Source organism: Oryctolagus cuniculus, chromosome 9, assembly GCF_051225735.1.
Source record: "Oryctolagus cuniculus isolate XC-2025 breed Fujian yellow rabbit chromosome 9, ASM5122573v1, whole genome shotgun sequence".
Classification (NCBI taxonomy): domain Eukaryota; kingdom Metazoa; phylum Chordata; class Mammalia; order Lagomorpha; family Leporidae; genus Oryctolagus; species Oryctolagus cuniculus.
In genome coordinates this window covers 2,222,214-2,293,140 of record NC_142875.1, presented here as the reverse complement: position 1 = coordinate 2,293,140, position 70,927 = coordinate 2,222,214, and the positions used below count along the sequence as shown (strand labels likewise).

General features: G+C 55.0%; 1 long non-coding RNA gene across 1 annotated transcript; it reads right to left on the bottom strand.

The window, feature by feature from the left end:
* Positions 1-17,673: 17,673 nt before the first annotated feature.
* LOC149124494 (uncharacterized) lies at positions 17,674-22,321 on the bottom strand. The gene is made up of 4 exons (XR_016212669.1): positions 22,072-22,321; positions 21,171-21,290; positions 18,612-18,978; positions 17,674-18,213 (listed from the first exon to the last, which is right to left on the bottom strand). It is a non-coding gene; the product is annotated as an uncharacterized LOC149124494 (long non-coding RNA).
* Positions 22,322-70,927: the final 48,606 nt, after the last annotated feature.

The following is a 70,927-nucleotide window of genomic DNA, read 5'->3' as shown; positions in this document are numbered from 1 at the left end:
CCACTCTTTCATCCATCGCCCATCCATCCATCTATCCATCATGCATCCAACCATCCACCCATCTGTCCATCCATTCATCCCTTTCTTTCTTCATTTTTTTTGTCTTCTTGAAGAGTATATTTTCTGAGTGAATCTGGTTTCTATGTTACTTACAGAGAATCTGATTGGTTATAAATTTCCACATGCAAGAAAATAAAACCCCTTGGTATCTTCTATTTTCAACAGTCGCTAAGTGTAGAAGGTATTTGAGACCGGGTGCATAGAGCTCAGAGCTGTTTGTGAAAGCCAAGACTCACCCGGACGGTCAGTCCAGGTGAGTGACTGAACTCAACCAGACCTTCCAGATCCTGGTTTTTATTGGTTTCTTCTTGTCCAATAAAAATGGACAAATACTTTTCAAAACATTGAATAAAACACATAAAACATTGTGAGACAGCTTAAAATTTTAAAAAGGCAAAAAAGAGACAACAGCTTAGTGAGAATTATTAGGGGAACAATCATTAGGGATAGATACAAAACCTCTGATATTTTTGTAGAAACATTAGATAAGTTAATTTTTTCTTGCACTCTTACTGAGTAATTGAGAAAGCAAAGCATTTAAAAATCATATTACAATGAAGTAATGAGATAATCAGAAGCCATCAGATAGCTGAGACATGGTTGCAAATGCAGAATTTGTTTTTCAACTTGAAATTGAACACTTATGACCAATTTTAAATTTCAAAAATTTTTATACAAATAGATCTTGGAAGTGAATAGGCAAAATCATTCCATTTTCATAGAACTCATTGCAAATATCTGCTCATAAAAGTTGTGCCAGTACATTAGTGTACCTGAGCCGGGATGCCCAGAGTTCGGTGCAAAGTTGTTTTGCACAAAGAGATCTGCAGAAACAACCCAACTTCTTAGTTTGATTTCCTTTCTACTGACGGACACGAGCTGCATTTAATTCCAAACCTTGGCGATGGCTGCCATGGTTCTTCAATGCTGTTTTGTGGTGGAAACGATTGAGAGTGGAGAGGGAGAGAGGACAGTTTCCCCTGGGATGAGGAGTCGGGGCTGATCTCATTTCAAAACCACACTCGGGACAGAAGCACAGGCCAGCGCCCTCACTAGAGTCCAGAGAACCTGACATTTTAGGCATAAAGATACTGACAGGCTCTGGAATGCGCTTTCCCAAAATATCCCACTTTCACATAAAGATTATTTTTAGCTGAAGGCAACTGAGGATCAACAAAGCTCTCTTCTCTCCCTTTTCTGTCTAAAAGCAGAACTCAAATTTCCTTTTGTGCAGATGGACAACCCCCCCACCCCCCCCACCCCCTCCCCCGCCAAGGAAGGCAGCCCTTACCAATGGTGATCGAGACGAATTTGCACAGAGCTTACCAACGCAGCCCTTCCCCCTCCGTGAGTCCTTGTACTCCCGGCTCACTCTCTCCCTCTGTGCCCTGCTGGGAGCTCAAGCCTGCTCTCCTTTGCCTGCTCATCTCCCACGATTTATGGCCCGCTGTTAACATGGTATACGAACTCCCGAGTCTAACTGCCGCTGTTAACATGGTATACGAACTCCCGAGTCTAACTGCCGCTGTTAACATGGTATGTGAACTCCGAGTCTAACTGCCGCTGTTAACATGGTATATGATCTCCCGAGTCTAACTGCTGCTGTTAACATGGTATGTGAACTCCGAATCTAACTGCTGATTCGGGGAGTGTTTTTGTTTTATTTGTGAAGCCTTTTTGCAGGTAGAATTGAGAATATCCACACAACTTGTGTGCCTTTCTCCTGTTACTCTGTCTTTTTTGTCAGTTTTGTTTGCAAGCTCTCGCCATGGAACGTGAAGGGATGAGGGAAGTGCCCTCGTCCCCTACAAGGCACCCCGAGTTTCCATTTGTGCAGCACACGTGTTTGCCAGGGGACATGTGAGCTGCAATTCTGAATCAGGAAAGCTGACTTCACTCACTTTCACCAAGCGGCCAGGGAGTGGACGAGCAGAGGGGCTGCGGTCACAGGCTGGGCACCGGTACCTTTGGGAGAGGAAACACCTCTGGCTGATTTACAAGTGCTTCCCGTCTCAGCGCAGAGTCCATCTCCACGTGGACAGTCACGCTCTTTGCCCCTTGCCTAGTGTCGCGCCCTCTGCATGCTGTGGGGTACCCGTGGGTCCCTCACCTCCTCAGTCCAGGTGCACACTTCCTCCCACCTGTTACGAGAACACGTGGTGGTGTAGCCTTAATTCCGATGAGGTCTGACCTGTTGTTGGTTTTGTGATCACTCATTTTCATGACTTGAGCTCGTCCTTTAAGACACCTAAGAGTGTAAGACAGACTCCCAGGTCTTCAATGTTTAAAGATGAGCTACAATGTCAGTATCCATATCTATTCAATTTATTAAGGTAAGCACCTTAAATTATCAGTTAAAGATCCTGTCTTTTTTTTTTTTAAGATTTGTTTATTTATTTGAAAGGCAGAGTTACAGAGAGGCAGAGGCAGAGAGGGAGGGAGAGAGAAGGAGAGGCAGAGAGAGAGAGAGAGAGAGAGAGGTCTTCCATCCGCTGATTCACGCCCTAAATGGCCTCAATGGCTGGAGCTGTGCCGATCTGAAGCCAGGAGCCAGGAGCTTCCTCTGGGTCTCCCACATGGGTGCAGGGGCCCAAGGAATTGGGTCATCTTCCACTGTTTTCCCAGGCCATAGCAGAGAGCTGGATCAGACGTGGAGCAGCCAGGACTTGAACCAGCCCATGTGGGATGCCGGCACTGCAGGCAGCGGTTTTACCCACTGTGCCACAGTGCCAGCCCCAGATCCTGTCTTAATCTTGCCTTGTATCTAAAGTTAGAGCTTTACTAGTTGGTTTTTAAAACACTTTGACAGTTTCCCCTGTTCACAGATGTGACAACTATTCAAAGAATTTTGCCAAAGGTCACATGGGCTCTCGCTCACATTCGACTGTGAGGGATACTGATCCTTGGGTCTGAGTCTGGAGGGGGCTGTGGGGGGTCAAGGCTCCGCCCCTTTATCTGAAGTTCTTTGGCTCCCGTGGAGGTTTCGGCCCAGCTGCTGCGATTTGCCTCTCTGGTTTTGCTGGTGGAGTTTCTCAGGGCTGCGATTGGTGGCGCCCGATGGGAAGTGCGCTGGGCTCTGTGCCGCAGGCCTGCAGCCCAGGTGTCGGACGGGGCTCTCACCCGGACTCTCGTTCCTGATCCTGACACTCCGGTCCCGGGCAAGCAGCGTGGCCTCCCTTCGCCCCTCATTTTCCAGTGTGGTTTCCCTGAGGGTCCGTCCCCAGAGCCAGGCCAGAGCAGGCCACACAGAATCACCGCGCACCACAGGAGCTGGGACCGGCGCTGTGGCACAGCCTGCGGAGAGAACCTGCTCCCGATCTCCGACTGGGGAAGTAGTAGACGATCGTGAATTAGCTCCGTGCTGTCCTGAGACTGCCTGAGCTCGGCCATGATTCCTTTCTGGAGTGTTACAGACTCCTGCCTGCCCTCCTATGATGGCAGGACCCACAGCCACGGGAGTCACACGTGGGGTCACAGGACTGATGGGGGAGCCCACAGCCACGGGAGTCACACATGGGGTACAGGACTGATGGGGGAACGCACAGCCACGGGAGTCACACATGGGGTACAGGACTGATGGCAGGACCGACAGCCATGGGAGTCACACGTGGGAGCACAGGACTGATGGGGGAACCCACAGCCACGGGAGTCACACGTGGGGCACAGGACTGATGGGGGAACCCACAGCCACGGGAGTCACACGTGGGGCACAGGACTGATGGGGGAACCCACAGCCACGGGAGTCACACGTGGGGCACAGGACTGATGGGGGAACCCACAGCCACGGGAGTCACACGTGGGGCACAGGACTGATGGGGGAGCCCACAGCCATGGGAGTCACACGTGGGGCACAGGACTGATGGGGGAACCCACAGCCATGGGAGTCACACGCGGGGTCACAGGACTGATGGGGGAGCCCACAGCCACAGGAGTCACACGTGGCTTCAGTGGACTAATATCAGGAAACCACAGCCACGGGAATCACACATGGGGTCACAGGACTGATGGCGGGACCCACAGCCACGGGAGTTACACGTGGGGCACAGGACTGATGGGGGAGCCCACAGCCCCAGGAGTCACATGTGGGACACAGGACTGATGGCGGGACCCACAGCCACGGGAGTCACACGTGGGGCACAGGACTGATGGGGGAACCCACAGCCACAGGAGTCACACGTGGGGGCACAGGACTGATGGGGGAACCCACAGCCATGGGAGTCACACGTGGGGTCACAGGGCTGATGGCGGGAACCCACAGCCACGGGAGTCACACGCGGGGTCACAGGACTGATGGGGAACCCATAGCCACGGGAGTCACACGTGGGGCACAGGACTGATGGGGGAACCCACAGCCACGGGAGTCACACGTGGGGTCACAGGACTGATGGGGGAATGCATAGCCCCAGGAGTCACACATGGGGTATAGGACTGATGGGGGAACCCACAGCCACGGGAGTCACACATGGGGCACAGGACTGATGGGGGAACCCACAGCCACGGGAGTCACACGTGGGGTACAGGACTGATGGCAGGACCCACAGCCATGGGAGTCACACGTGGGGTACAGGACTGATGGCAGGACCCACAGCCATGGGAGTCACATGTGGGGTACAGGACTGATGGCAGGACCCACAGCCATGGGAGTCACACATGGGGTCACAGGACTGATGGCAGGACCCACAGCCATGGGCGTCACACATGGGGTACAGGACTGATGGCGGGACCCACAGCCCCAGGGGACACACGTGGGGCACAGGACTGATGGGGGAACCCACAGCCCCAGGGGACACACGCGGGGTCACAGGGCTGATGAGGGAACCCACAGCCCCAGGAGTCACATGTGGGACACAGGACTGATGGCAGGACCCACAGCCACGGGAGTCAGATGGGGGGGGGGGACACAGGACTGATGGGGGGAACCCACAGCCATGGGAGTCACACGTGGGGCACAGGACTGATGGCAAGAACCCACAGCCCCAGGGGACACACGCGGGGTCACAGGACTGATAGTGGGAACCCACAGCCCCAGGAGTCACACATGGGGTACAGGACTGATGGCGTGACCCATAGCCATGGGAGTTACACATGGGGCACAGGGCTGATGGGGGAGCCCACAGCCACGGGAGTCACACATGGTGTCACAGGACTGATGGCAGGACCCACAGCCACGGGAGTCAGATGGGGGGGACACAGGACTGATGGGGGAACCCACAGCCCCAGGAGTCAGGATGCGGGATCACAGGGCTGATGGGGGGGAACCCACAGCCCCAGGAGTCAGGACGCGTCCCATCAGCGCCGAGTGCAGGACCCCTTTTGCTTCTGCACTGAACTGCACACGGCCCGACCTCCTGGTTTGCCAAGGGAAGAATCCACGTGCTGCCACCCAGGACGCCAGCTTCCAGCACCCTCCCCCAGACCCGGCCCCGAGTCACTCACCTCCTCACAGCGCACTCCAGAAACCACAGACGCAGCTGGAAGAGAATCACTGTTATCCTCCAGGTTTTCAGTTACGCAGCATAAGAACGCAGATTTTGTGACTTGTATATTTTTACAAAAACACTTCCCCCAACATCTGGTCAGTAGCATATAAATATTTGCAAAGAATAATTAGGCAAAGAACAAAGGAAATTGCGTGATCTAAGTCGATTTCTTTCTAAAGCTTATCAGAATCTTAACCATCAAATAGTTCCCTTTTTCTAGTTATTTCTGTGAAGACACTGGCCCTGCCGATGGTGGGAGAAGTCCAAGTTTTTGGATGTTTCTGTTCCAGCCCTGCTCTTGCTCCATGCCCCTGCATCTCCCTGAATTTGCTGAAGGACACCTCGGCAGAGACGGCCAGAAACCAGCGGTGGCATCGCCACCTTAGCCAACACCATCGCCCTGGCAGTTCCTCAAAGAAATGTGTTTTTAAAAGTGACAGATATAGGGGCTGGCGCTGTGGCGCAGTGGGTTAATGCCCTGGCCTGAAGTGCCGGCATCTCACATGGGCGCCGGTTCGAGTACCGGCTGCTCCACTTCTGATCCAGCTCTCTGCTGTGGCCTGGGAAAGCAGTAGAAGATGGCCCAGGTCCTTGGGCCCCTGCACCCACGTGGGAGACCCGGAAGAAGCTCCTGGCTTCGAATCGGCGCAGCTCTGGCCGTTGCGACCATCTGGGGAGTGAATCATCGGATGGAAGACTTTTCTCTCTCTCTCTGCCTCTCCTCTCTCTCTGTAGCTCTGACATTCAAATGAATAAATAAATCTTTTTTAAAAAAGTGACAGATACAAACTTACGTGAACAGATACAAGCTGAAGTAGCCTCAACAAGTCGGGCTACTTACCTCTGCGTGATCAGAAACGTGCGACACCGTGACCGGCTCCACCACATGCCACGCCATGGAATGCTGGAGCATGTGTGGCACTTGGAGCATGCCAGGCCCCTAGAGAGTTGATTTATCTGAAAGGCGGATAGATGGGGAAGGCAGAGAGAGAGAGAGAGAGAGAGAGAGAGAGAGATATCTCCCATCTGCTGTTCACTCTCCAAGTGCCTGCAAGGTCTGGGCCGGGCTGGGCTGAGCTGGGAGCCAGAAACTCAATCCACACAGGAGACAGGGACCCAACTCCCCAAGCCTCCACGCTGCCTCCCAGGGCGCACACGAGCGGGAGCCACGGCCAGGGCCCTGAGGTGGAGACAGACTCAGGGATCAGGTGGCCTCGCCGGGGTGTTGACCGCCAGGCCACAGGCCCGCCCGGTAACACCAGCAGCGGCACCTGCGGCACTGTGGGGGTGGGCAAGGCCTCACCTCCAGGAACTGGGCCGCCCCCTGCCACCCAGGGACAGAGGATCAGGCTTGAGGAGTGCGCGGGAGGGGACGTGGCAGTGCTGTGCCTGGAGCAACAGGGTGAGCCCCTGCCCCGGCTGTGCCAAGGAGGGACTCTGCCGGGGCCCAGTGTGTCCAGCTGGTCTGCCCAGACCACGCGTTCTCTACAGACATCTTCAGTGGGAGCACCGACTCCCAGCCACGACCAAGCCGACGGCTCTGGGATCCCACAGGCGCTCGCGTGGGCAGGTGCACCTTCCCGGATGCTCTCGGGAGAGGGCATAAACGCGTCTCCTGCACCCTCCAACGTGGGGCCCCTGACAGACGATTCCGTGACTTCCGACAGAAACCGGAGCATCTTGCAAGCGCAGCCTGAGGTCTGGCCACCGTCACTGGAAGCTACGTCGCAGTTCTGGGCCTCACCTGTTCCTCTCTGACACCAAGAGCCAGCTTGGAGAGACAACCCACTCATTTGTCCTGATCATGCGAGTGCAGCCGATTTTCATCAGTACAAGCACCAGGAAAATTCAGTGTAAACCACAAAACCTCGGGCCATGCAGTCGTCTCTGGAAGTTCTGAGAACATCGCTTCATCCAGGGCAAAGCTGCGTGCACCCACTCTCCCAGCAAACATCTCGGAGCAAACACAAAGAGCGTGGTGCACGTCAGCAATAATTAATTCTGTGAACAATATATAGTCACAGAGGAAAAACCAAGGTCAGAATATACTTTTTTTTTTGACAGGCAGAGTGGACAGTGAGAGAGAGAGAGACAGAGAGAAAGGTCTTCCTTTTGCCGTTGGTTCACCCTCCAATGGCCGCCACGGCTGGCGCACCGCGCTGATCCAAAGGCAGGAGCCAGGTGCTTCTCCTGGTCTCCCATGGGGTGCAGGGCCCAAGCACTTGGGCCATCCTCCACTGCACTCCCTGGCCACAGCAGAGAGCTGGCCTGGAAGAGGAGCAGCCGGGACAGAATCCGGTGCCCCAACCGGGACTAGAACCCGGTGTGCCGGCGCCACAAGGCGGAGGATTAGCCTAGTGAGCCGCAGCGCCTGCCAATATGCTTTTATTTTATTGATGCATTTTTCTATTCAAGGATCTTTAATTTTCACCATTATGTCAAACACAGAAAGAATTGAGAAAAAAAATAAAACATAATTGTGAGGGAGATCCAAGGTGGCGGAATAGGGAGGCGCTTACTGCACTAGTCCAGGGGAAGATAATTTTTAAAAAGCGGAGAGAGGAAAAAACAGCCGAGGAAATGCCATGCAAACTAGAGGGACGTCGTGGACCTACGTGGAGGGTGTGGATGTGCACAGCTCAGAACCCCAGCCACAGCACGAGCTCGGCAGGGTGGGCGGAGACAGAGCGCGGCAGCCCAAGCCGCCGGCGATAAAGCTGCAGGAAAGGCTTGGAGGGAACCCGGCTCGGAGCCCCGTAGGGGACAGTGAACCTGCCAACCTAGAGGAGAAAAGGGGGCACATTTCTCTCTCACCAGCCACCCTGCACCGGTGTCCTGTAATGAGCTGGGAGAGGACGTGCACCATTTTGGACATATGTAACGGCTGGGTCAGCTCATGTCCACGTGCCCACCTGAGTCTGGCAGGAGCACTGACGGGGGGCAGGGTGCTCGTGACTGTGGGAAGCTTGTGTGCTGGGCCTGTGAAGACACCGTGGCTGCATGGGAGGGTGCAGGGTGTGGCTGGGACTTCGGGCAGTCACTGTGGGTGGCTCCACACTCTTGGGTCTCCCTGATGTCCTGGTGAGGGTCATTGCTGTGGGATCCATGCTTACACAGAGGGCTAAATAGATCCTTTGTGTGGTTCTTGTGGTAGCGTGGATGAATATTGTACCCAGTGGGGCTAGCACCCAGGCACTGGTCTCCTTTGAAAAGAGGAGGTGAGTGTGAGACTATGGCAACAGCACAGAAAAAACCTCCCCTCTGATTGAAATAAAAGAGAGAGAGGCATTTACCATGCCCAACCTGGGTGTCACCTTAGACACTCCTTCACCCTGGAGCTCCTGGCCACACTCACCACACGCCTCTGGGCATTCACTGAAAGCAGACACTGCACTCAGCCATGGAGGAATAGTCCAGATAAAAGCCATCACAGGGAAAAAGAAAACAAAACAGAAACCAACAAGTATCTCCACAAATGCTGAACAGTAAACACAGCAACTCAAGAGACAAGGATAAGGAAGACAACACGATGTCCCAAAAAACACACAACACTTCAATACTAGAATGTGAAGATGAGGGGCCAGCGCTGTGGCATAGCAGGTAAAGCCGCTGCCTGCAGTGCCGGCATCCCACATGGGTGCTCCACTTCTGATCCCCTGATAATGTGCCTGGGAAAGCAGTGGAAGATGGTCCGAGTCCTTTAGCCCCTGCACCCACGTGGGAGACCCAAAGAAGCTCCTGGATCCTGGCTTCAGATCAGCCCAGCTCCAGCCACTGTGGCCATTTGGGGAGTGAGCCAGCGGATGAAGACTCACTCTCTCTCTCTCTCTCTCTCTCTCTTTCTCTCTCTCTCTCATTCTCTACCTCTGCATCTCTGTAACTCTTTACCTTTCAAATACAAATAAATAAATCTTTCTAAAAAAAGAATGTGAATATGAAGAGATTGAAGAAATACCTAAAATGGAATTCAAAAAATTGATCATAGGATTCATTAGAAATTATCAGAAGCTGTGGGCAGCCACAGGTAGTCGCTCCCTTTGTTTACACTTAAACATATGAATAGAGACTTTCCAGGCACAGACAAATGGGCTAGGGAGATTCCCGGAAGAGGCAGGAAGAACCTAAACCTCTCACAAGAGATGATACAGATAATCAGTCACACCTGAAACCTGCATTTATCACCTAAGTGTTTTATTGTACCCTTGTAATCAATAATTAAGAACCTTATTGGGAACTCTTTGTAACCTTAAGAGCCTTTTTGATATGTAAATCTTTTGTGCTCCTTCTTGTAAACAACTGGTCATGTTTAAATACTACTGGATTTATTCAATAAACGAGCCTTGATCAGGACTTGTCTTGGCTCCATTCTTTGCGTCCTTGTCCCCACATTCCCACTCTCTGTTTCAGGGAACCCAGTTCATTGTGCTGCAGGCCGGCACAAGAAGCAAATCCACAAACTAATGAAATATGTACATGACATGAAAGAAAATTTCTCCCATGAAATTGAGATCTTAAATAGAAATCAAAATGAAATTTTGGAAATGAAGAATTCAACAGAACAAATAAAAATGTGGTGGAAAGCCTTAACAACGGACTCAGTAAAGCAGAAGAAAGAATATTCGAGCTAGAAGACAAATCTCTGGAAATTTTATAGTCAGACCAAAAAAAGAAAAAGAAATTAGGAAACTAAATAACAGTGTTGGAGATCTATGGGATACTATCAAAAAACCCAACATACGGCCATAGGAGTTCCTGAAGGCATGGAAAGAGAGAGTGGATTAGAAGGCCTTTTTAGTGAAATAATTGCAGAGACCTTCCCTAATTTGGAGAAAGAACGGGACATCCAAGTACAAGAAGCACACAGACCTCCTAATAGACATGACCAGAAAAGATCCTCACCATGGCACATTGTAGCCAAACTCTCCAAGTAAAACATAAAGAAAAGATTCTAAAATGTGCATGAGAGAAACCCCAATTACTTTCAGAGGCTCTCCAATGAGACTCACAGCTCATTTCTCATCCGAAACCCTACAGGCTAGGAGAGAATGGTGAGATATAGCCCAAGTCTTAAGAGAAAAAACTGTCAACCCAGAATACTGTACCCTGCAAAGCTCTTGTTTATGAATGTAGGTGAAGTAAAGACCTTCCATGACACACAGAAATTGAAAGAATTTGTCACCACCTGTCTAGCCCTGCAAAAGATGCGTAAGGATGTGTTGCACACAGGAACACAGAAACAGGGTCATCACTATGAAATAAGGTAAAGGAAGAAAATCCAAAGTAAACAATAGGAATATTTGTGGAAAAATGTCAGGGTCAAGTCATAATTTATCAATAGTCACCTTGAATGTAAATGATCTCAACTCTCCAGTTAAAAGACACAGACTGGCAGAATGGATTAAAAACAAAACCCATCTATTTGCTGCCTACAAGAAACCAGACTTACAAACATAGATATACAGAATGAAAGTGAAAGGATGGAAAGATATTCCAAGCTAACAGAAACCAAAAAAGAGCTGGTGTAGCCATCCTAATATCAGACAAAATAGACTTTAACACAAAAACTGTTAAAAGAGACAAAGAATAGCACTATGAAATGATTAAGTGATCAATTCAACAAGAAGATACATGTACTATAAATATATATGCACCTAATTACAGGACACCTGGCTATTTAAAAGAAATTACTACAAAGAGCTGCATGGCAAAAACTGGGAAACCTAGAAGAAATGGTTAGATTCCTGGACACCTACAACCTACCTGAACTGAGCCATGGAGACATAGGAAGCCTAAACAGACAAATAACCAAGATGGCAATTGAATCAGTATTAAAGACCCTCCCAAAAAAGAAAAGCCAGGGCTGGATGGCTTTACTACTGAATTCTACCAGACATTTAAAGAACTAACTCCAATTCTTCTCAAACTATTCAAAACAATTGAAAGGGAGGAAATCCTCCCAAATTCTTTCTATGAAGCCAGGATCACTTTAATTCCTAAACCTGAAAAGATAAAACAGACAAAGAGAACTATAGACCAATTTCCCTGATGAACATAAACGCAAAAATTCTCAACAAAATACTAGCTGACTGAATCCAACAACACACCAGAGAGATTATTCACCCAGACCAAGCGGGATTTATCCCCAGTATGCAGGGGTGGTTCAGCATTTGCAAACTGATAAATGTGATACACCACATTAACAAATTGAAGAAAACCATATGATTACCTCAATAGATACAGAGAAAACATTTGATAAAATACAACATCCTTTCCTGATGAAAACTCTAAGAAATTGGGTATAGAAGGAACATTCCTCGACACAATCAAGGCCATTTATGTCAAACCCACAGCCAGCACCCTATTGAATAGGGAAAGCTGAAAACATTCTCACTGAGGTCCAGAACCAGACAAGGATGCCCACTGTCACCACTGGTATTCAGTAGAGCCCTGGAAGTTTTAGGCAGAGCCATTAGGCAAAGAAAGAAATCAAAGGGATACAAGTTGGGAAAGAGGAAGTCAATCTATCCCTATCTGCAGATGACATGATTCTATATATATGAGATGCAAGAGACTCCACAAAGAGACTATTGGACTCATAGAAGAGTTTGGTAAAGTAGCAGAATATAAATCAACACACAAAAATCAACAGCCTTTGTATACACAGACACTGCCACAGCTCAGAAAGAACTTCTAAGATCGATCCCAGGGGTTGGTGCTGTGGTACAGCAGATTAAAGCCCTGGTCTGAAGTGCTGATATCCCATACGGTCGCTGGTTCTAGTCCCGGCTACTCTTCTTCTGATCCAGCTCTCTGCTGTGGCCTGGGAAAGCAGTAGAAGATGGCCCAAGTCCTTGGGCCCCTGCACCCACGTGGGAGACCTGGAAGAAGCTCCTGGTTCCTGGCTTCGGATTGGCGCAGCTCCAGCTGTTGTGGCCATCTGGGGAGTGAACCATTGGTTGGAAGACCTATCTCTCTCTGCCTCTCCTCTCTCTGTGTAACTCTGTCTTTCAAATAAATAAATAAATCTTTAAAAAAAAAAAGATCAATCCTATTCACAATAAATAGAAAAAAAATCAAATACCTGGAATCGATTTAACCAAGGATGTTAAAGTTCTCTATGATGAGAATTATAAAACATTAAAGAAAGAACTAGAAGAAGATACAAAAAAATGAAAAAATCTTCCATGTTCATGGACTGGAAGACTCAATATCATCAAAACGTGCACACTACTGAAAGCAATTTACAAATTCAATGCTATACCAATCAGAATACCAAGGACGTTCTTCTCAGATATGGAAAAAAATGATGCTGAGATTCGTATGGAAATACAAGAGACCCTGAATAGCTGAAGCAATCTTGTACAACAGAAATAAAACCAGAGGGGCTGGCGCCATGGCTCACTGGGTTAATCCTCCACCTGCGGCACCGGCATCCCCTGTGGGCACCGGGTTCTAGTCCCGGTTGCTCCTCTTCCAGGCCAGCTCTCTGCTGTGGCCCAGGAGGGCAGTGGAGGATGGCCCAAGTGCTTGGGCCCTGCACCCCATGGGAGACCAGGAGGAAGCACCTGGCTCCTGGCTTCGGATCGGTGCAGCACCGGCTGTAGCGGCCATTTGGGGGGTGAACCAATGGAAGGAAGACCTTTCTCTCTGACTCTCTCTGTCTAACTCTATCTGTCAAATAAATAAAATGTAAAAAAAAAAAAAAACCAGAGGCATCAGAATATCAGATTTCAAGACATAGTGCAGGGCAGTTGTAATCAATACAGCCTGTTACTGGTACAAAAACATGAATAGACCAATGGAACAGAAGAGAAACACCAGAAATCAATCCATGTCTCTACAACCAACTTATCTTCACAAAGGAGCTAAAACCAACCCTGGAGCAGGGAGCGTCTCTTCAACAAACGGTGCTGGGAAACTGCATCTCCACCTGCAGAAGGAGGCAGCAGGACCCCTACCTTACCCCTCACACAAAAATCCACGCAACATGGATCACAGACCCAAATCTACGCCCCGACACCATCGAATTATTAGAGAACACTGGGGAAACTCTACAAGACGTTGGCACAGGCAATAGGTGGGTTTCAAAAGAGGAAATCCAAACAGCCAGCAGTGAAACGCTCAGGATCACTAGCCGTCTGAGAAATGTAAGTCAAAACCATAGTGAGGTCTCGCCTCACCCCGGTTAGAATGGCTGTCGTACAGAAATCAGCACACATCTGTGGGGAGCAACTCGGACTAGACTAAGTTACTGGAATTAAGACTTATTCTATGCATCTGCTCTCCCACAATATGGCGCTGGGAGAGGAGGAAACAGCTTCTACACAGCTGCCTCCAGTTCAACCAATAAACTGTAGGAGCTGCTCCTGATTGGAGGAGAGCAGCGTACTCGGCGTGTGGGTAGCAGAGTTGGGATTGGTGGAAGAGGACTATAAAGGAGGAGAGAGACAACATGCACCAGGAACATCTAAGGGGAACATCTGAAGGAACACCTGTGCAGCCCCCGAGAAGAGCCGGCCGGCGGTGTGCCGCTCCCCCGCGGAAGTGGGGAAAGTGGCAGGGGGAACCGCCCTTCCACGGAGGTGGAAGGGACAGTAGCCAACCCGGGAAGAACCAGCAGCAAGCCCGGGGAGGGCCGAGCAGACAAAAGAACAGCGCAGGGTCCTGTGTCGTTCCTCCACGAAGAGGGGGAGCGACATAATGGTGCCGTGACTCGGATATGAAGCCTAGGCAGGGCTTAGTGTCGTTCCTCCACGAAGAGGGGGAGTGACATAATGGTGCCGTGACTCGGATAGAAAACCTAGGAGGGAAGAAACGGGAAGAAGTGGGAAAATACTGGAGAGAGAGACTAGCAAAGAGCCTAGGGAAAAGCCGGACGGAAAAGGTGCCGGAAGAAGCTATCGAAAGCCTAGGCATAGACTCGGATACGGACTGTGGGAAAGAAGTTAGGATTGGACGTTAGGATTGAAAGTGAAAGTGAAAGTTGGGAGAAATCTCTAAGGTTGAAACCGAAAGTGAAACCTAGAAGAAACTTAGACTTGGATACGGACTGTGGGGAGAAGCCAGGAGAAATGAGAGGGGAATATTGTTGTTGGAAGAAAAGTTAGGAAACATACCGGGTAGAGAAATATGTTAGGGAGGATGAAGCTGCGAGTGCAGGCTGAAGCGGAGACGTAAGCTATCTTGGGATTCTTCAAGTCAGCCCGGGGAGCAAAAGGTGAAAATCTGGAACCAGAGGCAGAGACATGGGCCGCCAGGTTGGAATCCGTCAGATTAGCCCGGGGAGCAAAGGACGGGAAGCCAAGCCGAAGGGCGCAGACGTGAGCTGGGTTGAATTCGCCAGGTTAGCCCGGGGAACTTGGACTGAATACCGGTGGCGGAAATGTGAGCTGTGCTGTGTGACTCGTGGAAGCCGCCACGCGCAGAGAGAGCGCGCGGGGCACAAGTAGATAGGGAACCCGGGGGCTAGCGCGAGGCCGTGGTGCAGACGCAAAGGGCGCGGAGACCGCGGAGCGCGCGGAGCCGAGAAGCAGCCTCAGGGCGGGCGCCGGGGAGCCGCGGGGATAAGAGAAACAGAAGTTTAGAAGTAAAATGAGAGAAATAGGAATGCTGGTAGATAGAAGTAAAATAGGAGAAATAGGAATGCCTGGAGATAGAGAAATAGAGAAAAATAAGGCCTCCCCACAACACGCATGGCAATGAGAGAGCTTGGATTCGGTCTGCCTTATTAGTAAGACGATAAGCACCTGTGGGCAGCCGCAGGTCACCGAAGACAGGCACGTTATTAACACCAATAAGTCTCCCCACAAGACGGCATTGAGAGGGCTTCGATTAGGTTTGCCTGATTGGTAGGGCTTGTAAGCACCTGCAGGCAGTTCTAGCAGAGCAGAGCATGCGCTGCAGGGCACCGAACTCAGGCACGCATCAGCGCCTAAAAACCTCCTCACAACATGGTGAAGAGAGGACCCGGATTCGGTTTGCCTGATTGATAGGACTTGTAAGCACCTGTGGGCAACTCTAGCAAGCAGAGCAGTGTGTGTGCCGCGGGGCACCGAAGACAGGCGCGTATCAACGCCAAAAATAAAAAGAAAGGGGGATCTGTGGGGAGCAACTGGGAGCAACTCGGACTAGACTGTTACTGGAATTAAGACTTATTCTATGCATCTGCTTTCCCACAATATGGTGCTGAGAAGGGAAACAGCTTCTACACAGCTGCCTCCAGTTCAACCAATAAACTGTAGGACCTGCTCCTGATTGGAGGAGAGCAGCGTGCTCGGCATGTGGGTAGCAGAGTTGGGATTGGTGGAAGAGGACTATAAAGGAGGAGAGAGACAACATGCACCAGGAACATCTAAGGGGAACATCTATCTGAAGGAACACCTGTGCAGCCCCCGAGAGAGCCGGCCGGCGGTGTGCCGCTCCCCCACAGAAGTGGGGAATGTGGCCAGGGGGAACCGCCCTTCCACGGAGGTGGAAGGGACGGTAGCCAACCCAGGAAGAACCAGCAGCAAACCCGGGGAGGGCCGAGCAGACGAAAGAACAGCCAGGGTCCTGTGTCGTTCCTCCACAAAGACGGGGAGCGACACACATCAAATGCTGGCAAGCATGTGAGGAAAAGGGTCCCCTGATCCACTGTTGGTGGGAGTGTAAACGGGTCCATCCCCTGTGGAAGACAGCATGGAGAAACCTCAGAACTCTGAGCACAGACTGCGACATGACCCAGCCTTCCCACTGCGGGGAGGCAGCGTGAGCACTGCTACGCTGAAGGCAGCAGCCCTCATTCTGACTCCTCCCTTGCTGCGGTAGCTAAGGCTGGGCCAGGCTCAAGCCAGGCCCAAAGGCGAATTAACACCCTTGCTGCACCTGCGTAAAAACTCGGGCAGATCAGGGCCAGCCAAGCCTGGCCCACAGCACTGGCACCCCATACAGGTGCTGGTTCGTGGCCTGGCCGCTCCTCTTCCGATCCGGATCTCTGCTATGGCCTGGGAGAGCCGTGGGAGATGGCCCAAGTGCTTGAGCCCCTGCATGCACGTGGGAGACCCACAAGCAACTACTGGCTCCTGGCTTTGAATCGAATCAGCTCCGCTCCAGTCGTTGTGGCCATTGGGGAGGGAACCTCGGGATGGAAGACCTTTCTCTCTGTCTCTCTGTCTGTAACTCTACCTAGCAAATAAATAAAATCTTAAAAAAGGCAGATGTAAAGAGACCAGCCTTCCTGTGTTCAAGAGGGGTCTTTGAGATGGTTGTGGTCACAAAGGAGCAGGCAGCAGGAAGACAGAACTGGTGGTCCCGTTAACCTTGACCTCTAATTGGCCAAGGGCTGCTTTACAACTTCGTAATTTATAGGACGTCCGTGGCAGTGAAAGGAAGGTCGCCCACAGCAACATGGATTCTGACGGTTGCGTGCGGTTGGTTGCCGCCCTGCGGTTGTGAGCCAGCTCTGACTTTGCAAGTGCCTTCCTGTGTTCCTTTGTGACGGTAATGCACTTTGCATTCCTCGTGACGTCAGCTTGGACATCCTCCTCGTTCTCCCGAGAACTGAGAGTGAAATAGGGTATTTGACATGTGCTCATTAACGCTCTCCATGACTGTCACGATTCCAGTTTTTTTTTTAATTGCTCTTATTTATTTATTTATTTATTTTGACAGGCAGAGTTAGACAGTGAGAGAGAGAAAGACAGAGAGAAAGGTCTTCCTTCCGTTGGTTCACCCCCCAAATGGCTGCGGCTGGCGCTGCACCGATCTGAAGCCAGGAGCCAGGTGCTTCTCCTGGTCTCCCATGCAGGTGCAGGGCCCAAGCACTTGGGCCATCCTCCACTGCACTCCCGGGCCACAGCAGAGAGCTGGACTGGAAGAGGAGCAACCGGGACAGAATCTGGCGCCCCGACCGGGACTAGAACCCTGGGTACCGGCGCCGCAGGCGGAGGATTAGCCTAGTGAGCCGCGGCGCCGGCCTAAATTGCTCTTTAACAAAAATAATGGAACTTCTCCCCAGAAAGTGCGCGTATACCAAATACAACCTACAACTCAGAGGTCAGCTGCCCCTCAGGCCCAGTGAGACCCCAGGGGTCCTTGGCCTTGGCAGGCTAAGACGGCTTGACTTGACTTTCTGTAATATTATTCGTACCTTTTCGCCTGTGACTCGGAGTTGATGGGAGCTCACACGCTTACGCACGGAAGCATCCCGGGTACAGCGCCAGTGCACCCTCCGTTCAGTGAGGTCAGCACTGGACTGGCAGGAAGAGCTGGGCTCTGGCCGGAGGAGGATCCCAGCAGGCTGCCTGCAGGGGGGCGTCTGGGTGGAAGGGGGCCCACGAGGGGCCACGGCCACCCAGGGCCTCGGCCGCACCTCACGGAGCCTTCACCGCATTCCCTGTCTCAGAGACGGAGAAGGCAGCGTGTTCTACTGGGAGAGTGTGAGCAGGGGGTTGGGTGGAGCAGGAGGCCTGTGCAGAAGCCAAAGAGAAAAGCCCGCTGGTTTACCCGGAAGACCCTCGATGTCCGGTGTTGCCTCGGGTGCGAGGTTGTGGTGCTGAAGTCACGTGGACTCCGGAAGGCCCCGGGAGGCACTCAGGTGACGACGGGCGGCCCTGAAGCGTGGCCCACGTTCTCAGCTCCTCCAAGCCCTCAGCCGGCGCCCCCGTGTTTGGACTTCCGTGTGCATCTCCGTTATCTGAGTTTAGCAAGAACCCCACTGCAGCGGTTCAGGGAGACCCCGCCCCCTCCTGCACCGGGTCCCTTAGCCTCTCCTCAGGTCCTGGGCCCCCCTCCTGCACCGGGTCCCTTAGCCTCTCCTCAGGTCCTGGGCCCCCGCCACCCCCAGGTCAGGTCCTGGGCCCCAGCCGGTCCGCAGCAAGAATCTCCTCAGGTCAGTGTCCCAGAATGCTCCTCCCCTGTGGGGTTTCCTCTCTCTCCGTAACTTTCCATCCGACCCCGCCTTTCCCTCTGCTCCGAGCCCCAGCGTGTCCAGGCTGCATCTGGAGCCAAGGCCAGGCCCACCACGGCAGTCCCCACACCCGTGGCGACCGTCCCCCTGGGGTCCCTGCGGGATCTTTCCCAGCAGCGACTCACGCAGGACACGGAGCCATGCATGTTCTGTCCGTGTGCAGGGTCCAGGGGCTTCACGCGTGCGCCAGCGTCTGCAGAGCCAGAACGAGTGCCCAGGGAGAAGGGGCACAGCTGTGTGAGAGCTGCCTCGGCAGGGGAGCAGCCACTGGCTCCTGGCTTGGCAGGCAGGGAGCCTCCAGGTGTGCCGAGTGGAGGCTGTGGCCGGGAGGCGGGCGGCGGCCAGCTGGAAGGCAGATGTCCCCCGGCCCCTTAGGGGAATGTGTTGGACTTTCTCTGGAAGGAGGGACACACACTAGGGAAGCTGCCTCGTGCGGCCGATTGTTCCAGAAGCCTGAATTGTCAGTGGAGATGGCAGTGCTGGCTGCGTTCCCTAGACAAGGAGTTTTTTTTTTTTTTTTTTTTTTTAATTTGACAGGTAGAGTTATAGACGAGAGAGGGTGAGAGAGAGGGAGAGAAGGGTCTTTCTTCTGTTGGTTCACCCCTCCAAATGGTGGCTACGGCTGGCGCTGCTTCCTCCTGGTCTCCCATGCGGGTGCAGGGCCCAGGCACTTGGTCCATCCTCCACTGCCTTCCCCGGGCCACAACAGAAAGCTGGACTGGAAGAGGAGCAGCCGGGACTAGAACCCGGCGCCCATATGGGATGCCAGCGCCGCAGGCAGAGGATTAACCAGTGAGCCAAGGCGCCGGCCCCACAAGGGGTTGTTTTACAGGCGTACTGCTGCAGATCCGGGCCCGAGTTCTACATTATCTGCAGTCTGGCCTGCTTGTGTTTATGAACCCGGGACTAACTGATCTGCCAGATTGCTGTTTGGTATTTCTTCACCGGGTGCTTCACACAAGCTCACAAGCGTTACCGGAGCCGAGCGGACACATTTCCAGCCTGCCTGGAGGAAGCAGCAGCTGCTGCTATTTATAAAGGTTTCCCTTCCATCAGCTGCCCGGAAAGCCGAGCTGGTCTCCTCCCAGCTGGGGGCCTGGCCCAGGTGAAGCCCGGAGCAGCTGCCAGGAACTGACACCCCCACCCCGGCCTCTGCTCACGCCGGCTTTTGTGGGGTCGCAGGGCAGGGCAGGGCTCTGAAGGTGACGGCCCGCCCTGCCCCGCCCTGCCCGCAGGGGTATCTGCAGGTTGTTCCCTGGCCGAGCTTCCCTGAGACCAAGACGTGCGATCCTGCCGGGCTGGCGATTCTGAAGTTCAGGTTTCCAGAGAAGCCAAGGGAGGAAGAAACGCAAGGAGCCAGACGCAGCCGGGACAAGTCCGTGAGGACTGGCACCTGGGAGCAGGACGTCGCGGGGCGAGCCCTGGCGAGGCTCTCGGGTGGCCCCTGAGGCCTGGGCTCCAGCGTTCACTCAGCTGGAGCCCCGCCAGGAGACAGGCCCCTCTCGGGAATGACCAGTGTTCCACATCCCCCTGCCAAGCACTGTCACTCCTGACCTTGAGTAGGACTTCCCATGGTGCCTTGCGGGTGGTAGAGACAGGATACTGAGTAGATGAAGAAATGGGGTTGGGGAGTGAGGCTGTGGCTTAGTGGGTAAAGACACTGCCTGCAGTACTGGCATCCCATGTGGGCGCCAGTTCGAGTCCCGGCTGCCCCACTTCTGATCCAGCTCCCTGCTATGGCCTGGGATAGCAATGGGAGACCTGGAAGAAGCTCCTGGCTCCTGGCTTCAGATTGGCGCAGCTCTGGCCATTGCAGCCATCTGGGGAGTGAACCAGTGGATGGAAGACCTCTCTCTCTCTCTCTGCCTCTTTGTAACTCTGCTTTTCAAATAAAGAAAGAAATTTTAGTACAGAAAGGGAGGGAGGGAGCGAGGGAGGGAGGGAGAGAAAGAAAACCAGCACTTCCTGATGCAAACGTGTGTTGTTCTGAGAGTTTACACCATCTGTCCCTGTCCACCTCCACCCGTCCGTCCCTGTCCATCTCCACCTATCCATCCCTGTCCATCTCTGTCCATCCATCCCTGTCCACCTCCACCCATCCATCCCTGTCCACCTTCACCCATCCATCCCTGTCCACCTTCACCCATCCATCCCTGTCCACCTCCACCTGTCCATCCATGTCCATCTCCATCCATCCGTCCCTGTCCATCTCCGTCCATCCATCCCTGTCCACCTCCACCTATCCATCCCTGCCCATCTCCATCTGTCTGTCCCTGTCCATCTCCGTCCATCCATCCCTGTCCACCTCCACCTATCCATCCCTGCCCATCTCCATCTGTCTGTCCCTGTCCATCTCCGTCCATCCATCCCTGTCCATCTCCACCCATAAATCCCTGTCCATCTCCATCCAATCCTGTCCACCTCCATCCATCTTCCCTGTCCACCTCCATCCGTCTTCCCCATCCACCTCTGTCTGTCCCTGCGGGGCCCCCACACGGAGCCCACGCTGCAGCTGCCGTGCCGGAGTCACACTAACAGCCACCAACGCCCGGGAGACCCTGGCACGCAGCAGCCCTCTAGCACTGTGTGTGCAGCTCACACTCAGGCAGGTGCGTTCATGCAGGGAGGGGGGAGCGCAGTGCCGGGCCCTGGGCAAATCCCTGGCTCAGCGCCGAAACCACCACCTGTTACTGTCGTGATCCGTCGAGTGGGCAGTCCTCAGTTCTCAGTGTCCCCCGAGACTTCACCTTCCATGGCCTGTCTCCCCTTCTACCCAGTAGGCGGGGACCTGCCGGCGGCCCCTCCTGTGTGCCAGACACCGAGTCAGCACAGGGAGCAGCTGTGCGAGGGGGCGGGGAGGGAGGGAGTGCGTCTGAGCACCTGCCAGCCTGGCCCAGGGTGCTCTGCAGGGTCAGAAGTGCTCCCCCGCCCCTCGCTCTGCCCACAGACTCTGGGGGGGGGGTGCTCACAAGAGCCTGGCGGGGGAGCGCCCGAGCCCTCACACTCAGGTGCAAGAAAGGGGTGACAACCCCAGGCTGGGCTGGGATTCTCACCAGGGTCCTCGACACAGCTCCCCTCTGCTTCCCCGGGGCGGGGGTCTGGGCTGGGGAGCAGGCGTGAGGGGAACCACGTGGGACGCACTCACGTGGTGACGGCAGCCTGTGTCTCAGCTCCCTCGGGTGGGGCTCCAGGCCTGTGTGCCCTGGGAGGCCCTCGCGGGGGGCTCCCCAGAGAGAATCCCCCTTTGCGTGGGTGGGGGGAGAGCCAGGCAGGCACCCCCCAGCAAGGCCCCCGTGCAGGGCCAGGGCCAGGGTAGGGGGCAGGAAGCTGTGGACGGAGGCGAGGACCACAGGTGGGACAGGAGGTGGTGGGTTCGGAGGGACTGGGGGAACGCAGTGCCCGGGCCCCGGGGATGTGGGGGGTCAGCATCCGGGAGAAAGTCATTTAGGATGACGCCCACGTGTGGGCTTCCATGCACGGTGGCTCAGCCAACCCCTAGCAGGGAGAGAGGGAAGGGGACCACTGCAGCCTGGGAAGTGCAGAGACCCTGGTGCCTGTGGTGTCCGCAAAGTGTGTGGTCCAGACCTGCAGGGACGTCCGGCGGGTGGTGGGCGGCCGAGGCCTTGGCTGTCCAGGAGACCAGCAGGGAACTGGGGGAGGAAGCGAGTGTGGGCGCCGGCTCTTCCTCTGCTGCCGGGACAGTGCCTAGTTGTGGGGAGCAATTCGGACTATACTGTTACTGGAATTAAGATTTATTCTGTGCATCTGCTCTCCCACAATATGGCGCTGGGAGAGAAGTAAACAGCTTCTACCCAGCTGCCTCTCACCAACCTGACAAGCTGCAGGAGCTGCTCCTGATTGGAGGAGAGCGGCGTGCTCGGCGTGTGGGCAGCCGAGTTGGGATTGGTGGAGAGGACTATATAGGAGGAGAGAGACAGCATGGTGGTGTGGGTTGGTTGGAGAGTGCGTTGGAGAGTTCGCGGGGAAGTTCGTTACTTCGTTCTTTCTCATTTCTCTCTACTCATTCTTGCTTTGGGAGTTTGCTGTTTACTTATTCTTACTTTACTATAGAAAGGACTTGTAAAAAAAGGGGAACAACAAGCGCCCGGTCCGGTGCGGCTCCTCCGCGTGCGGAGGAGCAGCAAGTGGTGCCGTGACTCGGATAGGAAACCTAGGAGGGAAAGACCGGGAAGAAGTGGGAAATTACTGGAGAGAGAGACTAGCAAAGAGCCTAGGGGAAGGCCGGACGGAAAGAGTGCCGGTGAAAAGCTAGTCAGAACCTAGGAAAAAAGCCGCGGGGGAAGAAAATTAGAAGCTAGGAAGGAGGTATTAACTGGGAACGTCTGGGAGACTCAGTCTTCCATTACGCTCACTGCTCCAACATGTCACAGACGGTACAGACAATGGAGTTCTTTGGCTACTCTTTGCCCACTGGCTACCTCTTCCTCCTGCTGGGCACCATCCTCTGTTTCTCCCTAAAGATCATCTATGGGCTAAATATGGTTTCTCTCTCTCTCTCTTCCTACTCCCTACCTCCTCGCAGCTTTTCCTCTAAGCAAGGGAAACGAGGGGGGAGGAAAATTCATGCATTCGTAAGAGCAATCGTAGAGACGTCCCCCTGGTTTCCACAGCAGTGGAGGCAGGTGGGACGGAAAATGCGCGAGGCTGGGGAACCGATAGAAGTGCTGAAGCTGTGGCAACTCGTTGATCAGGTGCTTCAGAACCCCACGGAAGGGATCGAGTTGTTGCTTAATGAGGGGAGTGAAATGCAGGAAGAATTATGGCAGGGCAGCCAGGCGAGCAACTACTGTAACGAACAAGTGAGAAGAAAATCAAAGAAGGATTTAGAGAGCCAGGAAACTTATGGGGGGGGAGAAAGAAGCTGAGGAGGGAACCTCGCCCCCGAGAGAGATGCCTGGCCATACAAGGCTGGCAAATTCAACCATAAAGGATGAATCACCACCCCGGTATCGCCCATTGGTACTACCAAAGTTTCCTCCTGTAAAGAAAAGCCCCTTTTTTCCACATGAGATTGAAGAAGAGTGGGAGGAAGAAGGAGTGATGGAGGGAGTAGGTATGCAGGAGGAGCTAGAAAGGCCAAGAACCGAAAACAAGCAAAGGGGAGCTGTTTATAGAAAACCTGCTTGGGAGCAGTACCAGGAACCAGGCCAGGTGTTTCCTGTAATTCAGGATCCACAGGGAAACAGGGGATGGACGCCTCTTGACCATAAATTACTTAAAGAGTTGCAGCAATCAGTACAATTGTATGGGCCCCATGCAAGTTACACTCAGGCAATCCTTGATAACATTGGGCAGCAAGGCCTAATACCTGAGGATTGGAGAAACTTAGTAAAGGCGGTGTTAGGCGGGGGTGACTTCCTCTTGTGGCTAGCTGCTTATAAAGAATTTGCGCGAGAATATTCAAAGCAGAACTATCAAACAGGGAATCAAGCATGGGATGAGGAAATGTTAAATGGAGAAGGGCGATTTGCCAGTCCTGATGAGCAGGCCCGATTACCAACAGCTGTCCTCTTACAGGTGAGAGAAATAGTAAGAAGAGCCTGGAAGGTGATACCCAGAAAAGGAGAAGTAAGACACAGCCTAACTAAGATAGTACAGGGCCCTACTGAGCCTTACGCTGATTTCGTGAACCGATTAATGGAAGCAGCAGGAAACATTTTCGAAACCGTGGAAGAAGCAATGCCCTTAGTCAAAAGATTGGCGTATGAGCAGGCCAATAAAACATGTCGGGAAGCTCTTAGACCATGGCAGCATAAGGACATCCCTACCTTTTTGAAAATCTGTAGGGATGTCATGGATGATGTAGTTTCTGGATCACATGCTGCAGTAGCAGTAACCCGACAATTTAGACAGAACATGAGGGGACGTATATGCTTTAGATGTGGTCGAGAAGGGCATCTAATGAGGGAATGTAGGGCCAGATTTCCAGCCCGAGATCGGCAGGGCATAGAGAACTCGAGAAGACCAGGCCTTTGCCCACGCTGTAGAAGAGGAAATCATTGGGTCAGTGAATGTTACTTTAAAATAAACAGCGCAGGCAATCCCCAGAGGATGCCAAATGAGCCGGGCCCCATAAGAAGATCAGGTGTATATGGTCAACAGCAAAAAAACGGAATGTGGGCCCCTGCACCCCGGGGCCAAAACAATCGGTGGGTGCCACGGTCCCAAAACCAAATATTTACCGCGCAGAGTTACGAGCCACCGAATATTCGGTACTGACACCCCAAATGGGGCCACAAGCCATAGAGGTGAGGGCAGAAACAATTTCAGCGGAGCATAACGGACTTGGAATAATCGTAGGAAAAGAAACAAATGCTTTGAGAGGCCTAATGGTCATCACCGGAGTCATTCAATTACCTTGTGATAAGTTAAAAGTGCTAATACAATCTACAAAGGGTATTATTCAAATCAAACCAGAAGAACCTGTGGCTCAAATACTGATCATGATTGGAGCGCAGGATGTTAATGGACCCCAAGGGGAGAAATTTGCAGCCTTGTCCCTATCTCTAGCAGATCGACCTCTGTGGACCTTAACCATTAGAGGAAAGTCAATTCAGGGCCTGCTAGACACAGGTGCGGATGTAAGTATAATTTCGGAAAATGATTGGCCGAAGTCATGGCCCCTTCAGCCAGGAGATAATACTTTAGTAGGCCTAGGTGCGGCCATGACACCATCAAGGAGTGCTCAGGTGCTTCATTGGCAGGATCAAGAAGGGAACAAGGGAAATGTGCAACCTTATGTTAGTGCACTCCCCATCACATTATGGGGAAGAGACATTTTAGAACAATTGGGACTGACGTTAACAAATGAGGATCAATTGGAGAGTTCTACAGAACGGCGTATTATGTATAAAAAGGGACATCAGGAGAGAGGATTAGGCTCCAGAGAAGGCAGAAGGGACCTAGCCCAGCCCAAAGGCGATTTTAAAAGACAGGACACGGGTTTTTCGTGGGGGCCACTGAGATGCAGCCGCTGCCATTGTCATGGCTGGACAACAAGCCAAAGTGGATACCACAGTGGCCCCTTACCCAGGAAAAGTTGGCTGCGGTAAATGATATAGTATCACAACAATTAGAGGCAGGCCATTTGCAACCATCAACCTCCCCATGGAATACGCCAATATTCGTGATAAAGAAAAAATCAGGGAAATACCGGTTGTTGCATGATTTACGGGCTGTTAATCAGCAGATGCAACCCATGGGGGCATTGCAACCCGGACTCCCGGTTCCTACTATGATCCCAAAGCATTGGCCACTAATAGTACTCGATCTGAAGGACTGCTTTTTTAGCATACCTCTACATGAACAAGACACTCAGAGGTTTGCTTTCACCGTACCTTCCATTAATCATCAAGGTCCCGACAAAAGATATGAATGGAAGGTGCTTCCCCAAGGAATGACCAACAGTCCTGCCATATGCCAGCTATATGTTGACCAGGCAGTAGAGCCGGTTCGACAACAGTGCCCAAAGGTACAAATTTTACACTACATGGATGACTTGTTAATAACGGCTGAAAGTGAAAGTCACCTAATGGAAGCATATAAGCTGCTGCTATTATATTTGGAAAAAGTTGGGTTACAAGTAGCGCCAGAGAAAATACAAAAAGGGGAAGTAGTACAGTACTTAGGACTTAAAGTAACTTCTGAAAAGGTAACCCCATTAGAATTTGAAATTGCAATAGATGGGTTACAGACCCTTAATGACTTCCAAAAATTATGTGGCAATTTAAATTGGTTGAGGCCCTATTGTAAATTATCTACCGAAGATATGATGCCATTATTCAATATTTTAGAAGGAGATGCCCAGCTTGATTCCCCTCGTAGATTGACAATAGAAGCCCGCTTGGCGTTACAGAAAATTGAAAAACAAATTAAAGCAATGCAGATGGAAAGATGTGATCCACAACAAGCCCTAGAAATATTAATTTTTATGGAACAGCTGTATCCCTTCGCAGTCATTTGGCAAGGAGGACCCTTGTTGTTTGTATACCCACATTCACATGCACCGCGTGTACTATACACCCAAGGCATTGCGGTGGCCGATTTAATATTAACAGCAATAAAAAAGGCGACAGAAATGGCGGGGAAGACTCCAAAGCGATGTGTAGTTCCCTTTGCTCAAGAGGCAGTAGAAGCCTTTACAAGGGAATGCTGGCGATGGGCATACATAGTTCTCATTCTACAAATAGAGATTGACAATCACTACCCTCGCCATCCATTTGTTAACTTCTGCACACAGGTTTCAATAAAACGGGTGCAGAAGGTGCGAAGGGATCCAATTCAAGGGGCAGTTACCGTATTTACGGATGGAGCTAAAGGCGGAACAGGAGCAGCTATATTTAACAATCAATGATATTTTGTTTTAACAGCATCCCCTTCTCCACAACATGCAGAATTAGCTATTATCGCAACAGTATTACGCAGAGAGCGCACCCATGAATATTTTGTCTGATAGTGCATATGTGGTGAATGCAGTTCAGATGCTAGCTACACAGTGCCTTATTCTTAAATCCTCCTCAGTCTATTCTTATCTAAGTGAAATTCAGGGGTTATTAAATCAAAGAGAGCATGCTATTTACATAGGCCACATAAGAGCTCATTCTAATTTACCTGGCCCACTTACTCGAGGAAACATGATGGCAGATCACTATTCAAGATTCTTGCTTGCATGCACCGCTTTGGAACAAGCTAAAGAATATCACTCTAAATGGCATGTTAACACCCACACTTTAAGTTTTAAATTTAATATTCCCCGCAAGCAAGCAGAAGATATCATTAGATCCTGTGAAAAGTGCGTTGTTACCATAGTTCCAAAGATTCCTGCGGGAGCCAATCCCCGTGGCCTTAAACCAGGACATATCTGGCAGATGGATGTTACACATATCCCCTCTTTTGGGCGACAAAGCTGTGTTCACGTCACTGTAGATACATACTCAGGTGTAATTATGGCCACAGCCATGAATAAAGAAGGAGTACAACAAGTAATCCAACACTGCTTGCAGGCTTTTGCAGCCTGGGGAGTTCCTCATGTGATCAAAACGGATAACGGCCCAGCGTATACATCAAAGCGTTTTGCTGCATTTTTGAAAGAATTCGGAATCTCCCATATTACCGGTATTCCATACAATCCACAGGGGCAAGCTGTGGTAGAACGCGCTCACTTATATTTAAAAAATTTAATAATTAAACAAAAAGGGGGAATAGGGGAAATGGCCACATCCAACAAGGACGTCTTGGCCCTAGCTCTTTATACAATTAATTTTTTGAACAAGAAAAAGAACGGTAAAACACCTGCAGAAATGCATACTCAATCAGCTGATAAGGAATCAATACAGTGGGTAATGTGGAAGGATTTACAGGACAACCAATGGAAAGGCCCGTTCCCCTTACTCAGAAGAGTACGAGGCGCCGTTTGTTTTTTTCCACAGGGTGCGGCACAACCAATATGGACCCCTGAGAGAAGAATTCGGTTGATAAACCTGCCAGCAGAAGATCTAGAAGAAGAAAACTCCATTTGAGGAAGAAAACAATGAATAACCAATCCCTGAGATCTTTGGAATACGGGACATTTTTCAACAAACTCTGAAGTAGCACGACAAACAAGAGTCAATAGCATGAAGATCACACTGAACTTTACACAGGCGCGTATCAACGCCAAAAAATAAAAAGAAAGGGGGATCTGTGGGGAGCAATTCGGACTATACTGTTACTGGAATTAAGATTTATTCTGTGCATCTGCTCTCCCACAATATGGCGCTGGGAGAGAAGTAAACAGCTTCTACCCAGCTGCCTCTCACCAACCTGACAAGCTGCAGGAGCTGCTCCTGATTGGAGGAGAGCGGCGTGCTCGGCGTGTGGGCAGCCGAGTTGGGATTGGTGGAGAGGACTATATAGGAGGAGAGAGACGGCATGGTGGTGTGGGTTGGTTGGAGAGTGCGTTGGAGAGTTCGCGGGGAAGTTCGTTACTTCGTTCTTTCTCATTTCTCTCTACTCATTCTTGCTTTGGGAGTTTGCTGTTTACTTATTCTTACTTTACTATAGAAAGGACTTGTAAAAAAAGGGGAACAACAAGCGCCCGGTCCGGTGCGGCTCCTCCGCGTGCGGAGGAGCAGCACCTAGTGTGGTTCTGTGCAGAGTCCAAGGACCCGAGGGAGGCCAGGCTGCCACTGAATGAAGCAGGGAAACAGCTTACAAAAAGTAAACTTCACAGATTCATGGGGCCCGCGTTGTGGCCCAGCTGGTTAGGATGCAGTGCCAGCATCCCATAGGAGCCCTGGGTTCAAGTCCCGGCTGCTCCACTTCTGACCCGGCTCCTGGCTAATGCAGCCGGGAGGGCAGCAGAAAATGGCCCAAGTGCTTGTGCCCCTGCACCCACGAGAGAGGCCCGCATAGGCTCCTGGCTCCTGGCTGCAGCCGGGCCCAGCCCCTGCCGCTGTGGAGTGACCTGGCCTACACAAGACTGCGTTCCCACTCTGTGTGTGTCACGCGGCTCACACTGCCTGTGCTCGCGGTCCCGGGCTGCACGGCGTGTTCAGTGCCTGGGCCTTTGTCTCACTGTGTCCTGGGCAGTGTGTAGCCTTTGCCGGCTTCTCAGCCCAGGGCACTTCCTCTGGCTTGCAAGCCTGCCGCCCAGACGTGGCCGCCTGCAGCTCTAGGGAATGCTGTCCTGAGTGCCTGTCTGTCCAGAGGGTGCCTGCCGTCCGCACGCCTCCTGTTACGGATCCCCGGGCAGATCTCCAGTGGCCTCTCAGCTGAGTGCCTGGACCTGCCTGTTTGGGCAACCCAGGTGTGACGGTGAGCCCACACGGCCGGAAGGGCCTCGTCCACCCCAGCACGTGTTGAGGGCTCTTTTTCCCAGCCTGGTCCCCTTGCCGTGTTTTGGCCAAGATTGCTGTGGGCGTGTCTGCCCCACAGATGGCCAGCCAGGCACCCGGGGGCCCGGACAAGCCTGTGGCACCTGGGCAGGCAGCAGTCTAGACGCAGCCGTCAGCACGGCCTGTGCCCTCCCGTTTTCCCCTTAGCCACCAGGCAGCGAAATGAGCGGCCTCGACCTGCCCCACCTTGGAGGGGTTCCCAGCACCCTCCGTGCTGTGTGGCCACAGACTTTCAGTGGACGCTGCTCCTGGTCCTGGGCCCGCTGCCCCGCTCTGTCCCCACCGCGAGTGACAACAACGGCCGGAACACAAAGCCCAGCTCACTCAAGGAAGTAACTCGGCGTGGCACCCAGAAGCCTCGAGGAGCCAGCGCCGGGATGAGCGCCGGGCCGTCGTCTGGGGCGGGAGGTTTGCCGCACGGCTCTGGATTTCTCTTGATCCACTTCTCGAGTTCACTCCCAGAAGGAGCACAAATGTCCTGGTCCCCTCCCCCAGCCCCACAAACAATGTGTGAGTGTGTGTGTGAGTGTGTGTGTGTAAGTGTGTGCGAGTGTGTGTCTGTGTGTCTGTGTGAGTGTGTGTATATGTGAGTGTGTATATGTGTGAGTGTAAGTGTGTGTCTGTGAGTGTGTGTATAATTGTGTGTCTGTGAGTGTGTGAGTGTGTGTCTGTGTGAGTGTGTGTATATATGTGTGTGTCTGTGTGTGTAAGTGTGTGTGTCTGTGAGTGTGTGTATATGTGTGTCTGTTTGTGTGTAAGTGTATATAACTGTGAGCCTGTGTATGTGTGTCTGTGTGTGAACCTGTGTGTGTATGTGGGTGTCTCTCTGTGTGTGTAACTGTGTGTGTATATATATGTGTGTGTCTGTGTGTGTTTCTGTGTGAGTGCGTGTGTAACTGTGTGTATATATATGTGTGTGTGTGTGTCTGTGTGTGAGCCTGTGTGCCTGTGTGTAAGTATGTGTGTGTATGTGTGTGTCTCTGTGTGAGTGTGTGTGTAAATGTGTGTATATATATGTGTGTGTCTGTAAGTGTGGGTGTCTGTGTGAGTGTGTGTATATATGTGTGTGTGTAAGTGTGGATGTCTGTGTGAGTGTGTCTGTGTGTATGAGTGTGTGTATATGTGTGTCTGTTTGTGTATAAGTGTGTGTAACTCTGTGTGAGCCTGTGTGTGTGTGTCTGTGTGTGAGCCTGTGTGTGTCTGTGTGAGTGCATTTGTAACTGTGTGTATATATGTGTGTGTGTGTCTGTGTGTGAGCCTGTGTGTGAGCCTGTGTGTGTCTGTGTGTGAGTGTGTGTGTAACTGTGTGTATATATAAGTGTGTGTGTGTGTAAGTGTGGGTGTCTCTGTGTGAGTGTGGGTGTCTGTGTGAGTGTGTATATATATGTGTGTGTGTAAGTGTGGGTGTCTGTGTGCAAGTGTGTGTCTGTGTGTATGAGTGTGTGTGTCTGTGTGTATATGTGTGTCTGTGTATAAGTGTGTATAACTCTGTGTGAGCCTGTATGTGTGTGTCTGTGTGTGAGCCTGTGTGTGTGAGTATGTGTGTGTAAGTGTGGGTGTCTCTGTGTGAGTGCATGTGTAACTGTGTGTATATATATGTGTGTGTGTGAGCCTGTGTGTGTCTGTGTGTGTAAGTGTGGGTGTCTCTGTGTGAGTGTGTGTGTAACTGTGTGTATGTATATATGTGTGTGTCTGTGTGAGCCTGTGTGTGAGCCTGTGTGTGTCTGTGTGTGTAAGTGTGGGTGTCTCTGTGTGAGTGTGTGTGTAACTGTGTGTATATATATGTGTGAGCCTGTGTGTGTGTGTCTGTGTGTGAGCCTGTGTGTGTGTGTCTGTGTGTGAGCCTGTGTGTGTGTGTCTGTGTGTGTAAGTGTGGGTGTCTCTGTGTGAGTGTGTGTGTAACTGTGTGTATGTATATATGTGTGTGTCTGTGTGAGCCTGTGTGTGTGTCTGTGTGTGTGAGTATGTGTGTGTAAGTGTGGGTGTCTCTGTGTGTGTGTAACTGTGTATATATGTGTGTGTGTCTTGTGTGAGTGCGTGTGTGTTGGGGGTATCAGGTGCACCTCCCGTGGTGGTGCAGGTGCACTTCCTGTGGGGGTGGGGTGTGGTAGCACAGGCGCTCTGCCTGATGGGAGCCTGTTCCGGGCAGAGGGACGCCCGTCAGCTACGCTTCCTGTCCCAGGACGTCGGCCGCCTCGCAGGGCCCTGTGCTCTGAGACTCCCCAGCTGTGGTCACATCCGTGAAGGACCCTGGGCCGCCCGAGGACCCTGGTCGATTTCCCTGACTTCCGACTTCATCAGCACGGGGAGCTGCGAGCCAGGCGCCCAAGGCCCCGTGCGTGCGGCAGGCCTGACGCGCCCTGCTGCTGCAGGGAGACAGTGCTGGGGGGGCTGCCCCCAAGCCCCACACGCTGGACGCGGCACGGCCCCTCCTTGGCCTGCTCCCGTGCTCCCAGGCTCAGCCCCCTCTCACTGCTCAGCGGGCACACCCAGGGTTGTGATCGATTCCGCTTTGTGGCTCTTCTCTGGGGTCCGGCCTGGAACCAGGGCTGGGCCCGAGTGTCAGGAGGCGGGTGCAGGCCTGTCTGGGCTCCCGGAAGGAACTGTCATGGCGGCGCTGCTGCCAGCTCTCTCCTGCTGGAGCGGCCCCGCGGCCCTGCGTTCCCCCAGCCCCATGGTTCCAGGAGGCTGCGTGCTGCTGGGAGGGGCCTGGGCTCCACCGCCACTGCCCCCCCCCCCCCGGTGCAGACTGAGTGACACCACAGGAAGCGAGGGAGTGGGCACACGATGCTGCCCAGGCCGGACTGAGGGCCGAGCTTGGGCCTGAGCCCCCGCGAGGCTCCGCACAACGCACACCCACCCCATCGCGGCTGGACAGAGGCGCCTCCGCTGGGGCTGCCCTGCCGGGGGAGGTGGGCACGCATACTGGGGGGTCCTTTGAACCGGGAGAGCCTTGCACACCTGTGATCTGGGATCTGCTGCCCCCCCCCTCTCATGGGGCGTGGAGAAAGAGGAAAGGAGGAGAGGGAGAGGGAGAGGGAGAGGGAGAGAGCAGAGGGGAGAGAGCAGAGAGGGAGAGGGAGAGAGCAGAGAGGGAGAGGGAGAGAGCAGAGGGAGAGGGAAAGGGAGAGGGAGAGAGGGAGAGGGAGAGGGAGAGGGAGAGGGAGAGGGAGAGAGCAGAGAGGGAGAGGGAGAGGCAGAGGGAGAGGGAGAGGGAGAGAGGGAGAGGGAGAGGGAGAGGGAGAGGGAGAGAGCAGAGAGGGAGAGAGCAGAGAGGGAGAGGGAGAGAGCAGAGAGGGAGAGGGAGAGAGCAGAGAGGGAGAGGGAGAGGGAGAGAGCAGAGAGGGAGAGGGAGGAGAGGGAGAGGGAGAGGGAGAGAGCAGAGAGAGAGAGGGAGAGAGCAGAGAGGGAGAGAGCAGAGGGGAGAGGGAGAGGGAGAGAGCAGAGAGGGAGAGGGAGAGGGAGAGAGAGAGAGGGAGAGGGAGAGAGCAGAGAGGGAGAGGGAGAGGGAGAGGGAGAGAGCAGAGAGGGAGAGGGAGAGGGAGAGGGAGAGGGAGAGGGAGAGAGGGAGAGGGAGAGGGAGAGAGCAGAGAGGGAGAGGGAGAGAGCAGAAAGGGAGAGGGAGAGGGAGAGGGAGAGAGCAGAGGGAGAGGGTGGTGGGGGGAGACAGGGAGAGAACCGGTTTTCCTGCGGAACCTTGCTCACGGGCTGGAGTTCTGGCTGTGGTGCACACACAGCCCATGACCCCCAGCGGGAGGCTGGGTCTCACCGCTGTGAAGCGTCCTAACCTCATGGCAATTCTGAGCCATTACATGGCCCGGGTAGGCAGGAAGGAGGCGGAAGGGGCCACAGCCCCCCACCCCCGGGCAGGGCCTCAGTGCCAGCTCTGTGCTCAGAACCCTTCCAGCAACGCCCCGTGGAGCCGACGTCCCCCCTCCATCAGCAGTGAGTCGCCATTTTTGTTAAAGCAATGATGTTTGCATTCTTTACAGTTGAGGGGCTCCGTGCCGTGGACACCGCTCCTGGGAGGATCTGTGAGTGTGGCTGGGTGGCCCGGAGAGCGTCAGCCCACCCCCGCCTGGGAGCACGGGAGCAGGCCGAGGAGGGGGCCGTGCCGCACCCAGGAATGCACTGGAGACGGTGACGATACCCTGCACTGAGCACATGTTCCGTCGTGCTGGAAACCGTGGACAATGCCACAGGGGTTTGCGTCTGGTCAGGAAGCCACTCAGTGTGCTGGTCCCCACCCCGAGTCTCGCGGACGAGCCGGCGCTGCGTGCTGGCTCCCCGTCTCTCCCAGCCCAGGGCAGGAGCAGGAGCCGGTCAGCCTCGCCCGGTCAGCCCTCGATGTCCCTCCAGCTCCTGCGTCTTGCCAGACTCGGGGAGGGGCGGGGGGAGAATGGGTCACACTGAACTGGACAAACGTACAGAAGTCTCGATTCTTTAAGGTGGCACAGTGGTCCCCACTTTCCGTGGTGTCTGCTACCCACAATCTCGCTCTGAAATGATTAAACCGACATTTCCACACGTGGCCCATTCACACATTTTAAATGGCCTTGTGAGCGGCGTGACAGAACTCCCCTGTGTTCCTCCACTGCCCGTGCTGTGTATCCCCCGCCCGGTGGTTGCCGCCGCGTGGCTGTCGGGGCTACCAGGTCTCCTGCCGAGGTCCTGCGGGGCTGGTGTTCAGGTCACCCTTAGGGAAGAGCCTCGGGGGATGCCAGGGTGCCCACGTGGTCCACCTCATGTCCTCGCGTCACGTGGGCACCGTCATCTCACATTATAACAGCCCGGTAAGTCAGAGAGAGAGAGAGGGAGAGAGCGAGCGCACACCCACACCACCTTTGTTACATTTCAGTCTCTGGTTGTTCTAATTTGCTGGTTGTTGTTGTCAGCCTCTTACTGTATGAATTTATGAGCTGAGCCCTCCCATAGGTGTGCAGTGTAGGGAAAAGTAGAACCCGTGGAGCACAGGGCTCTACCCTCCCCCCCAGGCATCACGTATCTGCCACGGCCAAGGGGGCGTGGCTGCGGTCCAACAGCGGGAACTGGAAGCATTGTGATGAGAATGATTAAACACACTAAGCTGCTCCAAGCACACACGGCAAACGTAACTTCTAGAAGGGACCACTTCAGTTGCACGCATGGCATTGAAGACAAAGACTGGCGGAATAGGGACCAAGGACAGCGTAACACAGAAAGGGCCCCAGAGCTGCACCCACAGGACAAGGGCACCGCAAAGGAAGCGCGCAACGCGCAGAAGCACAGAGACCGCAGGGCTCAGTCGTCCACGGAAAGAGTGGATGCTCGCACAGGGCGGACAGTTGGAGTGAGAACATGCTATCTCCCAGATCCCACGCGGCTGTGCCCCAGGGCGTAGACGCCGCCGAGTCCCCGAGGGCGGCCGGGCAGCACCTGCGGCCCACGTCCAGGCTGTACCCCGAGGAGCTCACGCCGCGTTTGCACAGGGGTGAACGTGGCTGCTCAGCTGTGTGAGAAGTGGGAACCACCTACGTATCCATCAAAGATCTTTAGATGGTGTCAGCTGGAACACTGTATTTTAGAAAATTTGTGTTTTAGTCATTCTAACACGCGTGTGTAGATACAGGGGAATATTCACAACTGATATGGAATAATGTAAGCAGATCCTAACACCATGGATGGGGCCGGCGCCGTGGCTCCCTGGGTAATCCTCCGCCTGCGGCACCAGCATCCCATATGGGCGCAGGGTTCTAGTCCCGGCTGCTCCTCTTCCAGGCCAGCTCTCTGCTGTGGCCCGGGAGTGCAGTGGAGGATGGCCAAGTGCTTGGGCCCTGCACCCCATGGGAGACCAGGAGAAGCACCTGGCTCCTGGCTTTGGATCAGCGCGGTGCGCCGGCCGCAGCGGCCATTTGGGGAGTGAACCAGCAGAAGGAAGACCTTTCTCTCTCTCTCTCTCACTGTCTAACTCTGTCAAAAAAATAAATAAATAAATAACACTCTGCATAGCATGATTCTACTTTAATGTTAAAATCCTGTACATTCAACGAGTGTGAAAACTAAAGTAATACTCCTCAAAATACTACCAGTCACCTCGTCCCACCATCTCTCTCAACCCCTTGGCGTTCTGAACAGTCTCCCCCCACGACCCCATTTCCAGGGGACCACACCTGTGCTGGGGGCCCTCCTGTGGACGGCAGCAGTCCTGGCCCGCACCCGAGCTGGGACGACTCGCAGGGCCTCCAGACAGGGCCCAGCGCCCCCTGAGGTCACGGCCGATGGCAGAGCCGCAGCCGCAGCCTTGAGGCACAGCGACCCAGCAGGTTCCGTGGGGGCAGCCCCTCCCCGGCGCTGCCCTGCTCGCCCGCCTGTGTGGCCGCTGTGGCCGTTCTTTCGTCCTACTCGCGTCCCTGACCTGCAGGTGCCCATGTTTGCTGGGTAAGAGCAGTGGAAGGCTGTGCACAGGGCGGCACCAGCCCTGAGGAGAGAGCGGCGGGGGCTGGGCCCAGGTGACTGGCGGGGGGGCCCCCGGGGCAGCACGGGGTGGGGGGTCCTCAGGTGCCCCCCCATGCCATCTGCTGGCCCCATTTTCCAAAACAAGTCAGAAACTGGTATTTTGTGTGATTGTTCACTGCGTCTACCTGATGTAAAAGATAAAACGCGTTCTGAAGCGCAGCTAAAACGCTGTAGGCCAAACACAGCTCTGGTGTGCGGCCCCAGCTGCTCCGGGGCCCCAGGACCCCGTCCAGGTGGAGCAGCTCAGCCCTCAGCACGGCCAGCGTGGGCAGATCCGGGCGGGAAACTGCCGACTTCCAGCCCGGGAAGCAGCCCTGACATCCGGCCGCTCCGGCCGCTCTGGCCGCTCCAGCCGCAGGGCAGGCCCTGGCCCTGGCTCCCCGGAGCAGCCCCTGGACCGCTGCGCGGCTCGGGCCGGACCAGCTGCCAGCAGCTCCCAAGGCGCAGGTGAGCGCAGCCTCGATTTCCGTGGGGGGTCTCGGCCCACTGCCTGGCCGCAGTGACACGCTCCTGTCCGTACGCGGGGCAGACCAGCCCCCCACAGGGTTAGGGAAGCCTCACAGTTTCTGCTCAAACGTGGCACGTCACGCGGGTGTCTGCGAGTCTAATGCAAGCAGGAGTAACGGTTTTAGGTACACGTACACACTCACACGCCTACACATACATACACACACACGGAAACGTGTTCACACACATACACACATGCATATGCATGTACACTGATATACACACACATCCACAGTCACACCTACACACATTACATACATGCGTATACAGCTACATGCATACACACCACACACACACACCTACACACATTACATACATGCATATACAGCTACACGCATACACACATCTACACACACACACCTACACACATACATACACACACACCACACACATACACACCACACACACACACCTACACACATACATACAGATATGCACACATACATACACACCTACACACGACATACACACATGCATATACACATATACAACAGAGAGACATACAGACAGCACACAGGCACATACATACATAGACACACACAAATGCAGATATACACACATCCACAATCACACCTACACATTACATACACACACATCCACACACATACACACCATACAGTACACCTACACACATACATACAGATATGCACACACACCTACACACCTACACACCTACACACGACATACACACATGCATATACACACATACAACACAGACACACAGACAGCACACAGGCACATACATACATAGACACACACAAATGCAGATATACACACAGACACACACACACACACACCTTGCAAGATATTTTGAACATGCGTCTGACCCCGTGCGAATGCTGTGCCATCTAACAAGGAAGCGCAGCTCCTGTTGGGCTTGGAGACCGTGTGACGGTGGTTTCCGCTTAGGGACACGAACCGTGCGTTTCAGCCGAGGAGGAGAGACGATCCAGGACACCGCAGAGCTTCCGCCGTGCTGTCCCCGGGGCTGGGAAAGGCCTGTGCCCCCTCAGCGTGGCCTCGAGGCCGTGGAGTGGCAGGTCCTGCTCGCATCTCTGCTCCACGTGACCGGCGACCTGGGCCGCCTCGTCAGCGCAGGGCTGACGACAGACGGGGCTGGCGCTCCAGAGAGGAGGACGCCGGGGCCAGGCTTTCTGGGGCCGAGTGTCACGGAGAAGGTGGGTGATGGTAGCAGAGCTGGACACCTCGGAGTGGTCAGTCAGTAACTCACTCGGTTTCAAATGTGTGGCATAATGCACGCTAGCGTTCTAAAACGGTTCGAACACATAAACAAGTAGACACGGAAACGGGAGCAGAGCCGTCCTTAGAGTGGCAGGTGTGTAGGAATCGGGAACCACCGGCCGGCAGTGGTGCTGCGTCAGCCAGTGAGCCGGGGACGGTGCCGGACACCCGTGTGTGTGTGTGTGTGGTGTGAAAGGACCGCTCTAACGTCTCCTCCCTGAGCGCTCGGGGAAGTGCGTTGTGTTTCCGATTTCAGATGCTTCGGTTTTGGATTGGGTGAAATTGGCGAGACGTCCTGGGGTGAGCCGCAAGGCTGAACTCCTCCCCGGTCCGTGTGCACCTTACACGCGGTCTGAAGACGCTCACTGCTTCAGTGCTCCTGCGTGTTGGTTGCAGCCTGTCCCAGGGTGTGGGATTGCACAGGCGTGGGACTTCCTGCTCATGGCATCATGTCAGTGCTGCATTCGAACGTGGGAGCCTTTAGGATTGGGGTTTTAGGCTCACTGACGGCGAACCCGTGTCCACCTGCATGCATGCGAGTCTGTATCCACCACCAAGGGGAAAAGGCAGCGAGAAGCCTGGCGGGCTGCCGGGACCAGGCGGTGAGAGCCGGCGCCACGTGGCCCTGATGGGGCCCAGCAAGGCCTCGGTGCTGTCTCGGTCCTGTGTCGTCGCCGGTGTCGGAGAACCCGTGGAATCCTGGAGGGAATCGGGTGAGGCCGTCGCGGGAGCGGGTTGTGGAATTCCTGGCGCTGCGCTGTAAGCAGGAAACCGTCGGAGTCAAATCGGAGAAAGTGATTGACATGCCCACAGCAGCCGGGCTTGCGTTGGCGTCGTGCCAGAGAGAGAAGGGGCCCCAGTCTCGGCGGCAGCTGCCTCTGGCCCGACCTCTGTCCTTTGAGACGAGGTCTACTCGGCCGGCCCACGGCAGGGAGGCTATTCGTGAGCACTCAGCGTGATTTTCCACCCAGTCGCTTAGCTTGGCGCTCAGCACAGCCACTGAGACGTTGCCTGGGACACCCACATGCCACGCCAGTCTGCCTGGGTTCGAGTCCCAGCTCCGCTTCCGACGCCAGCTGCCTGCTGTGTGCACCTCGGGAGGCAGCCGGCGATGGCCCCGCCAGTCAGACCCCTGCCGCCCTGTGGGAGCCCTGGATTGGGTTCCTGGCTCCTGATTTTGGCCTAGCTCAGCCCCAGCTGTTGTGGGCATTTGGGGGAATAAACCAGTGCACAGAATAGTTCTCTGTCTCTCAAATAAATAAACAATTGGAAAGAAGAAGATAGCCACAGTCATTGTAAACTGTGTGTTCTCCTGGCGACGACAGGGATTTATCGTCTCGTAGTCTGGAGAGCAGAAGGCTGGGATCAAGGCCTGAGTGGACCCGGTTCTGTCCCGGGCCTCCTGCGGCTCCTGTCGCCGCCAGCGCCCCTGGGCGCACCCCGGCTGCACGGCGCCCTCTGCTGCCTCACCCGCTGTTCTCCCGGCGGGCGTGCGTCAGCGTCCAGCGTCGGCAGTCATGTTGCCGATCCCCCAGATACGCCCTCCTCTTAATTAGTGACATCTGCAGTGACCCCGCTTCCAAATAAGGTCAGCAACTTGGACCAGGAACTGCAGAGTTCCTGGAGTGGTGACAGTTGGTCATTTTTTCCATAACAGCTCTTCACAGAACTCCCTCGTGGGGCGCTCTGACCGTTCAGTAACGCAAATTAAGATTATTCGTGTTTTGGAGAAATTTGGTTTGCTTGCTTGAGGCTCCTGGAGACGGAAAACTCTCCAGCTCATCACAAAGCCCTGCTAGATCTCACCGGCCTGGAAGCGGTTTTCTGTCTCTAGCCAGGGAGACAAACAGGCCGGCCAAAGCCGAGGCTGGTTCCCAGGGGTTTGAGTCCGTCTGGATCTGGAGAGATCCAGGCAGGGCCAGCGCCGCGGCTCACTAGGCTAATCCTCCACCTAGCGGTGCCGGCACACCGGGTTCTAGTCCCGGTCAGGGTGCCGGATTCTGTCCCGGCTGCCCCTCTTCCAGGCCAGCTCTCTGCTGTGGCCAGGGAGGGCAGTGGAGGATGGCCCAAGTGCTTGGGCCCTGCACCCCATGGGAGACCAGGAAAAGCACCTGGCTCCTGGCTTTGGATCAGCGCGGTGCGCCGGCTGCAGCGCGCTGGCCGCGGCGGCCATTGGAGGGTGAACCAACAGCAAAAAGGAAGACCTTTCTCTCTGTCTCTCTCTCTCTCTCACTGTCCACTCTGCCTGTCAAAAAAAAAAAAAAAATCCAAGCAGGGCCCCAGAGCAGGACTGTCACTACATCCCCGTGCTCTGGCCGACGTGTGTCCCTGGCCCAGAGGCCCTGGGCAGCTGTTCACACGCAGCTGAGACATAGGCTGGGCTGTCCAGGCCTGACTGGTGGGTCTGACTTGGCCTGGGGGCTGTGAGCCTTGCGGCCTCTTGGAAACGCTAGGGCTGAGGTCCCACCTCCTGCTCTGTCTGCATGGAGCGGGGAGGGGGCGGCCTCATGCGTGAGGAGTAGGGCAGCTGCAGGACGCTGGTTCCCCACCGGCATTTACTCTAAGCGAGCCGTCCAAGGCCACGGCGCCAACCCTGCTGGGGGTGCGTGTGTGCACCTGTGCTCTCTTATTTCAAGATGATGCCCACCTGTTTCCCTTCCTGCCCTCTGGACCTCTCACGCTAGGAATTTCTTCTTGGGGCAGACTTTGGGTGGTGCGCTCACCCATCCATCAGGCGTCTGTTGAGGTCTTGTTTAAGCAAAGCACCATGACAGACACTGTGGCTATGACAAAGGTGACCTTGATGTTGACTACAAGACCGTGGCTACAAGCAGAAATTACGCCAACGTCCGCACAAGAGGTGTGAGCCCTTGGCAACAAACGCTGACTCTCCCAGTGCGTGGTCACTGACGCGTGCTCTGCCAACGACTCCTAATTTAATTCTGTCGCAGTCAGGGGAAATGTTCCCTAAGGTTGATTCTTTGAGATTTGTTGGGATCTACATAATGGCTCTGCGGGGGTCTTGCACACCCCGTGTGCGTGTAAAGTGTGTTCTGCCTGTGCGTCAGTTGGACCAAGGTGGGCCACGGGGCGGCCAGGCCATCGTTGTCCTCACTGACTCCTGGTCCACTTGATCCGTCAGTCACTGAGAGGGAAGCGTCGAATCTCCACCTGTGACCGTGCACCTGTCTGTCTCTCCCTGTACTTCTCGCGCTTGCCCCATGTCTTTGGAACGTCTATTAAGCACGTATACATTTGTGATTGCTATTCTCCTTGATGAGTTCCTTTAGCGTGGAGAAACGTCCCGGGCTCTGGTCCTTCGCATTGTCTCCAGCCGACTTGATCTGAGTGTCGCCACGGCAGGGTGCCAGTATCATTTGTGTCGTGTGTCGTTTTTTATCTTACTACTATTTAATCTGCTCGTGTTCTTATTCCTAGAGTGCATGGGTCGCAGACAGCTTGGACTTGGTCTTATTTTTTTCAAGTCTCGTCTAACAGTCCCGGAGTGTTTAGTCCCACCTACATCGAACGTGATTGCTGACGTGTTTGGATGTTGAGCTGCTGGTTTGCTTTTTGTTTTCCCTGTATTTTGCACTTCTGCTTTCTTTAGTCCCTGTTTTCTTTTGGAGTAACTGAATATCTCTTAGAATTCTCTTTTAATTTCTCTCTTGAATTTTCCACTAAGTTCTTTGTGCTCTATTTCATAATTGTAAAATCAGCAATGTCATTTTTAAAAAAAGATTTATTTACTTATTTGAAAGTCAGAGGTACAGAGAGAGAGAGGAAGAGACAAAGAGAGAGAGAGAGAGATCTTCTGTTTGCTGGTTCACTCCCCAGATGGCCTCCACAGCTGGGGCTGGGCCAGGCCAAAGCCAGGAGCTTCTTCCAGGTCTCCCATGTGGGTGCAGGGGCCCAAGCACTTGGGCCATCCTCTGCTGCGTTCCCATGTGCATTAGCAGTAAGCTGGATCAGAAGTGGAACAGCTGGGTCTCAAACCATTGCCCATATGGGATGGCGGCCTCCCAGGTGACACCTGCCCACTCTGCCACAACGCCAGCCATGATGCCTTTGATTCTTCGTGGCTTCGCTGTGCTGGGCCACACGCGATTCTCTCTGTAGGGGTCCTACTTGGAGGTTCTTAGATCAGCAGGTTCATTTTGTCACCAAATCTGGGAAATCTCCAGCCACTGTTTTATTCCAATGATCTTCCTGTCCCCCTTGCTCTCTCCTCTCCTTCTGGGCACCGGTTGTGGGTGTGTTAGAACCCTTGGTGTCACCATAGAGCTCACTGATACCATGCTTTCTGCAGCCCAATTTTCTGTATTCTTCAGATGAGTTAAATTTTACTATATTTAAATTTCTGATTTTTTCCCCCATTTGTCATTTCTGTAATTTATTGGTATTTTTAAAAGATTTATTTATTTGAAAGAGTCCACAGAGAGAGGGAGGAGAGACAGAGAGGTTCACTCACTAATTGGTTGCAAAAGCTGGAGCTGTGCCAATCCAAAGCCAGGAGCCAGGAGCTTCTTCCAGGTCTCCCACGTGGGTGCAGGGGCCCAAGGACTTGGGACATCTTCTACTGCTTTCCCAGGCCACAGCAGAAAGCTGGATCGGAAGAGGAGCAGCCGGGACTAGAACCTGTGCCGTACGGGATGCCGGGGCCGCAGGCAGAGGATCAACCCACCGCGCCGCGGCGCCAGCCCCACTTCTGCCTGCTCCTCAAGTCTATTACTTTCGTCTGTTGCACGCTGGACGCTGATCTACAGTGAGGACTAAGTCGTGTTGTTTGCCCAGGAAGGGTGTGAAGTTTGCTCTGCTGTCAGTGGAATTGTTGGTAACACTGGATCTTTTAAGGTTTGGTTGTAGTCTTCACTGGAGCTGGTCTAACTGGGTTACACCCCACGTCCTGGAACATGAGAATTCTGTATTCCGTGGTCCTTAAACCTCACCCTTGGCACTCAGAAATGCAGTGCATACACCCTGCCGATATTCTGACTTGCTGGGAGACCCAGCCCAGCTGTGTAAGCTCTGATTTCCATGGATGCGTCTCAGAGGTGGCCAGAGAGGCAGCAATTCAGCCAATCCTGGGGGAGCAAGCCTGAGTGCCAGTGACGCGCCCCATGCGCCCGCTTTGCTTCTAGACCCACGTCCCAGGGGCTGCAAAGGTGACGCCCGCGTGCGGCCCACAGCAGGTGCACTGGGCTCCCTTCACGCAGACGGAGATCTGCGGAGTGCGTGTGGGCACGGGCATAGAGTGCTGGCCGGACTGGTGTGCTGCGGCAGGCTGCGTTCATTGGCGCAGGCCACTGTGCAGAGACGGTGGATTCAGGGTTCTGCTGGCTGGCTTGGTTAGTTTGGCTGAAACACACCTAGAGGGGCCGAGCTAAATGACGTGAAGAAGCCAGACCTCGGCGGGCTATGGTGGAAACTGTGGAAAGGGAGTCGGACAGGTGGAGCGGATTACCCTGTGGGCGTGGCCCACTGTGGGCGGGTCCAGCGACACACCTGTCGCCACCACTGACTCATCAAGCTGGCCACCACAGCACTGCACTGAAGGTGCTGGTGGTCTCGGGAACCCAGGGTGGGGCCGCTCAGCCACCAGAGGCCGGTGGGCGGGGTCAGGACAAGAAGTCCACAGCTCCCAGGGCTGGTGGACGGAGGTGTTCCTGAGGCCGACTGCCATCCCACCAGGCCCGTCTGACCAGGGAGCTGCAGGTCCAGGGGACAGGAGTCTGCCCTGGGGCCTGGAGACAGGACTGCCACCCTCAACCAGTCCCTAGCCGGGGTCAATTCACAACCCCCTTGCTCCTCTGGGTGAAAGGGAGGCTGGGACCCGCTGAGGACAGACCCCAGAGATGCAGCCTGGCGCCCTTTGGCCCTGCCTCCTCGGGAGGGACCCGCAGCTTTACCAGGGTGGCGCTGCCCCGGGGGAGGGAAGTCATCACGGGCCCTGGATGCTGGCTCTGAATCGGCGCTGAGCCCAGCTGACCCCAAACATCGTTGTGGTTGCCTCCCCCGCCCAGGCACAGCAGAGGCTACGGAAGTCAAGGGGACAGGGGTCCGGGGGGCTGCAGCTCAGGCACGGCTCACAGTGAGACCACAGGGGCTGCGACCACCTCCGGTCACTCCCCCAGCTACACACGTGCTCAGTACCCGGCTGCCCCTAGCCCGTGCCACGCGCACTCCAGGCACTGAGAGATGCGCTGGGATAGAAGCCCGGGCTAAAAGCTACTGTGTCTCCGGAAAGCAGGGCCACGGGGACCCACTGTGGCTGTGGCTGTGGCAGGGAGCATGGCAGCTCCGGCCCTGGCCCTGGTCCGGCGCAGTCTTGGTGTCGCGGCAGCACCTGCTCTCTCTGCAGGCGCCCGAGCAGGGCAGCTTTGCCTCCGAAGCTGTGGTTGCCACAGCTGCTGTCACTCCCACGCCACAGCTGCTGTCACTCCCACGCCCCGGCATGTGACCGGCCTCCGTGTTCTGTCCTGGATCGGCCCCAGGTGAATCGGCTGCCGGGAACACTGGGTGCTCTTCCCTCTCGAGTGTTTGCTGAACCTCCGGGCCGTGACTTCACGTGGGATTCCATCTGCCCCGGTCGCCGGCTCCCCTATTTTGGGGTGGGGATGTCAGCCTGCGTGAGGGTGACTCACCCCGGATGGACTGCGTCCCTCCAGGTCGTCTCACTGCCTCGTGAGGCGCCAGCAAAATTTAATCTGAACGGCGCCCGCCCAGGCTGCCGGCACGGCCACTGTTGCCAAATGGCCCCTGACATGCGAGCCGTCACATTTGATCTTTCCGCTTGGTAAAGACGCACTTGTCCAACCTCCTGTAAATACGCACGCAGCCTCACTGGAAGTCAGACAGGAAATGACCGGTTAGGACCCAGAAATCACCAGGACGGAGATGGCGTGCCGGGCCCACTCTCGTGCTGCCATAAGTCAGAAAGCAGGGGCCCCGGGAGAAGGAGCTGCAAGGGAGGCCCTGGCCGGGGAGCGTGCAGGAGCCCCGGGCCAAGCTGCAGCGCCCAGCCCTGGCTCTCTGAGAAGGCAGCTTAGCATGCGGGGGCGCAGGGGCGCGGGGGCGCGGGGGCGTGGGGACCCAGGGGCGCAGGGGTGCAGGGACCCAGGGGCGCGGGGGCGTGGGGACCCAGGGGCGCAGGGGTGCAGGGACCCAGGGGCGCGGGGGCGCAGGGGCGCGGGGGTGCAGGGGTGCAGGGACCCAGGGGTGCGGGGGCGCAGGGGCGCGGGGGTGCAGGGGTGCAGGGACCCAGGGGTGCGGGGGCGCAGGGGCGCGGGGGCGCGGGGGCGTGGGGACCCAGGGGCGCAGGGGTGCAGGGACCCAGGGGCGCAGGGGCGCGGGGGTGCGGGGGCGCAGGGGTGCAGGGACCCAGGGGCGCGGGGGCGCAGGGGTGCAGGGACCCAGGGGCGCGGGGGCGCGGGGGCGCGGGGGTGCAGGGGTGCAGGGACCCAGGGGCGCGGGGGCGCGGGGGCGCGGGGACCCAGGGGCGCAGGGGTGCAGGGACCCAGGGGCGCGGGGGCGCAGGGGCGCGGGGGTGCAGGGGTGCAGGGACCCAGGGGCGCGGGGGCGTGGGGACCCAGGGGCGCGGGGGCGTGGGGACCCAGGGGCGCAGGGGCGCGGGGGCGCGGGGGCATGGGGACCCAGGGGCGCAGGGGTGCAGGGACCCAGGGGCGCAGGGGTGCAGGGACCCAGGGGCGCAGGGGCGCGGGGGCGCGGGGTCTTTGCTTTCTTGCTCTTGTGCATTTTAGCCCCGAGCTACACCAGCTACCAGCGTGCTCTCCTGCTTCCGTCACACGCTGACCGGCTCCACTCTGTGCTGCCCCCTGGAGGTGTGTGGGGGTGGCACAGTCTCTTCCCACACAAGTCCAGGCTGTAGGTCAAATGCGTCAGTGTCCAGCGAACAAAACCGGCCCCCACCCCGGCCCTGCCCCGGCTGCAGCCTGGTCTGTCGTGGACGACGGCGCAGTTCGGGCACGAGCTGTGCCACCAGCCCGCGCGTGTTCAGGCCCTCGCTCGGCCTCTTCCGTTTGTGAGTCCCCACTCAGCCCCCTGTTGGTGCAGGAGCACCTGCAGTGGGGCTGCTCGGCGAGTCAGGGACTCCGCGGGCGCCGTGTTTGCATCATTGTCGCTGCCGTGGTGACTGCCACACCCCCGCTCTGCCCTGGCCCTCCTGGCCCCGGTCCTGCCCCCTCCACTGCCCTGCGGTGCCACCAGCGTCACCCTTTAGAACCCCACGTTTGAAGTTGGTCCCGTGATGCCCTCGCTCAGGACCATTCAGCGTCTGTCGTCTGGGACAAAGCCCAAGCACGCCAGCCCGCGACGGTGGCTGTCGTCACATTTCCCGTCTCATCACCCGCACCCCACAGCCCCACGGGGGGTCAGCACCTGAGGACGCTGTGTTTGCCACTTGGCGAGGTGAGGTTCCTGCACCCCACCCACAGTGAGCCCCGGCGAGCGGCGATCTCGGTGTGAGAATGAACGCGCGGACACAGCGAGGGGAATCGTACCCGATGGCATCGGGGAGGAAGGAGGCGACCTCGTGTGCCGGGGGGAGGGAACAGAAACCGCACGACGCTGGCTTTGCACACGCTCACGGTTTTGCTTTGAGACGTGAAGGAGCAGACGGAGGAGGGGTGGCCATTCACGAATGATCAAGGATAATTTTAACTTTCTCTTTTATTTTCCATCTTTCCTAGTTTTCTTCCCCAAAATATGTGTCTCTCTCTTTTTTAAAAGATTTATTTATTTGAAAGGTAGACTTAGAGACAGGGAGAGGCAAAGACAGAAAGAAAAGTCTTCCATCTGCTGGTTCACTCCCCAAATGGCCACAACGGCTGGAGCTGGGCTGATCTGAAGCCAGGAGCCAGGTGCTTCCTCCAGGTCTCCCACATGGGTGCAGGGGCCCAAGCATTTGAGTCACCCTCCACTGCCTTCCCAAGCCACAGTCAGAGAGCTGGATTGGAAGAGGAGCAACCAGGACATGAACCGGCACCTGTATGGGATGCCAGCACCACAGGTGGAGGCTTAGGCTACTGTGCCACAGCGCCGGCTCTGGAGTAGTTCCATAAGAGAATTGCCACCTGACAGGACCGTAACCAACACCAAAGCCGACTGCCGGGTCCCAGAGGCCTGCGCCTCCCGTGCTGGGCCCCGGGGCGCTGACACTGCCTCCCAGAGCACAGGTCAGCGTGGAGCACCTGCACTCGCGGCCAGCTGTGGCCAGAGGATGACCGAGTGTCGGGGTGGCTGCCACCCACACTCAGGCCGGCTCTGTGTTCCCACCGTTTTGATACAATGGGCGATTTTAAGAAGAGCTCGGGGCACAAACAGAACCGCAGCTGCTGTTTCTGGACCGGATTTCAGGCTTGTAGACGCTGCGCCTGGTGACACCGGTATCCTCGTGCCCTCTGTGGAGGCCGGGTGGCCTTGTCACTTCCCCACTGCCTCCTTCGTGAAGTCCCCGGCCAGGCTGTCACCAGGGCAGGCTGGCCGGCTCGGTGATCTCCACAGCAAGGCGATGGCGTGGGGCCAGGCGGGACCCTGCACTCACCTTCCACGTGCTGTCGCCTGGGTGGGGACGGAGGGGTGGGGTCCCGGGGGTGTGCTGTGTGTGCTGTGTGCGTGCCCGTGTTCCGGTGCAGTGTCGGGGGAGGTCCTGGTTCCGGGTTTGGGGCACCTGCTCCAGCAGGCATCTGGCAGCTTTCAGAAGTCGGGCAGGTGAGCGTCCTGAGCCACTCAGCTGTGCCTGGGGTGCCCTCTGGTGGCCGACGACCTCTTGCAAAGCCCGAGTTCAGAGAACCTGGAATGCCCCCCCTTTAGCAAACGTCCTGGAGCCTGGAGAGACCCGACGGCGGCGTCCGTGGACGCCCTCACTGCTGGGCAGACCTCCAAGGCCACTAACTGGACTCCAGCTGACAGCCAGTTCTCGGGGAGCAACGTGCTCCCTCCAGGCCCCCCCCCCACAGGCTGTCTGGGCTGCAGAGCAAGCTCCCATTCCTCTCGGGGGTGAAGGAAGGGCAGCCCAGGGCCCTCAGCCTGGCTGCTCAGCTCAGTCCAGGCAGCTCGGGCCGAGCAGTCCACCTCCTGGAGAGAAGGCCCAGCTCACTCCCGCCGACAGCACCCTCAGGGTCATGGCCACGTGTGCCTGCCGACAGCACCCTCAGGGTCACGGCCACGTGTGCCCCGCCGACAGCACCCTCAGGGTCACGGCCACGTGTGCCTGCCGACAGCACCCTCAGGGTCACGGCCACGTGTGCCTGTGACACTGGCATCCCGTATGAGCACCTGTTCTGGTCCTGGCTGCTCCACTTCTGATCCAGCTCCCTGCTGATGCACCTGGGAAGAGCAGTGGAGGACGGCCCACGTGCTCTTACTTCTCACCACGTGGGAGACCCAGATGGAGTTCTAGGTCCCTGGCTCTGGCCAGGCCCAACCCCAGCCATGGCTTTCCGGTCCCCTGGGGAGTGACCCAGCAGATGGAAGTATGCTCGTGTTCTCTCTCTCTCTCTCTCTCTGCCTTCCAAATAAGTGAATAAATCCTTTTTTTTTTTTTTTTTGACAGGCAGAGTTAGACAGTGAGAGAGAGACAGAGAAAAAGGTCTTCCTTCTGTTGGTTCACCCCCCAAATGACCGCTGTGGCCGGAGCTACACCGATCTGAAGCCAGGAGCCAGGTGCTTCCTCCTGGTCTCCCATGGGGTGCAGGGCCCAAGCACCTGGGCCATCCTCCACTGCACTCCCGGGCCACAGCAGAGAGCTGGACTGGAAGAGGAGCAACTGGGACAGAATCCGGCGCCCCGACCGGGACTAGAACCTGGGGTACCGGCGCCACAGGCGGAGGATTAGCCTAGTGAGCCGCCGCGCCAGCAGTAAACAAATCCTTCAGAAAGAAGTTCAAAGAGGCAAAACAGGGCCCAGAGGTGCGGGGAGGGTACCCAGCCCCTTTGTCCCTCCCGTGTTTCTGGGCGAGTTTTAAACAACTTTGTAGTGTAGTGTTATAATTGTCCTTGTTAGCAGTCCCAGTTGCTTTCTCTTGCTGAGCCTGATTCTCAGTGGACTTGACCATCCGTGTGTATGTACAGGGAACACAGAACAGGGCTCGGCCCTAGCCATGGTTTCCTGCACCCACTGGGGTCTCGGGCAAGCGTGGGGACTGCCTGTGTGCTCCAGTGTTGGGAGGCGCTGGGGCTAACTGTGGAGCCCCCCAGGGTGCGGAGGCAGTGGTCCGTGGCCAGTCGGGAGCTCGTGGCCTCCCGCACACAACCCTCTGCCCACAAACACCCTCTCCTTCTGGGCGTTCAGAACACAGAGGCAGCGCCAGAATGTTCCCTTGCCCACATCCTCCCCGAAATTCGCTATCCCAAGTGCAGTTTTCTACCCATGACATTACTGTGTGTGGCTTTCCCACGCACTGTGGCCTCAGCCAGACACTTGGGCTGCCCATGGCTGGGTGTACCAGCAGGAGGCGTGGCCCCCAGCCCCCTGGAGCCAGCCTGTGACAGGAGTCACGTGACTATTTTGCCACGAAGTCGCAATGCCTGTGGCTCAGTGCCACCTACCGGAAGTATTGCGGCCCGGCCTCTTGTCCCTGCGTTTCCGAGCCCGGGAGCTGCCCCGGCCATGGCTGAACCCTGCGCTGCACTTCCCGCAGGCGGCCTGCAGGGGGCGAGCACCGCGGCTTTGGCGCTCACCGTGTGCGGCGTTCAGCTCGGTTAGGAACCACGTCCCCGGCTCCCCGGCTCCCACGGGGCTTGGGCACGCTCGGCAGTCCCACCAGTGCCTTTCCAGGCTCGAGCCTGGGCTACGGCAGCGGCCCGAGTCCCGCCCATGCGCCCCAGGCGCCTGGGCCCCCGCACCCACGTCGGGTGGAGGAGTCCCGGCCGGCCTCAGCCTGGCCCAGCGACGGAGGATCTCTCCATCACTCTGCTGTTAAAAAAAAGATGTAGGCGCTGCGGCAATGTCGAGGACGAGGCGCGTCTCCGCCCCGTGTTCTGCCCGGCTCCGCGCTGGGGACGCCCGAGCTCCGTGAGCGCAGAGCACGGCGGGCGCAGCTCTCACATGGGCCGGCGGCGGGAATGTTGGGGTGCCGGAGCCCCCAGCGGGGTCGGGGTCGGGGTGCCGGAGCCGCTTTACTCGGGGTCGGGGTCGGGGTGCCGGAGCCGCTTTACTCGGGGTCGGGGTCGGGGTGCCGGAGCCGCTTTACTCGGGGTCAGGGTCAGGGTGCTGGAGCCGCTTTACTCGGGGTCGGGGTCGGGGTGCCGGAGCCGCTTTACTCGGGGTCGGGGTCGGGGTGCCGGAGCCGCTTTACTCGGGGTCGGGGTCGGGGTGCTGGAGCCCCTCCCGTGGGGTCAGGGTCGGGGTCGGGGTGCTGGAGCCCCTCCCGCGGGGTCAGGGTCGGGGTCGGGGTGATGGAGCTCCCTCGTGGGGCCGGGGTCAGGGTCGGGGTGCCGGAGCCGCTTTACTCGGGGTTGGGATGATGGAGCCCCTCCCGCAGGGTCAGGGTCTGGGTCGGGGTGCCGGAGCCCTCCTTCGTGGGGTTGGGGTCGGGGTGCCGGAGCCCCCCGCGGGGTCAGGGTCGGGGTGCCGGAGCCGCTTTACTCGGGGTCGGGGTGATGGAGCCCCTCCCGCGGGGTCAGGGTCAGGGTTGGGGTGACGGAGCCCTCACTCGTGGGGTCGGGGTCCGGGTCGGGGTAATGGAGCCCCTCCCGTGGGGTTGGGGTCGGGGTGCTGGAGCTTCTCCCGTGGGGTCAGGGTCGGGGTGACGGAGCCGCTTTACTCGGGGTCGGGGTGATGGAGCCCCTCCCGCGGGGTCAGGGTCAGGGTTGGGGTGACGGAGCCCCCACTCGTGGGGTTGGGGTCCGGGTCGGGGTGATGGAGCCCCCCCTCGTGGGGTCGGGGTGCCGGAGCCCTCCCTCATGGGGTCGGGGTCAGGGTCAGGGTGCTGGAGCTCTCCCGTGGGGTCAGGGTCGGGGTGACGGAGCCCCTCCTCGTGGGGTCGGGGTCCGGGTGGGGGTGATGGAGCCCCTCCTCGTGGGGTCGGGGTCCGGGTGGGGGTGACGGAGCCCCTCCCGTGGGGTCGGGGTCCGGGTGCCGGAGCCACTTTACTCGGGGTCCGGGTCGGGATGATGGAGCCCCTCCCGTGGGGTCGGGGTCGGGGTGACGGAGCCCCCACGGCGGGGTCGGGGTCCTGGTGACAGACCTGCCTGCGGGCCCGGGGTCCCGGGTGTCCTCGGTGGGGCCCCGCGGACGTGACAGCGGAAGGACCACGCTGGGACAAGGCCGCCCCGCCCACAGCACGGAACAGCTAGACTCCGAGCCGGAGCGCGACCTTGGGGCCGCGGTCCCTCCCGGTCTCGCCCTCGCCGTGCGTCTTGGGCAGTGAGGAGGTGAACCCCGAAGAGCCCGCCGCCGGCGCCCCTGCGCACCTGCCCTGGCGCTCACCTGCCTGCCCCTGGGGCTCGGGAATGGGCAGCGATGGACCTGCAGACCGGGCGGAGACTCTTCAGGAGCCGGGCCTGGTCCTCCCACGTGCTCTCCGCCCGCCCCGCGGCCACAGCCATGAAGACGGGGTCCTGGCTTGGGGGCGGGGATGACTGTGACGTGGGACACGGCTGCTGGCCCCACACACGTGCCATCAGACCACGTGGTGGCTAGCTGAACTGGCTGGAGCACGCTTACTGGAACCAAAACAGGAATTTTTAAAAGTCAGTCATCCTGGAGAATTATCTTAGTTTTATTGCGATTTAAATATGTGTAACATAAAATCACCCTCTTAGCCGTTTCTAGTGCCGGTTCTGGGGCGTTAAGTACGTTCACGCTTGCGCAGCCGTTGCTGTCACCATCTTCCCAGGCTGAAACTCTGTCCCCATTACACACTACTCACCCCTCTGCTTTGTCCCAGCCAGACACCCGCCGTCTGCTTCCTGTCTCCCGGACTCTGACGACTGGAGCCTCCCTCTGTGGCCAGCGTGGTTCCCTCCGCACAACGTCCTGGGCGAAGCAGGGCTGCACGCCACGGCTCCAGGGCTGACCAACACCGCTGCAGGGAGAGGCTACACTCCGTTTACCCGTTCATCTGTCACTGACCACCTGGCCTCCGCCCAGCCGCGGCTGCTGTGAATCCTGTTACTGTGGGCGCAGGTGTGCACACGCGTTTCAGTCTTTGCTTTCAGTATTCCCGGGTGCAAACCCCAGGATGGCTGGGTCATACCTTTAATTTTGGGGGAATCGTCAGACCAGCAGTGAAGACTTCTTTGTGTGTGTGGGGCCTCTGTTTGCCCCCCCCCCCAGGGAATACCAAGGAGGGCAAAGACTGTGGGGAGCAACTCGGACTAGACTAAGTTACTGGAATTAAGACTTATTCTATGCATCTGCTCTCCCACAATATGGCGCTGGGAGAGGAGGAAACAGCTTCTACACAGCTGCCTCCAGTTCAACCAATAAACTGTAGGACCTGCTCCTGATTGGAGGAGAGCAGCGTGCTCGGCGTGTGGGTAGCAGAGTTGGGATTGGTGGAAGAGGACTATAAAGAAGGAGAGAGACAACATGCACCAGGAACATCTAAGGGGAACACCTGTGCAGCCCCCGAGAGAGCTGGGGCCGGTGGTGTGCCGCTCCCCCGTGGAAGTGGGGAAAGTGGCAGGGGGAACCGCCCTTCCACGGAGGTGGAAGGGACGGTAGCCAACCCGGGAAGGGACGGTAGCCAACCCGGGAAGAACCAGCAGCAAACCCGGGGAGGGCCGAGCAGACGAAAGAACAGCGCAGGGTCCTGTGTCGTTCCTCCACGAAGACGAGGAGCGACATAATGGTGCCGTGACTCGGATATGAAGCCCAGGCAGGGTTTAGTGTTGCTCCTCCACGAAGAGGGGGAGCGACAAAGACCACCGGCTGTAACAACAGCCAGGCAAGGACAGCCGTCCCAGGAGCAGCTCCCTCTGTCAGAACAGCCACAGCTGCACCTGCCACTGTCAGCAACAACTGCTGCCGCTGATGACTCCCTCCACCAGAGCACCAACTCAGGCTGTTGGTAACAACCAGAGCAGCCACCACCTGCCATCACGAAAGCTGTAGCTGCCATTGTTAGTAACAGCAACAACCATCCAACGGTTACTGTAACAGCCACCAAAGCAGCAGCTACCACGTTAGAGATGACAACCACAGCAAGAGCGGCTGTCGCTCACAACAGTGGTCACCATAGCAACAACTACCTGTTCCTGGTAACTTAGTAAAAACAGCAGCCATAGCAACAGTGACTGCTGTTACTAGGAAGGACCACCACACCCACAACTGTGAAGACCACCTGGGCAGAGCGTGTTCAGACTGCTGGGGGAAAACACAGAAGAAAGGTTTTTTTTTTAATCTGTTTTTTTTTTTTTTTTTTTTTTGACAGGCAGAGTGGACAGTGAGAGAGAGAGAGACAGAGAGAAAGGTCTTCCTTTTCTGTTGGTTCACCCCACGATGGCCACCACGGCCGGTGTACCATGCTGGTCCGAAGGCAGGAGCCAGGTGTTTCTCCTGGTCTCCCATGGGGTGCAGGGCCCAAGCATTTGGGCCATCCTCCACTGCACTCCCGGGCCACAGCAGAGAGCTGGCCTGGAAGAGGGGCAACTGGGACAGAATCCGGCACCCTGACCAGGACTAGAACCCGGGGTGCTGGCACCGCAGGTGGAGGATTAGCCTAGTGAGCCGTGGTGCTGGCCAGAAGAAAGGTTTTACATAGAGAATATTAAAGACAGCACCCAGCGTAGCCCTAGAGCCGCTGCCTGTGAAGCCGGCATCCCATATGGGCTCCGGTTCAAGTCCCAGCTGCTCTACTTCCAGTCCAGCTCTCTGCTGTAGCCTGGGAAAGCAGGGGAGGAAGGCCTGTGTGCTTGGGCCCCTGCACCCACACGGGAGACCTGGGTGAAGCTCCTGGCTCCCAGCTTCAGATCGGCGCAGCCCTGGCCATCGCAGCTATTTGGAGAGTGAACCAGTGGATGGAAGACCTCTCTGTAACTCTGCCTTTCAAATAAATAAAATAAATCATTAAAAACTGAAAAAAATATTAAGGCTGGAACTTCAAACTGTGCAAGAGAAAATCCAGCAGGAAAAAGACGAGGTACATTTTAAAGTATTAAAAAAAACCCTGTGAACCCCAAATTCTGCATTAGCAAAAACATCCGTCAAAACTGAAAGGCATATAGGAAACTTGGGTTTCCAACCAACACGAACTAACCAGATCCAGACGCTTTGGCATGGGTGCTGAGTGTCTCCCAAAGGCCCCCGTGTGAAAGGCTTGGTCCCCATGGTGCCAGGAGAGCAGCGGGGGCCCTGGAACCCTATCGGGTCGTCCACTAACCCTATCGGGTCGTCCATTAACCTTATCGGGTCATCCACTAACCCTATCGGGTCGTCCACTAACCTTATCGGGTCGTCCACTAACCTTATCGGGTCGTCCACTAACCCTATCGGGTCATCCACTAACCCTATCGGGTTGTCCATTGGGCTGCACTGGGCTGCAGGTAGAGCCCCTGTGATTAGTCACTAGTGGCTGTATAAGAGACCACACCCACCCACCCCCACACACACACACACACGTGACCCATCTCTCACCACGCTCTGCACCACCTCGGGGGCTCTGCCAGCAGGACCCAAGGTGAGCCCCCACGCCATGAGCCACAGTAAGCCTCCCGTCTTCACAGTTCGCTGCCGAGGCATCTCTTTCTGGTCACCCAAAGCTGACCGATACACGGGGCAGCCTCCATGAGGAAAGCAAAGCCAGGAGATGGCAACAACGTGAGCGATGCCCTGAAGGGACTGGGCTCAGGCAGGGAAGGACAGCGGTCACGGACACGGGTGGCGCAGCGCAGAGCACGGAGCAGCCCGGAGCCTGGACGGAGGTTGTTGGGTGCCGGGAAGAACTCGGGGACAGCTGCCGTTGCTGTCAGCGGAGGGGACAGCCGGGCTCCGCCAGGCAGCAGGCAAAGGGAGCTCAGGGTGGAGGGAGAGTCACTCCTCTGGCCTCATGTCGCAGCGCTGGAGAGCAAGACCCAGAGCCAGGGGCTTCTGAGTGACTCGACCGCAGAGCAGAGCACGCACCCGCAGAGGTCACACCCGAGTACTGGGCTCGGCCTCACCTCGCAGCGCTGGAGAGCAAGACCCAGAGCCAGGGGTTCTGAGTGACTTGACCGCAGAGCAGAGCAGAGCACACACCCGCAGAGGTCGCAGAGGTCACACCCGAGTACTGGGCTCGGCCTGTGGCAAGCAGAACACAAGCTACGCAGGGCAGAAAAGACTAGACCAGAGTGACCTGTCAGTCACCCACTTAGCACGCTGCACGCCCTGGCTTCAAGGTGCAGGAGAGGACAGCCCGACGTGCTGCGTGTGGGGTGGTCTGAGGGTGCCCCCGGGGGTCTGTGTGTTGGAGGCTCTGTCCTCAGTGTGGAGATGTTGGGAGGTGGCGTGGACCTTTAAGAGGGGGTCCTAGCAGAGGGCGTTAGGTCACCAAAAGCACTGCCCCGTGGAAGGGTTAAGGTCATTCTCTTGCCAAGCTGTTGTGAGAGCAAGTCCGGCCCCGATCAGCTGTCTGGCTTGCTGCCGGGTGTGGGGAGCAACTCGGACTAGACTAAGTTACTCGAATTAAGACTTATTCTATGCATCTGCTCTCCCACAATATGGCGCTGGGAGAGGAGGAAACAGCTTCTACACAGCTGCCTCCAGTTCAACCAATAAACTGTAGGACCTGCTCCTGATTGGAGGAGAGCAGCGTACTCGGCGTGTGGGTAGCAGAGTTGGGATTGGTGGAAGAGGACTATAAAGGAGGAGAGAGACAGCATGCACCGGGAACATCTAAGAGGAACACCTGTGCAGCCCCCGAGAGAGCCGGCCGGCGCGGTGTGCCGCTCCCCCGCGGAAGTGGGGAAAGTGGCAGGGGGAACCGCCCTTCCACGGAGGTGGAAGGGACGGTAGCCAACCCGGGAAGAACCAGCAGCAAACCCGGGGAGGGCCGAGCAGACAAAAGAACAGCGCAGGGTCCTGTGTCATTCCTCCACGAAGAGGGGGAGCGACATAATGGTGCCGTGACTCGGATAGGAAGCCTAGGCAGGGTTTAGTGTCGTTCCTCCATGAAGAGGGGGAGCGACATAATGGTGCCGTGACTTGGATATGAAGCCTAGGAGACATAATGGTGCTGTGACTCGGATATGAAGCCTAGGAGGGATAATGGTGCCATGACTCGGATAGGAAACCTAGGAGGGAAGAAACGGGAAGAAGCGGGAAAATACCGGAGAGAGAGACTAGGGAAGACCCTAGGGAAAGGCCGGACGGAAAAAGTGCCGGAAGAAGTTAGGATTGAAAGCAAAAGTGAAAGCCGGAAGAAACATAGACTCGGATACGGACTGTGGGGAGAAGCCAGGAGAAATGAGAGGGGAATATTGTTGGAAGAAAAGTTAGGAAACATACCGGGTAGAGAAAAATATGTTAGGGAGGATGAAGCCGCGGGGGCAGGCTGAAGCGGAGACGTAAGCTAGGTTGGGATTCGTCAAGTCAGCCTGGGGAGCAAAAGGCAAAAAACTAAAACCAGAAGCGGAGACGTAAGCTAGGTTGGATTTCGTCAGGTTAGCCCGGGGAACTTAGACTGAAAACTAAACCAACCGATGGCGGAAACGTGAGTTAGGCCGTGATTCGCGGAAGCCGCCGAGCACAGAGGGAGCGCGCGGGGCACAAGCAGAGAGAGCGCACGGGGCGCAAGTAGATAGGAAGTGCGGGGCTGGCGCGGAGGCCGTGGTGCGGGCACGAAGGGCGCGGAGTCCGCGGAGCGCGCACGAAGCTGGGAAGCCGCGCAGATGACAAGCGCGGGCTGAAGCCGTGCAGAGCCGGGAAGCCGCCGCGGGGCAAGGCACCGAGAAGCTGCCTCTGGGCGGGTGCCGGGAAGCCTCGGGGATAAGAGAAACAGAAGTATAGAAGTAAAATGAGAGAAATAGGAATGCTAGCAGATAGAAGTAAAATAGGAGAGATAGGAATGCCCGGAGATAGAGAAATAGAGAAAAATAAGGCCTCCCCACAACATGGCAATGAGAGAGCTTGGATTCGGTCTGCCTGATTAGGGAGGCGATGAGCACCTGCAGGCGGCTAGCAGCTTATGCGCCGAGGTCACCGAAGACAGGCACGTTATCAACACCAATAAGTCTCCCCACAATATGGCAATGAGAGGGCTTGGATTCGGTTTGCCTGATTGGTAGGGCTTGTAAGCACCTGCAGGCAGTTCTAGCAGAGCAGAGCATGCGCTGCAGGGCACCGAACACAGGCACGCATCAGCACCTAAAAACCTTCTCACAACATGGCAAAGAGAGGACCCGGATTCGGTTTGCCTGATTGGTAGGGCTTGTAAGCACCTGTGGGCAACTCCAGCAAGCAGAGCAGAGTGTGTGCCGCGGGGCACCGAAGACAGGCGCGTATCAACACCAAAAAATAAAAAGAAAGGGGGAACTGTGGGGAGCAACCCAGACTAGACTGTTACTGGAATTAAGACTTATTCTATGCATCTGCTCTCCCACAATATGGCGCTGGGAGAGAAGTAAACAGCTTCCGCACAGCTGCCTCCAGTTCGACCAATAAACAGCAGGACCTGCTCCTGATTGGAGGAGAGCAGCGTACTCGGCGTGTGGGTAGCAGAGTTGGGATTGGTGGAAGAGGACTATAAAGGAGGAGAGAGACAACATACACCAGGAACATCTATCAGAAGGAACACCTGTGCAGCCCCCGAGAGAGCTGGCCGGCGGTGTGCCGCTCCCCCGCGGAAGTGGGGAAAGTGGCAGGGGGAACCGCCCTTCCACGGAGGTGGAAGGGATAGTAGCCAACCTGGGAAGAACCAGCAGCAAACCCGGGGAGGGCCGAGCAGACAAAGAACAGCGCAGGGTCCTGTGTCGTTCCTCCACGAAGAGGGGGAGCGACACCGGGTGTCGCCACCGCTTTCTCCCACACATGGTCCCTGCACCCTAGTGCCAGCCACTATCAGAACCTCGCCTGGAGCCTGCAGGACTCTGGGCTGAATAAACTCATTTTCTTCATAAAGTCGTCCTGACTCAGGCGAGTCACTGCAACACCAAACAACCCGGGCTAATACTGATATGTTTAGTGGAGGCGGGAGACGCAGGGACAGCCTAAACCCCAGTCTGGAAATGCAACCACAACGCCCGGGATGGACCCTGCACTGGATGGATGAACGGCATTGAAAGTGAGAGAAGAGAGAACAAGCCGGGGGTAGAAACGTCACAGCCTTCAGCCCACCCGCCTCAATGTTACCAACAGAGCAGGAAAGCACTGACGACAGATATTCTAGCAAAAATTAAAAGCTGGGTCTAGTGGGTATACTCAGAGCACCACACCTAACAACCGAACAGCACATGCGGGACACTTTAAAGATCACTTATTTGTTTGAAAGACAGAGAGGACAGAGAAAGAGTGGGATGGAGACAGAGACCTCCCCCGACTTCTGGCTCACCCCCAGTGCCTGCAGCAGCTGGGGCTGGGCTGGAACCAGGAGCTGGGGACTCAGCAGGCCTCACCCGTGGGTGGCAGGGCCCCGAGTGCGAGTGCCCAAGTGTCTCTGCTTCCTCCCAGGGTCACACTAGGAGGAGGACTGAGAAGTGACCCTGAGCTTGACCCTGAGACCCTGGGATGAGATGTGGTCCCGAGTGGTGTCTTAGCCACTGCACCTGCCCCTGGGCTTGACCCCAGAGACCCTGGGATGAGACGTGGGTCCTGAGTGGTGTCTTAGCCACTGCACCTGCCCCTGGGCTTGACCCCAGAGACCCTGGGATGAGACGTGGGTCCTGAGTGGTGTCTTAGCCACTGCACCTGCCCCTGGGCTTGACCCCAGAGACCCTGGGATGAGACGTGGGTCCTGAGTGGTGTCTTAGCCACTGCACCTGCCCCTGGGCTTGACCCCAGAAACCCTGGGATGAGATGTGGGTCCTGAGTGGTGTATTTTATTTTATTTTATTTTATTTTTTTGACAGGCAGAGTGGACAGTGAGAGAGAGAGAGACAGAGAGAAAGGTCTTCCTTTGCCGTTGGTTCACCCTCCAATGGCCGCCGCGGCCAGCGCGCTGCGGCCGGCGCACCGCGCTGATCCGATGGCAGGAGCCAGGAGCCAGGTGCTTCTCCTGGTCTCCCATGGGGTGCAGGGCCCAAGCACCTGGGCCATCTTCCACTGCACTCCCTGGCCACAGCAGAGAGCTGGCCTGGAAGAGGGGCAACCGGGACAGAATCCAGTGCCCCAACTGGGACTAGAACCTGGTGTGCCGGCGCCACTAGGCGGAGGATTAGCCTAGTGAGCCACGGCGCCGGCCCTGAGTGGTGTCTTAGCCACTGCACCTGCCCCTGGGCTTGACCCCAGAGACCCTGGGATGAGATGTGGGTCCCGAGCGGTGTCTTAGCCACTGCACCTGCCCCTGGGCTTGACCCCAGAGACCCTGGGATGAGATGTGGGTCCCGAGTGGTGTCTTAGCCACTGCACCTGCCCCTGGGCTTGACCCCAGAGACCCTGGGATGAGATGTGGGTCCCGAGTGGTGTCTTAGCCACTGCACCTGCCCCTGGGCTTGACCCCAGAGACCCTGGGATGAGATGTGGGTCCCGAGTGGTGTCTTAGCCACTGCACCTGCCCCTGGGCTTGACCCCAGAGACCCTGGGATGAGATGTGGGTCCCGAGTGGTGTCTTAGCCACTGCACCTGCCCCTGGGCTTGACCCCAGAGACCCTGGGATGAGATGTGGGTCCCGAGTGGTGTCTTAGCCACTGCACCTGCCCCTGGGCTTGACCCCAGATACCCTGGGATGAGCTGTGGGTCCCTGGCCGGCGCCGCGGCTCACTAGGCTAATCCTCCGCCTGTGGTGCCAGCACCCTGGGTTCTATCCCGGTTGGGACGCTGGATTCTGTCCCGGTTGCCCCTCTTCCAGTCCAGCTCTCTGCTGTGGCCCGGGAAGGCAGTGGAGGACGGCCCAAGTGCTTGGGCCCTGCACCCGCACAGGAGACCAGGAGGAAGCACCTGGCTCCTGGCTTTGGATCGGCGTAGTGCGCCAGCTGTAGCGGTCATTTGGGGGGTGAACCAATGGAAGGAAGACCTTTCTCTCTGTCTCTCTCTCTCCCACTGTCTAACTCTGCCTGTCAAAAAAAAAAAAAAAAAAAGGGAGAGAGAGAGAGAGAGAGAGAGAGAGAGAGAGATGTGGGTCCCGAGCATTGTCTTAGCCACTGTGCCTGCCCCTGAATATTTTTAATAGGAGATTCTTCACTAGGCCACGAGCCAGTCTCAGCAAATTTCAGTGACTAAGTTCATATGAAGGATCTTCAAAAACTTCATGGAAAATGTGTATTATGAGAAAACTATGCATGGGTTTCAAATTTGTTCTGCACCAAAACAAATGAACTACTAATTCCATTTTCCATGAACTTTTTTCTTTAGAATTTTTTTTTAGTTTCTAACAATTTCAATGTTTATAATGCAGTTATGAGAATATAGTGAAATACCCTTTCTCCTCTACCTCCCTCCCTTCCTCCCTCCTCCCCTCCTCCCTCTCTTTCCCCTTCTCTCCTCCACTTTGGGATGCATTTCTTCTTTTCATTTTATAGAAGCTTTATTTAATAAACATAAATTTCATAGGTACAACTTTTGGATTATAGTGGTTCTTCCCCCCATACCCACCCTCCCACCCCCAACTTTCGTCCACCTCCTACTCCCTCTCCCATCCCATTCTTCATTAAGATTCATTTTTAACTATCTTTATATACAGAAGATCAATCTATACTAAGTAAAGATTTCAATAGTTTGCACCCACACAGACACACAACATATAAAGTGCTGTTTGAAGACTAGTTTTTTTAAAAAAAGATTTTATTTATTTTATTTGAGAGGTAGAGTTACAGACAGTGAGAGGGAGAGACAGAAAGGGCTTCCTTCTGTTGGTTCACCCCCCAAATGGCTGCAAGGACTGGAACTGCGACAATCCAAAGCCAGGAGCCAGGAGCTTCTTCCCAGTCTCCCACGTGGGTGCAGGGCCCAAGGACTTAGGCCATCTTCCACTGCTTTCCTGGGCCATAGCGGAGAGCTGGATTGGAAGAGGAGCAGCTGAGACTAGAACCAGTGCCTATGTGGGGTGCTGGCGCCACAGGCAGGGGATTAACCTACTGTGCCATGGCATTGGTCCCTGAAGACTAGTTTTATCATCAATTCTCATAGTACAACTCATTAAGGACAAAGGTCCTACATGGGGAGCAAGTGCACAGTGACTCCTGTTGTTGATTTAACCACTGTCACTCTTATTTATGACCTCAGTAATCACCCGAGGCTCTTGTCATGAGCTGCCAAGGCCATGGAAGCCTTTTGAGTCCACAAAATCTGTCAATATTTAGACAAGGCCATAAGCAAAGTGGAAGTTCTCTCCTCCCTTCAGAGAAAGGTACCTCCTTCTTTGATGGCTCCTTCTTTCCACCAGGATCTCACCCACAGAGATCTCTCATTTAGGTCATGTTTTGCCACAGTGTCTTGGCTTTCCATGCCTGAGACACTCTCATGGGCTTTTTAGCCAGATTTGAATGCCTTAAGGACTGATGCTGAGGCCAGAATGTTGTTTAGGACATCTGTCATTCTATGAGTCTACTGTGTGGCCTACTCCCCATGTTGGATTGTTTTCTCCTTTTTAATTCTATTATTAGCAGACATTTGGTCTTATTTACGTGATCCCTTTGACACTTAATCCTATCATTATAATCAATTATGAACTTAAACTGATCACTTTAACTAGTAAGATGGCATTGGTACATGCCACCTTGATGGGATTTGGAGTCCCATGGCACATTTTTAGCTTTACCCTTAGGGGTAAGTCCGAGGGAACACGTGTCAAACTGTTTGTCTCCTCCCTCTCTTATTCCCACTCTTTTTTGTTTGTTTGTTTTATGACAGGCAGAATTAGACAGTGAGAGAGATAGAGAGAAAGGTCTTCCTTCTGTTGGTTCATCCCCCAAATGGCTGCTATAGCTGGTGCGCTGCACCAATCCGAAGCCAGGAGCCAGATGCGTCCTCCTGGTCTCCCATGGGGTGCAGGGCCCAAGCACTTGGGCCATCCTCCACTGTACTCCCGGGCCACAGCAGAGAGCTGTACTGGAAGAGGAGCATTCGGGACAGAATCTGGCACCCCGACCGGGACTAGAACCTGGGTTGTTGGTGCCGCAGGCAGAGGATTAGCCTAGTGAGCTGTGGCACCGGCCTGTATTATGTCTTTTTTTATTTTTTAAATTTTTTTGACAGGCAGAGTGGACAGTGAGAGAGAGAGAAAGGTTGTCCTTTGCCGTTGGTTCACCCTCCAATGGCCGCCACGGCCGGCGCGCTGTAGCCGGCGCACCGCGCTGATCCGATGGCAGGAGCCAGGTACTTATCCTGGTCTCCCATGGGGTGCAGGGCCCAAGCACCTGGGCCATCCTCCACTGTACTCCCTGGCCACAGCAGAGAGCTGGCCTGGAAGAGGGGCAACCGGGACAGAATCTGGCGCCTGACCGGGACTAGAACCCGGTATGCTGGCGCCGCACGGTGGAGGATTAGCCTAGTGAGCCGCGGCGCCGGCTGTATTATGTCTTAAAACCTAGTATTGTGTTGTCTCTGGCTCTGTTTTTGTTGTATAAGATTGCTTTAGCTATTCACGGTCTCCTGTACCTCCATATGAATTTCAGCATCATTTTTTCTAGATCTGAAATGAATGTCTTTGGTATTTTGATTGGTATAGCATTGAATCTGTAAATTGCTTTTGGAAGAATGGACATTTTGATGATATTGATTCTTTCAATCCATGAACATGGAAGATTTTTCCATTTTTTGGTATCCTCTTCTATTTCTTTCTTTAAAGTTTTATAATTGTCATTGTAGAGATCTTTGACATCCTTGGTTGAGTTTATTCCAAGGTATTTTTTTGTAGCTATTGTGAATGAGATTGATCTTAGAAGTTCTTTCTCAGCCATAGCATTGTCTGTGTATACAAAGGCTGTTGATTTTTGTGTGTTGATTTTTTATCCTGCTACTTAAACAAACTCTTCTATGAATTTCAATAATCTCTTAGTAGAGTTCTTTGGATCCCCTAAATAAAGAATCATATCATCTGCAAAGAGGGATAGTTTGACTTCTTCCTTCCCAATTTGTATCCCTTGGATTTATTTTTATTGCTTAGTGGCTCTGGCTAAAACTTCCAGTACTATATTGAATAGCAATGGTGAGAGTGGGCATCCCTGTCTGGTACCAGACCTCAGTGGAAATGTTTCCAACTTTTCCCCATTCAATAGGATGCTGACTGTGGGCTTGTCATAAACGGCCTTGATTATGTTGAGGAATGTTCTTTCTATACCCAATTTGCTTATAGAGTTTTTATCATGAACGGGTGTTGTATTTTATCAAATGCTTTCTCTGCATCTATTGAGATAATCATATGGTTTTTCTTCTACAGTTTGTTAATGTGGTGTATCACATGGATTGATTTGCGAATGTTGAGCCACCCCTGCATACCAGGGATAAATCCCACTTGGTCTGGGTGGATGATCTTTCTGATGTGTTGTTGCTTTCTATTGGCCAGAATTTTGTTGAGGATTTTTGTGTCTATGTTCATCAGGGAAATTGGTCTATAATTTTATTTCTCTGTTGCATCTTTTTCAGGTTTAGAAATTAAGGTGATGCTGGCTTCGTAGAAGAAATTTTGGATGGTTCCCTCTCTTTCAATTGTTTTGAATATCTTGAGAAGAATTGGAGTCAGTTCTTCTTTGAATGTCTGAATGTAGAATTCAGCAGTGAAGCCATTGGGTCCTGGACTTTTCTTTGTTGGGAGGGACTTTATTACTGATTCAATTTTTGTCCTGGTTATGGATTGGTTTAGGTTTTCTATGTCTTCATGGTTCAATTTAGGTAGGTTATATGCATCCAGGAATCTATCCATTTCTGATAGATTTCCCCGTTTGTTGGCATACAACTCTTTGTAGTAATTTATGATGATTCTTTTTATTTCTGTGGTGTCTGTTGTTACATTCCCTTTTCATCTCTGATTTTATTGACTGGGGTCTTCTGTCTCCTTTTATTGGTTAGTTGGGCCAATAGTGTGTCAATTTTGTTTATTTTTTTCCAAAAAAAAACCAGCTCTTCGTTTTGCTGATCTTTTGTATTTTTTTTTGGATTCCATTTTATTGATTTCTTTTTCTAAGTTTCAATATTTCTCTTCAATAGTTTTGGGTTTGGTTTGCTGTAGGTTTTCTAGATCCTTGAGATGCATTGAAAGCTCATCTATTTGGTGCCTTTCCAATTTCTTGATGTAGGCACCTATTGCTATAAACTTTCCTCTTAACACTGCTTTTCCTGTTTCCCATAATCTTTGATATGTTATGTTGTTATCTTCATTTGTCTCCAGAAAGTTTTTGATTTCTCTTTTAATTTCTTCTACGACCCCTTGTTCATTCAGGAGCATGTTGTTCAGTCTCCATGTGTTTGCGTATGCTCTAGGGATTCCTGAGTTGCTAATTTCCCACTTCATTCCTTTATGGTCTGAGAAGCTGCATGATATGATTTTAATTCTTTTGAATTTGCTGAGACTTGCCTTATGGCCTAGTATGTGGTCAATCCTAGAGAAAGTTCTGTGCACTGCTGAGAAGAATGTGTATTCTGCAACTGTAGGATTGAAAGTTCTGTAGATATCTGTTAGATCCATTTGGGCTATAGTGTCGATTAAATCTGTCTCCTTGTTGATCTTCCGTCCTGTTGATCTATTTCTGAGAGTGGAGTATTGAAGTCCCCCAGTACTATTGTATTGGAATCTAAGTCTCCCTTTAAGTCCCTTAACATATCTTTTAAACAGCCTGGTGCCCTGTAATTAGGTGCATATACATTTATAATAATCACATCTTCCTGTTGAATTGATCCCTTAATCATTATATAGTGCCCCTCTTTGTCTCTCTTAACAGTTTTTGTGTTAAAGTTTACTTTGTCTGATATTAAAATGGCTATGCCAGCTATTTTTTGGTTTCTGTTGGCATGGAATACCTTTTTCCAACCTTTCACTTTCAGTCTGCATGCATCTTTGTTAGAGAGATGTGTTTCTTGTAGGCAGAAAATAGATGGGTTTTGTTTTCTAATCCATTCATCCAGTCTGTGCCTTTTATCTGGGGAGTTGAGGCCATTAACATTCAATATGACTATTGATAAGTAGTGACTTTGCCCTGCCATTTTTCTAAAGATATTCCTAATTTATTTAAAAAAATTTTTTTTATTTTGACAGATAAAGTTAGACAGTGAGAGAGAGAGAGACAGAGAAAAACGTCTTCCTTCTGTTGGTTCACCCCCCAAATGGCTGCTAAGGCTGGAGCTACACTGATATGAAGCCAGGAGCCAGGTGCTTCCTCCTGGTCTCCCACGCGGGTGCAGGGCCCAAGCACCTGGGCCATCCTCCACTGCCCTCCTGGGTCACAGCAGAGAGCTGGACTGGAAGAGGAGCAATTGGGACTAGAACCCGGCATCCATGTGGGATGCCGGCGCCAGGCGGAGGATTAACCAAGTGAGCCATGGCGCTGGTCCCACATATTCCTAATTTACACTTTGAACTTCCTATGACCTTTTACTGGGAGGTTTTCTTCCTTTACCTTCTTTCATATTGATGACCGTGTTTCTGTGTTTCTGTGAGTAACACATCTTTAAGCATCTTTTGCAGGACTGGACGAGTGGTGACAAATTCTTTCAATTTCTGTTTGCTATGAAAGGTCTTTATTTCACCTTCATTCACAAATGAGAGTTTTGTAGGATATAATATTCTGGGCTGGCAGTTTTTCTCTCTTAGTACCTGGGCTATGTCTCGCCATTCCCTCCTAGCCTGTAGGGCCCGAGAAGTCTGCTGTGAGTCTGATTGGAGATCCTCTGAGAGTAATCTGACGTTTCTCTCTTGTACATTTTAGGATCTTTTTCTGTTTTACTGTGGTGAGTTTGATTACAACATGTCGTGGTAAGGATCTTTTTTGGTCCTGTCTACTGGGAGTTCTGTGTGCTTCCTGTACTTGGATGTCCATTTCTTCTCCAAACCCGGGAAGTTTCTTGCTATTATTTCTCTAAAAAGGCCTTCTAATCCTTTCTCTCTCTCCATGCCTGCAGGAACTCCTAGAACAAGAATGTTGTTTTTTTTTTTTTTTTTTCAGTAGTATCCTGTAGATTCCCAACAGTATTTTCTAGATTTCTAATTTCCTCTTCTTCGGTTTGACTGTGTACTTTCCTGTGCTCTGTCATCTAAGTCCGACATTCTCTCTCTGCCTCACTGATTCTGTTTTTAAGGCTCTCCCCTGCGTTTTTTATTTATTCTACTGAATTCTTCATTTCATTTTGATTCCTCCTTAAGATTTCAATTTCATGAGAGAGATCTTCTTTCACGTCCTGCATGGATTTCAGGAGTCCATGCGCTTGCTTTTGATTACTTCTAAGTAATCTTATCATCGATTGTTTGAGTTCCATTTCTTGCATTTCTGCTATCTCATCATCTTCACAATATAGTATTCAAGTGTCGCGCTCTTTTGGGAGTGTCATGTCATCTTCCTTATTCCTGTTTCTTGGATTGTTGCGTTTGTTGTTCAGCATTTGTGGAGATACCCATTGGTTTCTCCTCCTCCCCCTCCTCCTCCTCCCCCTCCTCCTCCTCCCCCTCCCCCACTGTGGCAGCTTTTATCGTTGACCTTTGACTCTGTAGATAAGCAGACTGTCTGCTTTCAGTGAATCTCTAGAGGCTTGTGGTGGGTGTGGCCGAGAGCTCTGTTCAGTTCTCCAGGGTTAAGGGCGTGCCTAAGGTGACACTCCCAGGTTTGGCGTGGTAAATCTTCTCTCTCCCTCTATTTTTTTTTTTTTTGACAGGCAGAGTGGACAGTGAGAGAGAGAGAGACAGAGAGAAAGGTCTTCCTTTGCTGTTGGTTCACCCTCCAATGGCCGCCGCGGCCAGCGCGCTGCGGCCGGCGCACCTCGCTGATCCGATGGCAGGAGCCAGGTACTTATCCTGGTCTCCCATGGGGTGCAGGGCCCAAGCACCTGGGCCATCCTCCACTGCACTCCCTGGCCACAGCAGAGAGCTGGCCTGGAAGAGGGGTAACCGGGACAGAATCCGGTGCCCCGTCCGCGACTAGAACCCGGTGTGCCGGCGCCGCAAGGCGGAGGATTAGCCTAGTGAGCCGCGGCGCCGGCCTCCCTCTATTTTTTTTTTAATCGGGAGGGCAGTATGTTCTGCTCAGCTGAGCTCTCCTCGATGGAGACCAGTGCCTGAGCGCTAGCCCCAGTGGGTATAGGGTGCATCTGCTCTGTCCCGAGGATCTGCACAGTCCTCAGTGTAGGCTCAGGTTCCCCAGCCGTGCCTCTCACGGGGTAACCGGGACCACCTGAGCGTGTGGCGTCTCCCACTGAGACTGCTCGGTCCCAGCCACACCGTGAGTCCTCCCACACGCCCTCAGCTGTTCCACAGTCCCAGTTCAGAAGCTTCACACAGTCACAGGCTCCCAGCCCCTGGTGTTTCTCCCCACCCGAGTCAGGAGTCTCCACTTGGCTGATCCCGGGGCACAGACACGAGGGGCGCAGCTGTCACGTGTGTCCAAAATGGCGCCTGCTTCACCGGCTGGCCACAGTACGCCTTTGCGAGGTGATCGGAGAGCGCGTCCGGCCCATCCTCTTCTGTTCTTGCCTCTCCTCTAGCTAGGAGGTGCCCGCTCCCCCACGGGGCTCCAAGCCTCGTTCCCTCGAGGCTCTTCCTGCTTTTCACGGGAGGCTTGGGCTGCTGTGGCCTGGTCTCCCCTCGCTTTCCAGGGCTGGTGTGGAGGCTCTCGGCTGCTGGAGTCCTCGGCCGTGGGCACCCACGCCCTGGGTCCACCGTGCCCCTCCTATCTCAGAGTTTCCTCTGCCGTTTTTTCTCTACGTCTTCCCTGAGACTGCACTAGCTCCACTGTTTCTTTCTCTTTTTTTTGGCAGGCAGAGTGGACAGTGAGAGAGAGATAGAGAGAAAGGTCTTCCTTTTGCCGTTGGTTCACCCTCCAATGGCCGTCGCGGCCAGCACGCTGCGGCCGGCGCACTGCGCTGATCCGAAGGCAGGAGCCAGGTGCTTCTCCTGGTCTCCCATGGGGTGCAGGGCCCAAGCACCTGGGCCATCCTCCACTGCACTCCCGGGCCACAGCAGAGAGCTGGCCTGGAAGAGGGGCAACCGGGACAGAATCTGGCGCCCCAACTGGGACTAGAACCCGGTGTGCCAGCGCCACAAGGCGGAGGATTAGCCTAGTGAGCCGCGGCGCCGGCCCTCCACTTTTTCTTAAGCTATCTCCTGGGCTAGAGCAGTGAGCTCCCTCCCCACTCTGCCGTCTTGGAACCTCGAGATAGAGAGCATCGCTTTGATTTGCATTGCAGTCAAGGGCTCAATCCTCCAGTAAATAAAGAGTTCAAAGAGTAAAAAGCAAAAGCCCCTGGTTTCGCAGAAATACAGACAAGGGCTGTAAACAGTAATCAAATGGAAAAATGACCATTCCACCCACGCCCAGTAAATCCCGGCGGGATCACAGATGCGTTTCCCGGGAGCCTTTGAAGTAGACCGCATTCCCCGCCCACACTTCAAGTGAGTCGGATGCTAAAACTCACCAAAGGAGAACTCACGTGTTGAAGATACTCGTCATGAAAATGCGTAGAACTCCTGCTCACGCCTTCCTAAACAGCACTGCCTGAGAGTGCGGCTCAACTTGGCGTGACACGGCCGCGTTCTCCCGTGGCTCCCTGCTCTGTGTGAGCATTAGGAGAGCGGGTGGTGGCTACTCCCAGGGCACGGAGAGAGGCGCTCTGAGCGCTTCCGGCTAAGAAGGGCAGTAGGCCTGGAGGGGCCGGGGCTTATTTCCGGTTAAACTGCTTCCGATTTGGCAGATACAAAGTTGTTTTTAGCTCGATGGTTTCAAAAGGCACCTGTGCTTAGGTGTGTCACCACGCTCTCCCTGCTGCAGAGGAGAGGAGGGGAGGGAGCCACACCCCTGCAATCCCTACACGCGGGGGGTGGGGTGGGGTGGGGGGGTACTTACAGAGCGCCCACAGTGATCTTCTGCAGGAAGTGACAGTTCCTCCTGTGCACACAGGGCAGTCGGAGGACTGGGACGTCCCTCGTGTTTGGTTGTTCTCGTTCCCGCTGGCGGGGGTGGGGTGAGAGAAAACGGGTAGCTTCCCCCTGTTCCTTAAATGACACTGGCTGGGATGGGCTCTGGTTTTTAAACAATCCTGGATTTATTATTCGGACAACTTTAAATAGAAAGTGGGTCCATGGCTGCTTGCCGTGGACCTGCTGGGCCCCACAGCCTGTGGCCCGTGACCACAAGGACAGAGTCCCCGGAAGGAGCCAGCCCCTCCTGTGAGCCTCAGCCGCCCGGGTGCCAGCCCTGTCTTCCAGAGACGCTTGGCGTAGCTGTGGGGCGGGATGTGATGAGCATTTAAAGAAATTCCTCCTTTTCACTTTATTTGAAAGGCAGAGCGACAAACAGCAAAGAGCTTCCATCTGCTGGGTACCGTTCCAAACGCTTGCAGCAGCCGGGGCTGGGCCAGGCCAAAGCCAGGAGCCTGGAATTCGGTCCAGGTTTCCCAGGTCGACGGCAGGGACCCAGGACTGGAGCCGTTCCCTGCCCCCCACCCCCGGGGAGTGCATGAGCAGGCAGCTGGCTGTAAGCAGAGCGGGGCTCTCACCAAGCCCCCCAAGTGCAGTCTGAACCCCTACAGCAGGCACCGGGCTCCCAGTGAGATGTCAGGGACTGAGAAAGTGCCCACCCCACCCCCAACTTCCTCTCCCTGCCCTTCCTCTTACTCTCTGCCCCTTGATGCCCCGAGGCTGTCGAGGTCCAGGAAGGGTGGAGGAGCCGGGGAGGTGAGAGGTTCCCCTCCCTATCCACCTCCATCAGTCATCTCCAGTCCGGAGAGCAGCTCCTCTCCTCTCTTCCCCTCCCAGCCCCTCCCCTCCTCTCCTCTCTTCCCCTCCCAGCCCCTCCCCTCCTCTCCTCTCTTCCCCTCCCGGCCCCTCCCCTCCTCTCCTCTGCATTTGTTATTTATTTGAAAGGCAGAGTTATAGAGAGACAGAGACAGACAGACAGAGGTCTTCCATCTGCTGGTTCACTCCCAAAATGGCTTCAACAGCCGGAGCTGCGCTGATCTGAAGCCAGGAGCCAGGAGCTCCTTCCGGGTCTCCCACATGGGTGCAGGGGTCCAAGCACTTGGGCCATCTTCTACTGCTTTCCCAGACCACAGCAGAGAGCTGGATCGGAAGTGGAGCAGACTTGAACAGGTGCCCATATGGGATGCCGGCCATGCAGGTGGTGGCTTTACCCACTCCGCTGTAGCGCCCGGCCCCCTGGGAGCTTTTAAAATCAGCTCCCAAGGGCTGCAGTGGGCTTGACCTCACCCTGCACTTGACCTCAGCTGCCCTGGTCCCTGGGCTGCATGTGAACATTCTTTTGAATCCGGCAGCTGCGGATCCGGGCCTTCCTGGACGTGACCCCGACAGAGACATTTCCAGAGGCCGGGCAGGGACCGCGGCAGTGAGAACCGGGACCCCTGTCCCTGGCCCCTTCTCACCCCAAGCGCGGGCGCCTGACAGCCCCGGAGCCTCGGTCCAGGTCCTCGGCCTCCGTTTCTGCGCTGTAGCGTTTGCCTTTGTGAATCTGCCCGGATGCCAGCCGGGCCGGGGCGGAGAGACGTGAGCAAACCTTGACGCTTGGCCCCAGCTCCTCATCCGCAGCCACTCTCAGCGTGAGGGTTTTTGCTGAGCCACGAAGGCTGGGTGTGTCTGGCAAACACTTCAGGGATAAAGACACAAGAGCCACAGTCAGCTGCGAGGCTAGATCCGAAATCCCTCCCGGCCCTCTCCACGCCCGGGGGTGGCCTGGGCCGAGCGCGGCTTCTCCATGCGTTTTCCTAACGCATCTGAGTTCCAGTCGGCACGCTGCTTGTCTCAGGACGCTCAGGGCCCACCGGCGGAGTCTGGGGGCTGCGTGGAATCCACCAGGAGTTCCTGTTCTGCACGTAGGATGGCACAGGGTTTGTTTGCCCAGTGCGGACACGCCCCGGGCAGCGCCCCGTGCTGACCAGCTGGTGGAGCGTGCCGCTGGCGTCCCCGCTGCCCCCGAGTGGGGTTCTGGGGCCGCCCTCCCGCCCACTGGCCTGGGTGTGCTCCTGGGTGGGCCCCGGCTGCTTCCTGTTAGGGCAGGCGCCCTGCAGCCCTCTTCTCGTCCCCCAGCGTCCACGGCTGGCATTGGGTACTCCGGTG